The following is a 63,513-nucleotide window of genomic DNA, read 5'->3' as shown; positions in this document are numbered from 1 at the left end:
ATACTTTATTTCATTTAAATTTGATTCCCTAGGTAATTAGACATTGGCAAGGGTTTGTCCTGGATAGTGGGCATAAAAGAGGCCTAAATTGCCTCTGCAATGACTGACGTATTTATTTCACTGGAAGAGTGTATTATTTTCCCTGATCGTGACCAGTACATCATAAATTGGTAAACTAGTTTTCTCTGTAGTTGCATTCAAATAAGGAAGGCTTAGAGAGCCTTGGTTAAAATAAATTCCCAATGGTTTGGAGACCAATAAAGAATATGCATGTGTAACCATTATCCATAGGCTGTTACTATGCTAATCTATTTTGATGATTTTTTTGCTTTGACGATAAGAAGGTCTAAATTGTATCTCTAGGGGGAAAATGTTAGTAAAAAGTTAAAAGTGTATTCCCCACTTGTAAAATAAAGTTCTAAAAACTGATTTTAGAAAGCTCCAAATATCAAATATGTTCAACGTATTAGTTTGGAGATTCGTGGATCGTATTGTGATTCTTATGTTTAGAGTGATGTCAGGAAAGTACGGGGATGGTTTTTCTGGCCTTGAAACTTATTTATGTTGCCTTGGTAGGGCATTTGCCATTTTTTAAAAATTTAGTGTATTCATCTGTAAGAGAACTTTTCTAGTTACTAGAGATGTTTTAGAATTTCAAAAAAACAGTCTTTCTAAATCCCGTTCTTTTGGAACCTCTGGTACACTAATTGACATTGTTAAGGCTTTACTTATAACTTAAAATTATTTTATAGTTTGATAGAGTATAATAGCTAGAACTCACCATCTTCTAAAGACCTTTTTTCTGCTCTTAACTTGGCACTGCACACTGCTGGTGTCTTATACCAAATCTTACCTAAGTTATCTAATTTTTTTGTCTGATTATCTTTCATTTAAAAATAGTTATTGGATTATTTTACCAGAAGAAATCTCGTAAAAGCTATCTTTTGCAACCTAGAGTGCTCTAGACTGTCTGCATGCCAGGAAAACTTGTATATGTTGGCAGCTGATTATGACAGATTAGTCAGCACTGAATTTTACATTACTAAATAAACCTATAGTGCCTGACCAGATTGATAAACACTATTGTTTCTAATGTGAAAGATGGAAACACTCTCAAAATTGCCTTAGCACAAAGGCTCTAAATTATAGTAAAACAATATATTCAACTTTAATCCCTTCCTCGTTGTTAATGGGAAGTTAATTTATACTACTACTCAAATGTTTTATGTAGTAAAGAAAATATGTATTATGGGTTTCTTCACATACAAATACTCCCTGAATATCTACAAACACGCTGACCAACAAAGAAAGGTAATAACTATTTATTTATTAAGGAAGCTTTGACCCCCGCCCATCACATGGGTTTTTTTTTCATATTTCTTTCTGTAAAGTATTAATGAATGAAAATTATAACTACCAGAATTTGGATCCTACCAATTCAGATTTATAATTGAGTTGTCTGAAAGCTACCTTTTTCATTGTGAAGGTGTGGATTAATGTGAACATAATATTCCTATATGAGAACCTCAGATATACACAACTGTCTGTCCCAGCTGTTTTTATCTTTTTAAGCAGGCATTCTACATGAAAACATTTGAGTTGGTAGTGCAATAAGTAGTAAGATCAAAATATAGTTTTAAAAATTCTATTTAAACTTAAATCTTTTGAAATAGTCATCATCCACCAACTGTAATTAATGAATTTTGAATAATATTACAAGTTCTTTTTGTATGTTTTTCAAGTCCAAATTTTGTAGGAACAAGGAATAAATGCATATTATTCTTTTGCTAGTTTTTCCATTTTTCAAGGTTCTCCTAGAATATCAATCTCAGATTATTTCCTAAAGCAGTTTTTTAAGGCATTTAAACTTAATATTACTTATGTATTAAATTACTTATACCAGTAAATAAATTTTAAACTCTCATAGCTTAATTCTAAAATCAATGTCTGGTATATTTGTGAATTCAGTTGCTTTATGCCTTTCACAGCTGGCAAACCCAGAAAGATGTGTTATAGTCTTATTTTATCTTCTTTTTTTCCTCTTGAACTTCTCCCAAAAGAGGGAAGAAGAATACTCCTAAGATCCTACCTAATTTAAGTCACCAATATAGTGCCTTAGAGTTAGATCATCGCTTCTCAAACCTATATGCATGTGAATCACCTGGGAATCTAGCTATACTGCAGATTCTGATTCAGTAGCTCTGGGGATGAGGCTCAGGAGGCTCAACAGTCTGAAGTGTGTGTGTGTGTGTGCGTGTATGTGTGTGTAAGATTAGCCCTGAGCTAACATCCAATGCCATTCCTCTTTTTTGGTGAGGAAGATTGGCCCTGGGCTAACATCTGTGCCCATCTTCCTCTACTTTATATGGGACGCCGTCACAGCATAGCTTGAGAAGCCAGTGCATGCCTGGGATCCGAACCTGCAAGCCCCGGGCCGCCCAAGTGGAGTGCAAGCACTTAACCGCTACGCCACCAGGCCGGCCCCAAGAGTTTGACTTTTTAATAAGCTCCCAGGTAGTGCTGCTGATCCTGGTTCATGGGCCATCCTGTGAGTAATCAAGCCTTCACGTTAACCAAAATCCTATGGAGTCAACGAAGCTCAAGCTGAGCAAACTACTCAGTGAATATTGACAACATTCAAATTGTAATGTTCAACGTATTTCTTAATTATGTAAACATAACCCTCTTGTATAAACTAGAGTGGGAAAAAACTTGTGCTTTTATTTTAAAATGGTGAAGCATGGTTATTACATCTTTCACCTTTACAATTAATACATATCGGAATCTTACAAGTATTAAAATTGAAGATTTTATTATATACAAATATATAAATGATACAAAACAATATCCAAAATGTGGCAATATTTATAAAATCTAAAAAATACTTAATTTTCAGTGTAAAATGGCAGACTCATTTGAGTTTGAGAAAAATGTAGACAGATTTAGGCCATTTAAGACGTGAGGAGAATGTTATGTCCATCTTTTGGGAAAGGTCAAAGAATGCCAAAGAGCTTGATTTGCTACTGCATGAATGACTTCAGATTGTGCAGGTACATATTACATAGTAAAACAATACAATGTAGAGAGCACAGAAAGCAGAGGGCTTGGGCCAATCTGCTCAAGGAAAAGGTAGAATAAAAAAATATATAGCAGTCAGATTTCTGTTATTCATTTTACAGAAGACAATTCATACTTTTCGTAAACATTATCCCTTTATTCCTTGAAACTTTTCTTTGAGGTAGAGAATGGGGCCAGACTACTGCTGAAAAGCAAGACAAGGAATGGTGAGGCTAAAGTAGCTTTTGAGAGATGAAAAGAATCATGGAATTCTTGAACTCGTCTTAACTGCTCTGCCAGCTCTTGTTGACCAGAGCCCAATCCACTCTTCATGATCAATTCTTCATGTCATTTTAGGATTCTCATATGTTTACATCCTTGGATCCCATACAATAGTTAATTTTTTTAAACAACTAAAATTGACACAATCATGACACAAACTTCAATACAGTCCAATACACTTTTCATACAAATATCAGTTAAAGCACACAAAAATAAATTTTCTTAAAAATATTTTTAATGTTTTAAATTCTAATGATCCAAATGTTTCTTAATTATTTTATCCTAAGGTGTATTTGCAATGAATTGTAATTGCTGCTATTACCTTTGTCCCTGATGAAGGAAAACATTAGGAGAATGGGTTGTTTTTAAGCTAAATGTATCTCCACTTGATGAGTGTCTGGAAGGAGCTTTTCCACCCAAAAGTGATGTTTCTGCTTCTTTTATTTCCATTGCCCTTTTGTATAGTTCAGCGGCTTTTTCAAAATCCCCTTCTTCATAGCTTTGAGAGAGAAAAATTCTTAAAGAATGTAACCTCTTAATTCTAAATGACCTTATACGATACAGAAAAACAAGTTGTGAATAACTGCTCGTTTTTTCCAGTGCATTCACTCAGGCAGACCATTATAATAGAATACCCAAACTATTCTCCTTTCTATCTGTACTGCTAAGGAACATTTCAGTGTCTCATGGACACCATTAAGACCATGTTGTAATGGATGCAGTGAGATTGCTAAGGGAAGTTAGGTATCCTCTGCATCCTGAGATAAACACAAAGTCAACATGTACTTAACGGTAAATTAGCTCTGAGGACAGCAAATTACCCTACCCCCAGAGCCAGTTAGTTGCAAATGTAAACAATCCTTCACTATTTGTCATGATACATTCCTACCAAATAGATCAGGCAGCATTCATTTCACTTCTGGATACTACTTTGAAGTAGATCAACCAATAACAACCCCTCCACCCTCCAAGAAAAAACATATTCAGCAATAAATATTTTGTGTTGTTCTATGATGAGCCAAAGGTGTTCTAAAAGGGAGTCGGGCTGTATGAGGAAAACCAAAAATTCTTACCTAAGCACAGCTAAATTTTTTAATGTTTCTCCAACTCGAGGATGCATCCGACCCAGGCTGTCTTCGTAAATCTTTAATGCTCTTTCATATAATGGCAAGGCTTCAGTGTGTTTTTTCTTGTTGAAAAAAAGTAACAATGCTCACTTGAACACACTGGGTTTCTAAAATTGCTACTAATATATTCTAGACTAAGCTGACCTACTTGGGTAAGCACTTTAAAAATGTTAATATCCTCCTACAAGATGTAGATAGATTAATTTAAGAATAATCATAACGGGAGAAGCAGTATAACAGTCAGAAACCCAAGTTTTAGACCTGGCTTGGTAACCATTGACCTTAATCCAATTATATAAGCACAAACCTGTTTCTTTATTGCCCAGTGGGTACCATACTTGTTTCTCAGCCATCACAGGCAAATGCCACAGCTTAAAGACAATATTGGATATAGAGATGTAGGGAGTCTCCAGAACTTAAAAATGAACTAAACACTGAGTCGGTGTTTAAGAGGAAAGGACTATCTTACAAATGTAACTTCAATAATTTCCCCACTAAAGGAAGCATTAGTAAATAATCTTAAATTTCCTTTAAGTATTTTTACTGTGGCATATCTAATTTATGTTTACCTATATTTCATACCTTAAAACCATTCATTTATAAAGAGTTGAAGTGTAGGAACTTACCATTTGGCTATGGAGAACAGCTAAGTTCACCAAGGCAGTCGCCACACTAGGGTGCTTTGGGCCAAAGGATTTCTGCCGAATTTCGACAGCCAGCTCATACAAAGGTACAGCTTTGTCAAGTTTCCCCTAAAAAACAAAAGTGAAGTCTAACAAAAATATTAAAGCAATAAATACTATCTGATCAGAACTTTTTCCATAAATAAAATTTTGTATTAAACAGTAATTTTAAGGGAAAAAAAATTCAGAAGCATTTCCTCCAGTTTAATGATTAAGTTTATAGATAACTGAAATCTAATAGAATATGTAAGTAAAGCTATATTGAATATAAAAACATTTTCTATGATAATTCAGAAAGCCCTTTAGGATCACCCATTATTACTGTTTCTGGTGAAGTAAAAACATTCCAGTTCAAGTATGTTTGCCACTATATATAATTTAGAGATGGCATCAAAATAAAAATTAATTTCCCACCAAATCCCTTCCAGATTTTTCTAATTATTTCTTCTTTACTTGAAAGTTGGGCAGAAATAGCAACAACAGCTCCTTCTTACTAAAACAGCAACTTCAGTGCCAGATGACCAGCGAGGGTCTCAGGAGCAAAGTCTAACAACAGTCTATGCAGCCCTGTGACTGCACTAAATTAAAGCAGAATTCTCTGGCAATTTTTGGGAGAAAAGCTATAAAAATTACAAACATCAGTCAGGCTAGAACCCTATGTCAAAGAATGGTTACATTTAACTGTAGGCAAAGAAAAGAAAGAGTGAAATTAAAATGCTCATTTAATCAACTACAAAGACTACTTCAGCCCTGACAATTGTGTGATTTGTTGTTTTATAGTAGCTTAACACAGCAACTGAATACTGGCTGAATTTAGAACTTCTGAAATGTAATCTAAGAATAAGTTCTAATTAGAATGCTGATGAATGCACTCATATTTGGAAAGTATTTTAACAAAACCAAACTTGTACTTTAATTTAGTTAAGTCTGAAATAATATTTTTAAATGTTCCAACTCGGCTATTTGTTAAAAAATTAAATCATTATGATTTAAAAGCTCATAGAAAATAATCTACCCATCAGAAGACAAATTATTTTGCTGATAGTAATTATGGCTTCACTGATATATTATAAAACACATGTGTAAGCATGCCAAGGATTACTTACCATTTTCTTATACAAGATTGCAAGATGCTTCACCGTATAAGCCAAAGAAGGGTGATCAGGAGCTAATGCTCGCCTCCGAATGTCTAAAGCTCTTTCATAAAGTTCTTCCGCTTTATCATACTGTTTCTTTTCATTGCATAGAGCTGCCAGATTATTCAAAGACTGGGCACAGTCAGGGTGATCTGGTCCTAGAACTCGCTCCCTCATTTCTAAGGAACGCTTCAGAAACTGGTCAGCTGTTCTATGAAAAAAACCCCAAAATGATTTAAACAATTTATTCTCTAGAAGTCAGAATCCCTAGCCCTAGTTAGGTGGAGAACTGAAGTGCTTTTATTCTTAAATCCAAGAGAGTTAAAATGAAAGATTCAGCTCAACGTTCTCTCTCTCTTTCCCACCCCTCATTCCTTCCCAAAACTTAAAAATGCTTTCCTGATAGTGTGAGGGCCTCAAGTATTTGGATGATTGCCTCAATTCTCCACTTCTCCTTAAAGACAAGCCCATAAATATTTTCCAAAACAAACTTTTCATACCTGTAATATTATTAGACCTAACTCAAACAAAAGATTTTGGTATTCACTCTTTCTCCCTTTGGAGTTAGTACTAATTTTTTTTTATTGAGGTAACATTGGTTTATAACATTATATAAATTTCAGGTGTACATCATTATATTTCGACTTCAGTATAGACTGCATCATGTTCATCACCAAAAGTCTAGTTGCCATCAGTCATCTATGTATTAGTTAACTTCCACATATGAGTGAAATCATACAGTAACTATCTTTCTCAGTCTGACTTATTTCACTTAGCATAATACCCTCAAGGTCCACCCATGCTGTTGCAAATGGCAAAATTTCATCTTTTTTAATGGCTAAGTGATATTCCATTGTGGATGGATATATATATATATATATATATATATCTCACATCTTATTTATCAGAAGATATTTGCAAATCATATGTCCGATAAGGGGTTAATATCCAAAATATATAAAGAACTCACAACTCAAAAACAGAAAACAAACAACTTGATCAAAAAATGGGCAGAGGATATGAACAGACATTTTTCTAAAGAAGATACACAGATGGCCAACAGGCATATGAAAAGATGTTCAACATCACTAATCAGGAAAATGCAAATCAAAACTACAATGAGATATCACCTCATGGCTGTCAGATGGCTATTATTAAAAAGACAAGAAATAACAAGTGTTGGAGAAGATGTGAAGAAAAGGGAACACTCATACACTGCTGGTGGGAATGTAACCTGGTGCAGCCACTATGGAAAACAGTATGGAGATTTCTCGAAAAATTAAAAATGGAAACACCATATGATCCGGTTATTCTACTTCTGGGTATTTAACAAAAGAACACAAAAACACTAATTCAAAAAAATATATGCACCCCTATGTTCACTGCAGCATTATTCACAACAGCCAAGACTTGGAAGCAACCTAAGTGCCCATCAATGGATGAATGCATAAATAATTTTTAATAAAAGAACTCTTTGTGAAGTGGGCTAAATATTTGTTACATTTTTCTGTTATCAAAAGTGTCCAGGGGCCGGCCGGTGGCGCAAGTGGTTAAGTGTGCGTGCTCCGCTGCGGCGGCCCGGGCTTCACAGGTTTGGATTCCGCGTGCACACCGACGCACTGCTTGTCGAGCCGTGCTGTGGCGGCGTCCCACATAAAGTAGGGGAAGATGGGCATGGATGTTGGCCCAGGGCCAGTCTTCCTCAACAAAAGGAGGAAGATTGGCAGATATTAGCTCAGGGCTGATGTTCCTCACAAAAAAAAAAAAAAAAAAAAAAAAAAATTCTGAAAAAAAAATAAAAAAAAGTGTCCAATTTATTATATTTTACAGACATCCAAAGAAGTCCAAAAACATTTCTTTTTCAGAAAGTATAAATATTAATACCTTTTTACATCTTTTAAATCCAAAAAAACTAAGACTAAAACTAGCAGCCATCTACATTCTTTCCTTTATTCTCCCTTAGTCCCAGGATTCCTCTTCTGCGAGGTCTCATGTACAATATATACACAAACTCATTTTTCATAAACATATAAAACATACTAGGGAAGCTACAGAATAACTTTTTAGTTGCTAAAGAAACAGTGCAAAAGGAAACAATAGAGAAAATGCCAAGGTCTTTCTTAAGTGTGGCTACCTTATTAACATAATAGCATACACGAAATTTGGCATGGTTTCTATCAATTTTTTCTAGCTTGACTTGATAGAAATGTAAAACAGCTTTGCATCTAAGAGACAAAATGGATACTGTTTTTCTTATTAACACCATGGTACTCACTCTAGGTTATTCTGAAGATAGTAGAGAACGCCCAGTTCATTGAGAGTCCGAGCATTGTCAGGTGTGTCCTTACCTAACGTTAGCTCTTCTAACTGTAGGGCCCGTCTACGTAAAAGGGCAAATCCATACTGGAGCAGACACAAAAAATTCACAACAATCACTCAGTAAGCGCAGTCTAATTCTGAAGCAATATACTGGGGTTCTAAAAACTCCTTTCTCCTTTAGGTCCCTTTAAAGTAAGTTACAATAATTTTAAGTAGCAAGCTGAATTAATTTAATGGTTATTGAAAATACACATACGTCCACATGGCATCACATTCTAAAATTCATTAAAAACTATTTTGTGAAAACGATTATGAGATATTTTAGAAAAGTGAATTGAATCCCAAAGTAGTTCAAAAAGATCAGGAGACAGAATTAACTTGCAGACATTTACCAACCCCGTTGCTAAACACTTGAACACCAGGTACTTAAAACTGCACATAGTACTTGCAACTAGCAGAAAAATAAGTCGTGGAGATTGAATGCACAGTATAGTGAATATAGACAATAATACTGTATTATAATCATCAAACTTGCTGAGAGACCAGATCTTAATCATTCCCACCACAAAAAAGAAATGATAATTATATGACGTGATAGAGGTGCTAACTATTGCTACAATGGTAACCATGATACAATATACAAATGTATCAAATCAACATGTTGTACACCTTAAAAATTTACACAGTGTTATATGTCAAATATATTTCAATAAAAAAATTGCACAAAGAATTTTAAGTTAAACATGCTATATTTAGGTTTTATCAGCAGCTTAGAAAAATGAAAAAAATTTTTGTGCTCAAAAGCAAGAATTTCTTCACATTTGAATCTAACATAAAATGTTAACTCAATTTCTTTTATTCCCTTTTCCAATCCTTTAAAGAAAAGAATTGAAGCAGCTTCAAAGTCCATCTTCCAAAATCTAACCTTCAAGTTAACTTTATAGTTCCATTTTTAAACATTAAAAAAAAAATTTTCCCAACTTTATTGATATATAATTGACATATAACATTGTTAAGTTTAAGGTGTACAACATGGTGATTTGATATAAGTATACATTGCAAAATGATTCCCACACTATATAGTTCCACTATTTTTTTGTTGTTATTGAGGAAGATCAGCCCTGAGCTAACATCTGTTGTCAATCCTCCTCTTTTTGCTGAGGATCTTCCGTGCCCATCTTCCTCTACTTTATATGTGGGACACCTGCCACAGGATGGCTTGATAAGCGGTGCATAGGTCCGTGCCTGAGATCTGAACCCGAAAACCCCAGGCCACTGCAGTGGAGCGTGCGAACTTAACCACTACACTGGGCCCGCCCCAAGTTCCACTTTATAAAAGTCTACTGAGTTGTTCTTCTCAGTAATACTAATATTTAAACACATAAATAAGAAAACGTTAATCAGTACTTTTCTAGAAGTCACTTTAAAACCTAAAGATCTTAAACATCTCTGGTTTATGCATCTATGTTATGATATTCAGAGATGCTCGTATCCTCTTTGGTTCAAAACACAACACAAAAAAAATCTTTCATTACCAAGTTGCCTTTTTTCCTTGTAGCTTTCTGACGAATTTTAAAGGATTTTTTCCTAAAATGTTCAGCTTGCTCATATCTTAAAAAAAAAAAAAAAAAAAAAGTAAATTTAAGTCAAACAAAAGAAACATATGTCCAAAGTATCACACTTCACTAGTGTGAAGCCTTTTTTGGCTATTAAATACAGCATTATTTCTAGAAGTGATAGTGATATGGAATTAAAAATCTTTCACAAAAACCTTCATAACACAAAATCTAACAAATAAAATAAATCTAGACCTCCAAATAGCTGACATTTAAATATTTTTAACTGATTTAACTCATTTTGAATCTCTAAAGGGCAACCTAACTAAATGCAAACCCAAAATTTTAGTTTGCTATATTACCTTCTTCTGCACAGGCTAATTTTTGGTCAAATGTAAACGTGAAATTTGTGTGAAACGATACTTCTGGAAGTTAAAAGAAAAAATTCCACTATGTATCCCTTATGATGGAGCAAAAGAAATGATTTCTGATAGAGGATGAGATGCCACTCCGTGGGTACCTAACAGATATGAGAGACTTTTTATTATACCCGGGATCAGCACACTTTCTCTGTAAAGGGGTAGATAGTAAAATTTTAGGCTTTGTGGGCAACGTGGTCTCTGTTGCATCTATGGAACTCTGCTATTGCAGCATGGAAGCAACCATAGACAATATGTAAATGAAGAAATGTGGCTGTGTTCCCATACAACCTTATTTACAAACCTGGGGGCCATCTGCATTTGGCTCACGGGCAATGCCGCCCTTGTATTAGTAACGCACTCAATATAGTCAGTGAAGGAGCCTGGATTCAAACCCAACTATATGACTAGAAGTCCACGCTCTATCCTCCACGCATCTTCAAACAGAGATGAATCTTGTAGTTCTAATTTTCTGTTTACCCCGTGAAGACCCAGATGAAGAATAATATTTGAACATGGTAGATTCAAAAGAATATAGGATAAGTACACAGCCACAGAACAAAGCCTACCACATAAGTATGTGAAGAACTGTCAACTCCCCATCATAAAACCAAAGCATTACTGATCTAAATCTTACTTATTTTGTTTCTGGTACAAAGTTGCAAGTGCCTCAAGTTCACGAGCAATCTGTGGATGGTCCGCACCATAGGCGTTTTCTGAGATTTCCAGTGCCTGTTTATACAGCTGTTCTGCATTGCCAAACTTCTTCCATTGCACGTACACACTTGCTAGCTGGTGGAGGGACTGAGCTACTCTTGGGTGATCTGGATCTAAAGCCGTTTCTCGAATTTCTAGAGACCTCTGCAAAGGCACCACAGCCTGAGGGGAAAAAAGGTTAAAGGCCGATTAAAGTGAGTGGAATGCTGTAAAATCTGCCATCAGATTAGCAAAACACTGAAAGCTGAATTAACTCCTAGAAAGGACAGAAGAGGAACACGAAAACCCTCACTGTCTCTGAGTCCCTCCTGAAGTTACCTGACTGAGAAGGCCTAGATCCTTGAGAAATCGCCCCAGGGTTTCATAAAGGTCGGCTAAGCATATCATGTTCTCCTCGCCTTCACAGTTTTTCTCATACTGCTTCAAGGAATCAAAGTACTCCCCTGCCATCGCGCTTTTGTCTTTGCCAACAAACTGCCAGTAACTCAGCAACTCAGCAAAGTGTCCTCTGTTTCAACAAATAACAGTCATTTAACGAAAAACAAACTTTAAAACTCACTATTGCATGAAAATGCCAGAATTCATATCAAGCTATTGAAAACTTATTAGTCGGCAAGTACACTATAGCGAGGTGAGACTGTGAACTCAGACGGAGTGTCATCTGCGTCCACCACTCCCTAGCTGCGTGATCATGAGCAGGCAGTCTGACTTCTTAAATCTCATCGTCCTCATCTGCAGAAATGGGGACCCCAACACTACCTGCCTCTGGTGTGACTATGAGGAGATTATGGCACATGGCAAGTACTCCACAGTGTTGGTTGCTACCATTAATAGGATATGATTACTCACCAATGGGAGGCTATCGGATTCCTTTTTAGACATTTCATGATATGCAGCCAACTGCTGAGTTCACCCAAAAAATTGTTTCAAATGACAGAAATTAGAACATAAGAATCTAATGAAACACAGGCAAACTGTCATAGAATATCTTCTTTGTATTTTCATCAAGGAATTTAATGATAAAAGTAAGCTTGTTCATCTGTTGATGATATTAAGAAGGATGGGAGAGCTGGTAGACTAAAGAATGAATCTATTTCAAAGGAATCATGAAAAACTGGAAGGGAGATCACAATTTATGAGGTACAACAAAGAAATTGGAGAGAGTTCACTCAGGAGCAAAGACCAAAGTATGCAGCTGTATTATGAGAAACGTCTCAATTTCTAAGACAGACAGAAAAACCCCCTCATGGGGCTTAGTAGGTCAGAAGCTTGGATCATAAGAAGGTGATTCTGCCACAGGCAAATTCAAACATACGAGGAGAGACAAACAATATATTTATGAAAAAGGGTAATCTTGGCTTTAAATTCAACACCAGTCAGATTCTCTGTGGAGCCCAGAGTCTGGTTTGAAGGCTGCACTTTGAGATATCTGAAGGCCCTGAGAGTCAGAGATCATGCACCACCTCTCTGGGTGATTTAGATTCAAACCTGCTTTTAAAGGCAAGATCACGATATAAAGCTGTCTCAAGATCATTCCAGCTCTGATTTTACGAAGCAGCAATACTCAATCTTCTTACTATTCCTCTTAGAAAAAGTAGCTCTCATGGCAATTTGCAAATTGTCTTAAAATTTATCCCACAATGTTTTAAATTTCAGGTACCACTGAAACTGGACTAATTTTTAAATTAAAAATGCCATTTTTCTTTGTTATGCTGAACAACTGTTTAAATCTGTTTTTCTGGGGAAAGGTGTTCTACAAATAAGTTTCTTACCTTTTATAAAGGTTTTGAGACACAAAGAGATTGAGAAGGCAATCGTGCAACTTCTGTTTACTTCCCTGCTGCTGAAAAAGCCACGGGAGTTCATCTGCACTTCTCCAGGTCACCCGGTCCTGACTATTGGAAGAGAAGGGACCACACTCAGTAATACTGTCCTACAATGAGATCGCTTCCAAAGGCTTCAGACAAATGCTGAAGGAAGAAAAATCTATTTACCATATATCTCTGGCTCTTTAAGTATCAAAATCAGAAACTTTACCACTCTAATGATGAAAACAAATAAAGTGATATTCAGGGCGACCAACCAAACTCTAAAGGTATTTTCCTAAAATCAAACTATTAAAAAAAAAAACCCTCAATGGACCCAAATATACACACACAGATATACATGGACACACATATTATTAAACTATTTAACTGGAATAAAATAAAAATAATCCTGCATTGATTTTACTTTACATTGAAATCTTTAGCATAGTATTAAAAGACTTACATAATCATCTTTTGTTCTTTTGACATGAACAGAATAGAGGATTTAATCTTTTTTGTAATAATTAAATTTTTATACATTAAGTTATAAGCTAAGAAAGAGAAGTGAGGACACAGAGGTAGAGTGTGTGGCAGAAGTTACAGAAGAACAAAATGGGCATTTGTAGTACCTTAGCTGCATGGTGAAATAGTTGATTAGCTTCTGCCTGTATGAAGGAATAATGGTGGCACCTTCCATGTACTCCAGTCTCACGGTTTCCCATGCCTAGGGAGAAAAAGAAAAAGTACCGCAGTCTATTTTCTGTAAATCACTGTCCATCTAACACTGAATTTGTAAAAAGGAATTTACAATTATTTCAATTTTATAGTTGCATAATAGAAACGGCATTAGAATATTTTAAAATTCAGCATATATTTGTGTGATAAACTGATACAAGAATAAAAATTCCTGTACTAATATTTTAAGAACGCAAAACACAATTTAATCCAAACTTTCAGTTAATACATTAAAAATCTCAGAAATGTGGATTGAAAAAGTACTAAAAAGTAAATTATATTTAAGCAATATACAATGAAGGAGAAAGATAAGCTTGTAAAATTACAAACATTTCACACCCACAAATACAATACAGCATGCTCAAATGAAAGACTCCTTTGCATTCATATGCATATATATATCAACCATGGCATTACAAATGATAAGAACTATGTTAGTCAATCTTTCCTAAACATTTACTACTATTTACTACTACTACTATTAAACATTTACTACTAAGTGCTGGACATGATGTCTAGTGCCTCACAAGGACCAAGGACCATCTCAATTAATTCTCTTTATAACCCCTGTGGTAAGCTGGAAAAGTCTGCTCAAGGCTTAGATGACTTGCCCAAGGTTACAAAGCTATTCAGCTGTGAAGAGCTGGGTTATGAACAGAGGCAGACTGACTTACAGATTTCAAGCTCTTAATACATATACAATTATACCAGCAATGCAGTGAAACCACTTCCAGAAAGAAATTACCTTTTAAAGTAATAGCCATCTCATGAAGGTACTACATAAGAATAATATTAGCCAAATTTTACATCTAACCTAAAACCACTGCAAAAAAAATTTGTAATGCCAAATTTCAGATTTCAATTTTGTCTTATAATTGAAACATTTAAAACAGCATGGTATAGCATAATACAGCACGCAATGATATGTTGACATTTATAAATAAAAAAACCTTATTAAAAAAACATTTACCTGTAGATGCTGAAACTTGAGCAGGCCACAACCATAAGTCAACAAACACATTTTGTGTAAACTGTGAATAAGGGAGGTCAAGACAGCCCAGGACATCTGAGGATAGAGTTCCATCAATTCTGATTCACTCACGCCATTGTGACTAACATTTACGAGGCAGAGAATCTAGGTAAAGAAACGAATTAACAATGATCATAAAGCATCTCTATAAGTAACTAACAGCCATTAAAATTTCCATAATTCTTTTTAGCGTATTAACTTCTTATTCAAATTTACAGTTCAAATGATTTAATAAAGAAACAGCTTTCTTAGAATAAAACACACTTTCCAAAAAAATTAATCAACAATAAGATCATTATATATAAAATCTAGCATGCCAAAGATAACACACATATAGAAAAAAATATAGTGAAAATTAAAACTGCAGGGAGTGTATTATTAAAACGAATAACAGAGTTCCAATTCTGGGAAGATGCTAGAAGAAACTGGCCTTCCTACTACAAATGCCTTTTAATATCAGACAACATATAACAAAACATTTCTAACAGCATAGTTGAACCTGCAAGAAAGAGAGGGAAATCCCCTAGGCGTCAAAAATGAACAGGGAACTGAAAATCAGAGGGCTAAGTGCTGGAGCCACTGTCCCTGGGGGATGAGGGGAGAGAGGACAGACAGCAGCCCTGGTAACTTAAGGGCTTGGGTTTTCACACCCGCAGTGGGGATGGAAGGTGAGCCCTGAAATCCCGTGAGGTGAGGAGTTGGAACTACAATCCTTGCCAACACTGGGCCTTCCAAGAGCTGTCCCCTTAGTGAAGGCGTGCATGGGGAAACAGCAGCCCACAGACATGAGGAGAAGACAAGGAAGCCTGTGGGCTTGTGGGTAGGAAGAAAAGTCAAAACCCCAGGAACCCCCAAGCTGAGAAATTAACATAAAAATGGATCCATGTTCAAACTATGAGTTCAGCAAGGTTGCCAGATATAAAATGAATTTTCAAAAACCAAAATTGAATATGCTAGCAACAATTTAAAAATGTTATTTTGAGTGTAGAGTCCTTAGAAACAAATCTTAAAAGATGTGCAGGACCTTTATGGGGAAGAAGATAAAACATTATTTAAAAGCATTAAGGAAGATGACTAAATAAATGGAGAGCTATTTAGTTTTTCACAGAGGAGAAGATGTATATGATAATTTTCCCCAACTAAATTTCTAAATTCAATGCAATTCCAATTAAAATTCCAAAATAAGTTTCCATGGCACTTGCTGAGCCAATTCTAAAAATACATATGGGAAATTAGCCAAGAGAGTTGTGAAGAATAATAACAAGAGAGGGCTTGCCCAAACAAATATCAAAGCTTACTTTAAAGTTCTAATAGTTAAGACACTGTGGTATTGGCAAAGAATAGGCAAAATTGAACAGAAGAGCCTAGAAACAGACCCATGTTTATATGTGAGCTTGATATTCGACATGCGGCATTCCAAATCAGTAGATAAGAAGTACTATTTAGTAAACTGAACAAATAGCTAGCCATATGATAAAAGATTAAACAGCAGATTCCTTCCTACAATAAACAAAAATAAATCAACATGAGTTAAGGATTTACACATGAAGAACAAAACTTTGGGGCCAGCCCCACAGCCTAGTAGTTAGGTTTGGCATGCTCCGCTTCAGCAGCCCGGGTTCAGTTCCCAGGCGTGGACCTACACCACTTTTCGGCAGCCATGCTGTGGCGGTAACCCACATACAAAATAGAGGAAGACTGGCACAGATGTTAGCTCAGGGCAAATTTTCCTCGAGCAAAAAGAGGAAGATTGGCGCCAGACGTTAGCTCAGGGAGAATCTTCCTCAGCAAAAAAAAAAAAAAAAACTGTAAAATATTCCAAGGGAACAAAATACATATTAGAACACATTTATGATAGCAAATAATTTTTTAAATAAGATACAATAGGCATAAACCTTAAAAGAAACTGCTGATAAATCTGAATTCATGAAAACAAAACTTTGTATAACGAATTACACCATAGAGTTAAAAGACAAGAAACAAACAGGAAAAAGACATTTATTTGCAAACTCTATAACAAAGGATTTTTATTCAGTATGCAGAACATTTAAGAAGTATAGATCAATACAAAAATGACAAACAACTCAATTAAAAAATGGGTAAAAGACTTGAACAACCAATTCACAAAAGAGGAAACAAGAATAGCCAATAAACATGAAAGGATGGAAAATCTCATTGATTATCAGGAAAATGCAAATTTCCTGAGATATCATTTCTGGCCACAAGCACACTATGGCTGCAAGCATTCCTGTATATGCTTGAAACATTTTTAAGTACAAATTTAAAAAGAATTGCTATTTACTTCAATTCACACACAAATACAAACAAGGCAAAATAATTTTCCTTTTATAAGTTTATTACACTTTACCTGTTTCATTAGCTCTTTATCCACATCATTTGCCATGGACTCCTGGATAGATCGCAGAACAAGTCTATATAATGAAACAGTATCTTGACACTGGAAACACTGATGAAGGATTTTATCTAAATTGCTTGCTCTCCCAGCACTGTTGGAATTGAGAATAGATTTAATTTCTTACAGACTGCCAACAACTGTGAAAAATTTGGAGTAAATAAATACAATGGTCTATTTTATCTCTATTTTTTGGACTATAACTGATAATAACAGGAATTCAATAAAACACGATACAGGAAAATGATAGTTTTATGGGGCTGCTAGAGTCATCAAGTTTATTTTAGTATACCGTTTAATTCAATTTAATAAACATATGCTGGGACTTACTATATGTCAAGCAACTACTATGCATTATGGAACATAAAAATGAGTAAGACATGGTTCTGATCATATAGAAGCATGCAACCTAAATTCAGGAAGCAGGAAAATAATTATAAATAAGTATTATTAGTTAGTTAGCCATGCAAATTAAATTTGTTTAGAGCCAGAATTTAGAAAACATCAGGCTAAAGAAAATCACAAAACATGGGGGTTTGTTTTAAAATATTACACAATATTTACCAGTAGTTTCTTTTTTAAATACAAAGATATACAGCAAAGAGAAAAAAAACAAAAAAAAAGGTCCATAATCCCTCTTAAAATAGATAATTTCAATAAATACAGTTGTGCGTTGCTTAATGACGGGGATACGTTCTGAGAAATGCATCGATAGGCGATTTCATTGTGTGAACGTCATAGAGTGTACACACACAAGCCTAGATGGTATAGCCTACTACACACCTAGGCTATATGGTACTAATCTTATGGGACCACCATCGTTTTTGTGGTCTGTCATTGAGCAAAACATCATTATGTGGCACATGACTGTACTATGAAATATATGGCAAGTGACTCACACTCTTGAACTATACCTGTGCAAGCTACTGACGCTCCCAGAGGCCAGATTCACTGCACAACTCTGGGAACAGTGGGAAAGGATAGTGGAAATATCGTGGGCAAGTCAAGGTTTTAGAAGATTTCTTCATTTCAGGTTTGGTGCCTAAGATGAGAACATGGAATTAAGAGACAAGAGTACTAGATACTGTGAAAAGTATTAATCTTTTTACCTCTGGTTGTGAAGAGACAAACAAAGTAGGGTGAGGCTGTACCAAAGAATAAAAGTAGCAAAACTTCCTAATGTTTATCTAAAGGCAAATTAATTATGGATATCTAAAATAGAAAAACGATTTTTATGGTGAAAGGTTTAGCAGGATTTGAGAACAGAGACAAAAATTCCTACCTACATACCTACCTACCAACATTTAAGGACACCTGATATAACATTTTTATACCTCAGTTGTCTCCTCACTTTCTCAAAGCTAGGGCCTCAAGCAGGTGACAAGGAGCACGCATGGGCCCCAAATGAGGCTGAAGATGGCCTTCTTGTGCAACCCTCGGTAAGGAAAAGGTTAGTGTGATGAAAATTAGACAAATATATCCAACAATCTCTGATAATTCACGGGCGATCAATCTTCAGTCATAAGTTACATGCTCACAGGATGTTAGTATCGCTGTTAGAATAAACAGAATCTGAGTGGCCCAGGGATTGTCGTAATGACCAGTTCTCAGTTTCACATGGTGCGGAAGCAGTCTGCAGCAAACAGAAAACATGCAGAAGATCACGTAAAATCACCACCACTTACCGCGCAATCATTTTGCCGAAAAGGGTGACATAAAGGGCATTGCAGGTTGTAGCAGAACGACAGTGTCGCTCTAGCTTCTTCTCCTGCACCAGTTTACCAAAGAACAAAACAAAAAGACAAAAACCACCCTGGAATTAAGCAGTCTTTACAACAGAGCCATTAACAAATATTCCCACAGAAATGACACGGTTCCCGCCATCTCATCAGCAGCAGCACCGCCTTGTGGCGGCAGGTCACAGATGCCAGTCACATGCAAAGCTTTTTTGCTTTTAAAATAACTACTTAATATAATATAATAAAATAAACCTTAAGATCTAAATCTTTTTTTATTCCTTCTTCTTTATTTGTTATTAGTTTAAGAGCAAATGTATTTAACAAAGAAATTACTAAACTCCAATTTTCCTGATAACCACAGAGAGTTCCTACACTGAATTTTAAGTCACATATAAGACGTTTTACAGGAAAGTGGAAAGTAAAAGATAGCAGCAAAATTAAAAATACTTACCTGCTCTTTACTCAATTTAATGTCTACAGAGTGGCATTCTGCAATTATAATAGATTTGGCATCTTTTGGATTTAAAGGATCAAGATGAAGTGTAGGCCACAACCTTTTATTTAAAGAAAAAAAAATGAAATTCTCTTCTAATAATACTGCAAAAGCTGTAATCTACCCACAAGTCAAAATCCATCATAAGAATTAATTTTTTATACTGCATTTATAAAATAAGCAACACTAATCTCTGTTAATCATATTAACTAATATTTCATTTAGTCTAATGTGTGTCATTACTTTCAGCAATTAATCACAACAAAGACTGTTATAAAATAAATAGCACATACAGTAGACAGTGAGGTAGTAAAAGATTTCTAGTTCTATGTTCTGTAATATCAGTAAAACTAAACATAGCTATTAGTACCTATGAGGAACAGTACAAGATAGAGTCTTTGCTCACAAGTTACTTATAATCCAGTTGGAATTTAATCACCTAACAACATGCATTCTCAGCAGGGTGGTGAAAATTGTTTCAGGGTAAGAGGGGAGAAAAAAATCTTATTCTTTATATATAAAGCACAGATATACACACATATCTGTTTAAATACATAAACTGACATATAGTACATGTGTAGTATTAAAATTTCTTGGGGGGAACGTGATTAGGAAGAAATTGTCTAAAAAGGTTCTTTAGGGGGTCAAAAATGGGTTGCGAAACACTGCCCTACAGAATTCAATCACTGTATCTCTTTTTTAGGACTGTTAAAGTAAGCCTCATTTTAGGATAACAGGTGTCTGGTCTACTAGTCCTAGCCCAGCCCTCTCCCTATCTTCCTCACCCATAAACTGCCCATTTAACTGTCCACTAGACATTGCTACTTGGAGCTACAACTGGCACCTCAAACTAACCACCTCTGAAAACAAAACTCATGACCTTTCCTCTACAAACCTGCCCATCCTTTGTGTTCCCTATTTCAGCTCATGGAACCACAATTTAGTCAATTTCTCAAGTCAGAAACTTGGAAGTCATCCCAGCCTTCTCCTCCCTCACATCCCAGATCTAACCTCCCACCAAATCCTATAGACTGCATCTTTTTCTTGAATCCGCCCACCTCTCCCCATCCTCACTGCCACTTATATGAAAAATATGAAAAACAAACACATATCAAAAACCTTTCCTTGTTTGTACTGAAAACATTCCATGTAAGCTGAAAGAACTCAAGTTAGCATCGTACCTCCATGCTGGAGGGCATGTTTCTACATTCACAGAAACAATTACTCTGACATTCACTGGCAGTGGATCTATCAGCCATTTCATGTGTTTTTCAACTTGCTTAAAAATATAAAAACAAAATTCAATCTATTAATTCAAAATATTTCAAAACAACCCAATAATCTTTCCCCAAGTAAAATGAAATTCTCATTAAGTTTCTCATTATTATTAAGGATAAAATCTTATTCTTGGATGATTTATCTCAGAATACTAAAAGAACAAGTGGCAAAACACTATTATTGCTGATCTGAACACTGGACACTTAAGGAAATACCAAGGCCCTAATAATTTGTCAAAATGAACAATCTTTGCTAGTTGTGTAAATTCAGTTGGTCTTTGTCAATAAGGTACTAAAATCCACTGGCATACAGTATATTTTTTTTTATCTACAGGCTTCCTCCCTAGAAATTAAACAGAAATAAAAGAAACAACATCAACAATTTTTTCTCACAACATATAATTTAAATGCTTGCCACAGCCATCACTCATATTTTTGTCTATGACTGTATCAATAGATTACAAAGTGAAAACAGTACCTGAACTTGATCTATAGAATCAATAATGATGATGACGCTGCCTTGATGACGAGCCGAGAGCTTTTCTAGCCAACGTGGAAATTCTTCTAGAAGCTTAGCAGGATCCAGTGTCAGAGCGGATACTGACCAAGAGTGTTGCATCAACTGCAAGACGAGAACACACACAAATCAAAGTAGTTATACTTCACCATAGCAGGTGGGAAATATTTCCATCCCTACTTTTTACCAAAATGAGTCATCAAGAGGACACGATTGCATCGAGTATGCTTTTTAACCTTATACACAACGAAAACAAATGGGTAATATTGATGATTGTTTATCATCAGGTACTTAGCCCCAACAATTTCTGAATCTAAAAAAAAATTCTGGTAATTCCAAAAGATGGCCTACTATACCTTTAGAGTTAATCGTTTAATAATCAAGGAAGACTCTGAGCTGGTTGACATGGGCCTCCCCACAAAATGAGAAAGAATTAGCGTGTTAGGGGAATTCTTCTGCTGTAATTGAATCCTGAAAGAAAAAGACTTTTTACAAGATTGATGAAGCTCCTTAACAGTCAACAAAAAAGAATTCACAATGCATTAAACATCAAATGCTACCTGTCAGAAATCACACGGTCAGTCACTTTTGAATAAACATAGGAAATTTCCATTTTTTTCTCCACTTTTAGATCCTTTTAAATAAACCTCTAAAATTTATAGATTCATTTTAATTACAAATTGATGTTAACTAATATAAACCAAAATAGTGTACATTTGAGATTAAGGTATTAGGAAAACGAGCATTAACCTTTAATTAAAAATATGTTATCATAGGGACAGAGATTGGATTGGTGGTTACCAGAGGGGAAGGGGGGAGGGAGGAGGGTGAAAGGGATAATTCAGTACATGCGTGTGGTGATGGGTTGTAATTAGTATTTTGGTGGTGAACATGATGTAATCTATGCAGAAATAGAAGTACAATGATGTACACCTGAAATTTTTACAATGTCATAAACCAATGTTACTGCAATAAACAAAAAATTTAAAAAAAATAAAAATAAAAAAAATAAACTGAAGAGGAAAATGCTAAAAAAAAAAAACCAATAATAATAATTCCATGAGGTTATTAGTTTTGGATAACTTGTATGACTTCATTCAGATTTGTACTAAAATATGAATAAATATTATTTAAAAATTAAAAAAAAAAAATGTTATCATGGGCCAGCCCTGTGGCTTAGCAGTTGAGTGCTCCCGCTCCGCTACTGGCGGCCGGGGTTCGGATCCTGGGCGCACACTGACGCACCACCTCTCCAGCCATGCTGAGGCTGCGTCCCACATACAGCAATTAGACGGATGTGCAGCTATGACATACAACTATCTACTGGGGCTTTGGGGGAAAAAAAAGGAGGAGGATTGGCAATAGATGTTAGCTCAGAGTGGGTCTTCCTCAGCAAAAAGAGGAGGATTAGCATGGATGTTAGCTCAGGGCTGATCTTCTTCACAGACACACAAAAAAATGTTATCAGAGAAAAAAAGAAGTTTCTTTGTTAAGTATAAAAATATTACTTTGCAAACATAACTTTAAATATAAGGGCAATAAAAAGGAAACATATGCTAACTCTTCAATGTAAGTAATAATTATGAATGAAAGAAAATATTCTTACGCCTTGTTTTTAAATAACATGATGCACTAAAACGAAACTAAAAAGAGTTTATTAGCTTATATGAACCCTAGTCCATAATTTGAAGAACTAGTTTACAGTCATAGTAAAGGTTATCTTTTATTTTGATATTCTTTAGGATTTATTTCACTCTAAACAGTCTGTCTTTGTCCTATTTCAAACATTTAAAAGCCCAATGAAACTTTTAAGATGACGCCAATAGTTGAAGATCAAGGTATATTCCCCTCTATAATTCCCTAAATCCATGCCATACTGACCACTCCCTTACACAGCACTCCCTCAGCTCTGACCTACATAATTTATGTACAGTCACCAATGCTCCTATTCCATATCTTCTCTCTAACATCCAAATTGGATATACTTCAGGGCATGAATCTATTATCTTCCTCCTTTTTGCTTTTGTAACGTTTAGTTCAGGCCATGCAAGAGGGGAGACACGCAATAATACATTTTGTTGAATAAATTCTCTAATTCAAACAACAAGGATGATAACAATTTAATTGCACTGCATCATACCACTTTGATAAAAGAAGGGATTTTCCAGAGCCTGGTCCTCCAGATACAAGAAGGGGTGGAATCGGTGCTGGCGCGGCCACTAGATCATTGAGGCGCTGGTAATACTAGAAACGAAAATGAATGTAAGTTGTGAGGAAGCACATGCCTCTCAGAATACTAAATAGGCAACTTCTGATTCTCCTCTGAAATTACTGGGGAAAAGCTGCACGAGAAAATGAAATCTACTTTCAGTCAATAGCCTCCTCATAACTGCTTCCTTTTATGGCTAGTTAAATATGCCCCAAGTAGTCAACTAAGAATGGGCCCCAATTTTCCCTACGTATAGTACTGCTGTAAATTAACAGATGAGGGACAACACTTAAGATCCCTGTGGCGTTCTGCAATGTTCAGATGTTTTGCAGAATGCAGCAGGGACACCCTAAACCACAGGAAGTATCACAGGGCCTTGAGGGCGCCGGCAGGCATCCTCGCCCTCCTGGTCAGAAGAACACCTGTCCTGGAGACCACCTCAGTTTCCAGGGACTTCTGAGAACAGGTCCAAACAAGAGCAGGTTTTGTCTGGGGCTTTGGAGTCTCCCAACCTGCTGCAGAGAATCAAGTTAGGATAGGCCACTAGAGATCTTTCTGAAATTGAGTGAGCTCTAGGCAAAGTCCAAGAACCCGTATCTACCAGGCTTTCCCCAGACACCAAAAACTGGTTCAGAGCTGTAAAAAAACACACTCAGAAAACCAAAATATCTCAGAAGTTATGAAGGAGTTTCCAAAGTCATGTTGGGGCTTGAGGTGTCTATTAAGTGAACCAGTGGTCTAAATGGTAGCTGGTAAGGAATTAAAAGAATTTGTAATGAGTAGTTTGTGGTTAGCTTTAGTGTAGCAGAAATTTCCAGCAACTACAACAGGTAATTACTTGGTATAGTTTTTCAATCAGTTTTTCTGTTTGTCATATCTAAATACAGAATATATTCCCCAGGAACTCAAATAATTCTGATAGCAATGATGCTTCTCAAGAAGCAAACGGTTTTATTGATTTACGACCTCGAAATCCTAACAATTTAGTTCACGGTCCCACATAAAGCCCATTTATAGACCCACGGTTCCCAAGTTAAGACCCCTTGCCATAGAAAGAGCAAAGGATTTGGAGCTAGGTTCAAATCCTGGATCTGCTATCTACTCCCTGTGTGCTCTTAGGTAAACCATCATATGAACCTTAGGCTCTTCACTCATAAAATAACAATAACAATATTCTCTTATAAAAAAACAACAATTTAACATTTATCATGTCCCAGGAACTGTGCCAAGTGCTTTATGTGCATTATCTGCTTTAGTCCTCCCAACAACCCTGGGTAGGTACTATTGGTTATTCTCATTTTACAGACAAGAAAGTCAAAGTCTAGAGTGAAGTAACTTGATCAAAATCCATAGTTAGGAACTGGTGGAACCAGGACATAAACATAGACAATCTAAATTATAAAAGTCTTATAAAAATACAGCTGTTAGTGACAGCTATGGTAATATTCTTTAAAATATTAGTTTTTACATTAATTTTTAAATATTAAGTATTTTTTGAACTTGGACACAGATTCTTTGTGCACTTCAAATTCTGTTCATTTGTCTAGATATTTAAGGATGCTGATGGACTGATTTGTCTATTGCATTAACTACTGTGCTTTGTTTTCTGAATGTTTGATATTTTGATTCTTCCAAGAATTGGAAGAATAGATAGCCGTACTATTTTATCAAGTTTCCTAGCTCTCCTAATCTTGGTTTGGTGAATTGCAGATGGTCGCATAATGAACATGTGGTTGATAAATCCTAATCTAACTAAAAATGTTTCATGCCCAGCAGTATATTTGAATCTCACATATCTTTCATATGATACAAACCTAAACATATATCTCAACGTAATCAAGCCTTGAAGGCAGACACTAACACAATCACTCACCTTGACTATATTTAGGTGAAAATACAACCATAATATAGCCTTTAAGTGGCGACTGATCTTTGTTGGAACAATACACCAAATGCTTACCTTCTCGAATCCCAAATCATGGGCTGAATTTGAAGCCTGCTGAAAAGTTTCCATTTGCTCTTGTTCATCATGTATGTCCCACAAAACATCACCAAAATCATCTTCTTCTGGAATAGAATCTTCACTGCCCAAATCCTTAGTCTCCAGGTCTGTGTTCTCAAAGCCCAGGATGTCCTGAACACCAAGAGCAAGCATACAAAAACAAATGAAGAAGATAAACACCTTGTAGCCGTGTTGGCACACAGGCCTGAGGGGGCTGCACCTACCGAGGGGGCAAGTCCAAACCTCTGGCCTTTGTACAGTACCTACAAGAACAAATTTATAACTATACAAATAAACACTAGTCTATAAATAAACAAAGAGATATTAAAATAATAAAAACAGACCTCTCTCTTTTATTAAAAATAAAGTTAGAGGGGTATTTGACTCCCACGGGATCTGTTTTCTGCAAAATGGTACACAATATCTTTGGTTATATCTGGCTGGTGAATAATGTTAAAGATCGTGCTAATGCCTAAGAAATATGCCGCTTTACATTTTTATAAGAATTTAATTACTAAGATGGGGTTTCTTGATATCAAATATCTCTGCTGTGATATCTAGTCTTTATATCACTAAAAATATGTTGCCCTTCAAGCATAAAGATGATAAATAATGTCCATTTTCACTTGAAATTTATTTTGTTCGATTCGTTTTATTTATCTTGGTCCTAAAACGCACAAGGTTGTTGAGAAGATCAAAATTGATAATGTCAATCTTTACACTAAAGAACACTATACAAAATGTGTTGCCAGAAGTCTTACCATTATGTTTTGGGGCTCATTCTTTTTCTCTGACAACAAATCTCCATACTTGTAATGCGAGTTAATTTTAAAAAGTGATCTAATCCCTTACTTTTCAAATAGGGTCCCCAGCCCTCTGGGGGAGCTGTCAGCAGGTATGGGCAACCACAGGCTAAACATGGTACATCTTCCTCTTGTGCCCATTCTACCTGAAGATGAGGAGTTATTTTTTTTTTAATTATCATTATTAGCATTTTTGCTGATATATAATTTTAAATTATTTTTAATATTAAAAATAAACACAGGTATAATATCAAGCAGACTACATAACTCACATAAATTTTCAAGATAATACTCGAGATACCATACGAACTTTCAGTTCGAGAGAGCTCTATGATCTATGACCTCAGACACCTAGAGGTGTGTTTTCACCCTTCTGTGCTGTTAGGGACAATGTAGTGAAAAAACGTGAGAAGGATTTTTTGCATTTACAAAAATTTAAGGTGCACACAGAATCTGAGAGATTTTCTATTGAACAGGATGAACATCTTCCCCTAAATACTTCTTTTTATCTATCTCTTTTGTAATCCATTTTACACCTACCAGGTATTGAAGCATCAAATAGTTTTGTGAGACAGATGAGAGATAAAGATACGTGATACTAGTAAGACCACAATAATATCATAGGATGGACTCCCACCCGAAACAATGGCACTCTCCCCAGGTATTGTTTCCAAAAAAACAAACAAGGGATTTTCTCCGGAAAACCCAATTTTTTTTTTTTTGTGATGAAGGCTGGCTCCCAGCTAACATCCATTGCCAATCCTCCTCTTTTTGCTGAGGAAGATTAGCCCTGAGCTAACATCTGTGCCCATCTTCCTCTATTTTGTACGTGGGATGCCGCCACAGCATGGCTTGACGAGCGGTGCGAAGGTCCACGCCCAGGATCCGAATCTTTGAACCCTGGGCCGCCTAAGCAGAGTGCAAGAACTTAACCACTACACCACGGGGCTGGCCCCCGGAAAACCTAATTTTATGGAAAATAGTCTTAAAATATTTTAGATGAAATCTTACAGGGAACGTATATTTACCTGTTTAATAATCTTTTCTACATAAATATAAGTTTTATATACTCCTTCTGCAGGATCTCCTGAGTGATCAATGATCTGGAAAAAAAAATTTAACAACAATAAGAAAAAACAATAATAACAGGAGGAGGTGGTGGTGGTAAACACTTTTATAGTGCTTACGTGCCAGGAACTGTTCTGAGTACTTTCCATATATCAGCTCATTTATCCTCATAACAACACTATGAAAGAGACACTATTATTACCTCCACTTTACAGAAGAGGAAACTGAGGCAAGTTAAATAACTTGTCCAAGATCACACAAGGGTTTAGTATGAACAATGCTGCAATAAAACAAAAAGTATCCTTTTTTTGCTGGTGTGTCCTAATTTTGTCTAATGTATTTCTGTACCACTAAATATACATAACCTTCAAAGCGCATCAAAACCAATCTTTATGCCAGTAAAGCTACAATTCTACAAAACAAAAAAGCAAAGAAGTTTATCCAACATTTAAATTTATAATCATGGTAGAGAGATCTTATTTTACTCTTATATAAAATAAATTCATCCTTTTAGTGTACTAAATTTAAAAGCAATAGTTATAAAATAAATAAAGATAAGAAAGATGAATTAATATCTTTTCCCATGGGACCTAGTGGACTAGGCTGATACTAAAATAATTAAAACAAAGAATGAAATGGCTCTGGAGCTAAAAATAAAAATGTACTCTTTTGGGGCCGGCCCGGTGGCGCAAGCGGTTAAGTGCGCGCGCTCCGCTGCGGCGGCCCGGGGTTCGCTGGTTCGGATCCCGGGCGCGCACCGACGCACTGCTTGGCAAGCCATGCTGTGGCGGCGTCCCATATAAAGTGGAGGAAGATGGGCACAGATGTTAGCCCAGGGCCGTCTTCCTCAGCAAAAAAAAAAAAAAAAAAAAGAGGAGGATTGGCGGATGTTAGCACAGGGCTGATCTCCTCACAAAAAAAAAAAAAAAAAAAAAAAAATGTACTCTTTTATCTTAGCCTCTTTACTACGTTACCCTCATCTCCGGCTATCTTTTCAATACTAAATGATGTAAAGAAAAATGCTTATACTCACATTTGATCTTATTTTCTGGCTGGGCACAGAGAAATAAAAACTTTGTCAAAATCCTAGAGTTGTTTTTGATGTATGCTTAACATTAACTATAAACATTTACCAAGTTATCTCAGTGTGCAGTAACGCAAAGCCTGTAATCTCTATTCTCAAATATATCCTGCCATGCATCTAGGGATGATCAAATCCTTCTCCCACTCATCATCAGTCTTTTGCTTTTCCCAACACTCTCAGGGAAGGTTACTATAAAAAGGCTCCTCCTTACACTACTCCTTGGTCAACAGTGGACAGAAGGACTCTGTGCTTGGGGAAAGAAGCACAGGAAAGAATCTGATCTGTCCACTCACAGATCATACTCTTTTTAGCCTCATGTTGTTATTTATTCCTCTCTTTCTCTCATAGTCCACAACCAACCTGTTAGGAAATCTGTTGGCTCTGCTGTCAAAATTTATCCAGAATCCTACTGTTTCTCACCACCTCTTCTACCAACACCCTGGTCTGAGCCACCAGCATCTCTCACCTGGATGACTGGGACAGCCCTCCAACTCTGCCCTCCCCCACTAGCCTACAAAGCACAGTCAATTCTCAACACAGCAGCCACAGACAGCCTTGTCAGAACAGAAGTTCTGCTGCTACTGCTTAGAGTCCTCCAAGGGCTCCCCATCTCACTCCAAGGAAAAAAGCCAAGGTTCTTTAGGATCACCCCCCTGTCACCTCTCCTACTAATCTCCCCTCTCTCACTGCTCCAGCCACACTGGCTTCCTTCCTCTCCCCAAACACGCCAGGCTCACTCCCGCCTCACGGCCTTTGCCTCACTTCCCTCTGCCAAGCATGTTCTTAAAAAGCAGCCCTGTGGATTTTACCTTGGCTTTGCTGGTCTTGTTCAGGTTAGAAACTTGATCAATCAATTGCTGGACAGAGTCAGAACTGACTTTGCCATCCTCCAAACGATGATAAATTAACCGTGGTTTGCCTTCAGGGTTTTTCAGAAAAGCTTCTTCACAGTCTTCCAATAAAAGGCTAGATTGGAAATGAGTATTTCTTGTGTTACCCTGCACTGTGGCAGCAAACAGTCAATCAACCTAAGTGCCAATAACGGGGCTTTACTACAATGACAAGTGGCCAGAAAAGGCCCAGCTGCAGAACAAGAGAAGCTCTCTAAAAATGGATGTTTTCATAGCTCTGTTCTGGCTTAGTCTTAAAATATGTTCATTAGCAGACAACAAGAGTAGGTCCAACACGCTGTGCATTAAATTAAATTTTAAAGCATATATAACTTTCATTTTTTAATCTAATTTAAAAAAACTCTCAAAAATACTGGTAAACATCGCTCAAAATAAGGGACCAGACACATGAGATTTTGCAAATAAACGGAAAACCTAATCACTTACAATTATACAATTCCCAAGTTAAAACACAAATATTATCAGCCTCAAGATTTCAAGATTTTTCTCTTCTCTAGTCCTGTAGCCTTTTCTCATCCACTAAATGATCTGAATCTTTATACCCAAGACACACTATAAGAAAGATCCAGAGGCCGTTGGGGGAAGTTAAATAGCTAGTAAAAATCTTGATTGAGTTAAAGTTTTAAAAAAATTCTAACTTTGCTACCAGGTACCATAACTACAGTTTCTACTATTCCTATTTAAATTCTAGAAAAATCTTAGAATAACCTATTAGTGTTTTGTACCTTCAAGGAAAATTGCAACCAAGGCCCCTTTCTGAAAAACAGTAAACGCAAGTTTGTCTAGAGAGACAAACTAGTGTGTATATGCAGGGGAATGCTATTACATGACTCAGAATCTGCATAATAAACTAAAATACCAGCCTCAATACAAAACAGAAGAAAATAATGTTCTATCATATATTTCTGTGCCAATCCAATCAATCCAAACGATAGAAATTTTCCTTGTTAAAATCATTCTGACCATGTTCTATAAAATTTTGGAATTTTAATGGTTCATTTGTTATTAATTTGGAAGAAAAGTCTGCAGTCCACCTGAATACCAACGAGTGGGCCTTCTGTTTAGATACATATTCCTATTTCAAAACCAGTCCCTAAAAATTGACATGTGGCGCTCAGATAAAATTATATGATATCTGGGATTTACTTCAAATACTTTGGTGGGAGGAAAGTAGATGGGTTACTGGGTACTGTTCAGGGGACATGTTTCTAGATTCATCTCTTAGGGAGGATGGGGGAGCCATCAGGAGAGGTGAAAGAGCAGCCTGAGAGAAATAAAGCCTCCACCAGCCCCTGTGTAGTTTGAAGCGCACCCCTACTGCCATGCTTCTTGTCAGCCATAAAAGAAACAAATAAGGAAATAAAATAATCAGCAAATGGAATAAGAAAAATTAAAGCAAAAAAAAGGAAAAAAGAGGTTAAGATTAAATTTTAAAAATTAAAATTCTTATTCTTATGAAGAATAAAGTTTTTAAAAGATAAAATAAATAAAATCTTAGTTAAAGGAGATAAATTGAAATCTGCCAAGCAAAGTAATAAAATATGAAAGAAATGAGAGCTAATAGATTAAGAGGGGTTTAAAATGAGAAAGTCAAAAATAAAAATAAATGTTAAAAGTATAAAAGTAATGTACAATAATGTACAAAATATGGATATAAGGTAAGAAAAAACCAAAATAGTTTTAAAGATTAAAGATAAGAATAAGAGAAAAACAACAAATGACATACATTACCACTTGAGATAAAATATTATGCAGATATTAAATAATAAAACAGGATGTATTCTTAATAAATATAAAAACAAAACAGGAAAGGAAAAGTGGGGGAGGAAGTAAAGAAGCCCAACTAAAGGCAATCCAGTAGAAGCAATCCTAAAACTTGTTTTGGGTGAAGGCTCATTGACCAGGTGGTTCCCCGGCCACCTGGCCTCCAGGTAGAGTCTTAAGGACCAATGACGGGTTCTACTGCAGGGTCTCTGGTAAAGTTTAGGGCTCCACATACTTCTACACACAGTTCAAGTCAGAGCTGGTCCTCAATAAAAAGAGAAAAATGCTTTGGAAGGGTTAAATACAATCAGACAGCAAATGTAGAAAGAAAAATTAACCTCTTATTAAACCTATTTTGTCTTCTATCTATATATCTAATCGGTAAGAAAAAAAAATCTTTATTTGCAGACTAGATTCATTGGTGTGATTACATTCACGTTATAAGAAAATCGCTCACTTTACTGGATTTAAGTAGTAAACTCCTCAGAGAATTAAAAATATGATTTAACACCTATATAAGTGTTCAAGTACGTCTCAGTTTGTATTTGAAGAAAGAAAATAATGAAGGTTAATGCTGATTATTGAATCGGGGTGCCCAACTTTTTCTGTAAAGGGACAGCTAGTAAACGTCTCAGGCTTCGCAGGCTACACGGTCTCTGCTGTAACTACTCAGCGCTGCTGTTGGAGCGTAAAAGTAGCTGTGGAAAATACACAAGTGAACACAGCTGTGCTCCAATAAAGTTTCCTTTATAAAAACAGGTGGTGACTGGATCTGGCTCAGGGCCTTAGAATGCTGACCCCTGATTAAAATGATCTTTACATTAATGATGTTCATCTTACGACCTAGTAAACAAATCTAACAGTGTGAAACTTCTAATTCTTTCTTTTATTTAAGTATGAAAAGTCATAGAATTTACTGAATTTCATGGATTGTTTTTGATTATAAGAACGCAACTAGAACTTATCTTTCATGCTCATTTGGCGATCTCAATTCTATTTACAGGTTTAACTCCTGCAGTCAGTCACAGAATTTTCAGCTTACCTTGGTAAAGTTAAATGAATGAATAAGATAACTAATGAACTCTTCTCAATTTCCCATTTTCTTATAGTGAGGTACTGATTTTCAATATCTATTGGAAAATATACAGCATGGAAAAAGTATCCCATTGTCTCACACATTCTTTTAAGTTTAGGCGAATAGTCCTAAAAATAAATTAAAATATATAAAAGCACAGCTTATTTAACTAGAGTTCTAGTAGCTTCACACTACTTAAAATAAAAAAACATGCTTTAGAACAGGTTATGTCGGATATTTTCTGATTGAAAATTTTAAAAAACATATAATCACATTTTAAAGAAAATCTTCAAAAGAAAAGCCAAGTTTTCTATTAAAAAAAAAAAAAACAATAGCTTAGCAACTTGGCTGTTTCCTAGCTCAGAAAAAGATTTATTTCATAATAAAACCTAAAAATAGGTTTTTTTTGAAGAAAAATATTAGGCTATTTTGCTTTGGTATTTGTTTATTTTTATTATTATTATTACAAATGATTTGTTTTATTGTAATAAAGAGTGAAAAATATAAATCCATACATCTATACAGTAAAAAGTGTCCATCATGATATATTAGATATATTAGAACTCTAAAGCAAACAGACAAAATAAAAATGCATTGGTCTATAACAAATTAAGTTACTAAGTAATGATGACTATTATTACGCAATAAATTAGTAATTCCCTCAACATGTGTTTGGGGATAACCTATATTCAGTTAGTGAGTGGAAGCTTTGGTTTTCAAAATTGAGTAATATCAAAAAGGAAAGCTAAATGAACTTATTTAATCAACAATCTGGAGGATATTAATATAGCAGGTATAGCATGTGACATGCAGATTTATTTAAAATTCAATTAGAATAGTAGTTGGCAATCTTTTTCTGTAAAGGGCCAGATGGCAAATATTTTTACAAATCAATAATAGTTTAACAACTTGGCTGTTTTGGCAGAGGCCTTTGTGGTTCATTTAGTCTCTGTCACAACTTATTCTGCTGTTGTAGTGCAAAGTAGCCAAAGACAATATGTAAATGAATGAGCGTGGCTGTGTTCCAATAAAGCTTTATTTATAGACCCTAAAATTTGAATTTCATATAATTTTCACATGTCACAAAATATTCTTCTTCTTTTGATTTTTTTCAACCATTTAAAAAGGTAAAAACCAATCTTAGCTCTGGGTCATACAAAAACAGGCTGCAAGCCAGATCTGCCCCACAGGCTGCAGTTTCCAGACCCCTGCCTTAGATTAACCCCAATGGCTGCCCTGAGAAATTAAAAACCATGACAAGGATTAAATTTTGTTATAACCTGAAACAGATTCAAGGATAGACCTGGAAGATATTAACTAAAGTAGGCACTATTAATAATGGTCTTAAATATTGTGGAGAAAGTGTAATGAAGCATTAAAAAGCATCAAGTTCCAAGGGCTTAATTTGAGTATACTGATAATACTAAGCAAGATTCTTCTTCTTAAGAAAAGCCTAAGATGCTTCCTGCTCTTTAAGACATATAATCTAGTAGGTAGTAAACTACTTGGTTTAGATGTAATAGTATCATAAATAAGACACAACATTAACTTGTATTTTAAATCAGTGAATACAGAATTTATAAAGGTCCTTACCTTAAGGAAAAGATCCATTTCCGGCTGGGTTTCGTCTGTATAAATGAGGTAACATCTGACAGTGTTACTCCACAGAGAATGTGAAAACAAGGGAGTAACCTGTAATAAACTAGCTACAGCAATATCCCAATCATCTGAAAATAAAATTTCTCATAAGTTCATGAAAAAAATTACTAGAAAACATTTGAAAAGATGATTCCAAAAAAAGTCTGAAAAAACACAACAGGCATTGTAGAATGGAATCTGATCTCACTTGTAACATTGACATAGCTTCTAGAATAATATATTAGAAGGCAATCAGTTCTCTAAGCTTGAATTCTATCCTGGGGCTTAAAGCAATCACCGTCACCAGTGGTCTTTGCTGGGGTACCAATGGTTCCAGTCAGATGTCATGGAACTATGCTACACGAGATGTTCAGTTAGTTTGCTACTTGAGGAGAGCCTACATTCTCAGGCTGGCCCATGGTTTCACCTACTTATTATTGAAATATATTGAGTCAAAAAGAAGTTCAAGAATGGTGTAAAATGAAGAGTAACCATATGCTATTTAGTGAGAATGAACATTTTAAGACATATTTGGCTAATTCAAAAGGCATAATTAAAAAACTGATTTTCGTTTTGCTAATAGATAAATAATTTTATAGTTTTAAGAAAAAACAGTGGAGCTACTTATAACATCTTAGATCTGCACTGGTATTGAAATTCTGAACAGATCTTAGAGCTGTTTTGGACACCAAATTACATAAAAATAATGAAAACATTCTTTTGACTAAGAATACTATATTACATAACTGAGGTTTTGTAGTCTATTCTACAACCTGCTCTAACCTTCAACACCATCAAAGATGCAGAATGAAAGACTAAAAACTACTGTTTCTCAATTAATCTACATTAGACTCTCACTGCTCAACTACAACACCTGAGAATTCAGACCAGAAGCTCAGTTATTAGAACCTGATTGGCCAGTCTGGCCTTGGAGCACCATCTGATCCTGATGTGAATTATGTAACCTCATCAGCCCTGGTCAGTGACAACACTAGCACATGATGGTTTGACAATGGAAGACACCCAGAATACAAATCTCATGCTCTGCTGATGGTAGTTCTCCCAGCACAAGATTATAGTACGTGAACGGTCACTACCATTAGCCAAGGTAATTGGCAAATACCGTGTGTTACCTCTGTTGACGTTTGCAAAGGGTCCTTCCACATCTATAGAACTATGGGCGAACTCAGGGCCCCTGAAGGACTGCTGAAGCTGGATCATACTCCCTAGGGATGGCTCACTTCCCAAGGCCCCACCAGTCCAGTATTCACACTGGGTTCCAGCAGCTGTAAAAGCAAGAGATTTTATCTTGTGAAAACCAAATTACTGAATGTTCAAAAACTTATCACATATACTGAACAGAATTTCTACTTTAAAAAGAAATATTACAGTGGCCGCCCGGTGGCGTAGTGGTTAAGTTCGGTGGGCTCCACTTCGGTGGCCCAGGTTTGTGGGTTTGGATCCTGGGCATGGACCTACACACTGCTCATCAAGCCATGCTGTGGCAGTGTCCCACATACAAAATAGAGGAAGGTGGGCACAGATGTTAGCTCAGGGCCACTCTTCCTTAAGCAAAAAGAGAAAGGTTGGCAACAGGTGTTAGCTCAGGGCCAATCTTCCTCACTAAAACAAACAAAAAATACTACAATATTGTAAATGCAACAACTATTCAAACTTTAATGATTTTGAAAGTACTTTGCCACCAACTTCTGCTAAGTTCTAAGGTGTTGGTTAATATAATTCTGGTTATCATCTCAAATTCAAAGAGAGGATTAAAAAAAAAAGATGAAAAGAAATAAAGAATACAATAACCAAAAGAATTATAATAACAGAGAGAAGTTAAAAACATCCCCCTCACAAAAATTCTAAAAAACATTTCTAACTGTATGGTTTAGGTATCAAGGTAAACTTGAAGGCAAGAATTTCAAAGGAAGCCTATTACCAGAACTATTACCAGCATACCAGTAATTAATATTGGTAATTCATTAGGATGTAAACTGAGGATGTAAAAAGTATATCCTCTTGAACTTCCAAGAATAACAAAATTAATGTCTAAATCAATAGGTAATTATGAACATGTTGATTTTTTTTATAAATTATATTTGCCAGAATATCTACATGGCATCCTTCACTAACTCTAAGTAAACTGGTATTTGGGCTAAATCTCTGGCAAAACTGAGATTACTGTTTGTAGGTCTTTGAATCTCAAATGAGTAACATTCCCTTAGGCATTCCCTCTTCATGTTTAAATCAAAATATGAAGAAAGACCTAGGAGGAAATATTAACTTGTTTTTATTAATTTGCCAAGACAATTATAATACAATAGTTTTGAAATGCTGTGCATTTTAACATATGTCAATACTGAAATAACCACTAGGATGAATGTGGGGGCATAGAAGCATCTTCTTAGTCACTCTACACCAATAAGAATCACTTCATTTTTTTTCTCAAAAGTTAGTAATAAAGTCCCAGGATGCTGGTCAGATTCCAACGGTACTAAAATGCAAATTAAGAAGGAATTGTCAGTTGTCATATTTCACTCCAAAATGCATCAGTTTGTAAAAATATAATTAGAGTTTTTTAGAAATGGGAGAGTGACTGCATTTTTCCACCACATTTAAAATAGAATCTTTTTCTTTTTTCAGTATCGGTCATACTTTATTAATATTTTCTTAGAACGCGGTGGACCCTTTCATTCTATGATTCCAGGTTTTTTTTTTTATTTCTAGAAAAAGACTATTTTATATGCTTAATTATAAAACAAAAACTTTTTGAATAGTTCACAAAGCTGCATTGGAAACCACTGAATGAATTAGTATGCAGATATTCTAACTGACAGTTGCAAAGAATACATCATTACGGGGAAAAATAATGTGGCAGGGACTACTAGCTGTCTTCCAATATCCATTCTCCCCTCCTTCCTTTAGTAACAGAACCCCAAACTTTTGGTAGATACATGGCTCTCCTGCTAATGATTACACTTTCCAATCTGCCTAAGTGTAGTTCTGGCCAATGGGATTTGAGTAGAAGTAATCTTTATACCTTTCAGATTGTGTTTTCAAGGAAAGGAATGTGTACCCTTCCCTCTTCCCCTGGCTAAAATGTAGATGTGAGGGTGGGACCTGGAAGAGCTATCTTAAACCAGAGAAAAGCTATGAGCTAAGGTTGGCAGAGCAGCAAGACAGAAGGAAACTCAGCCCCTGACAACACCATGGATTTCCTAGAAAAGAGCTGTCATGACAGCAGAGAAAGAAAAAGTGCCAGTCTATTTGTAACAGCAATCACTTATAAGTAAAAGGATTCAAAGTTCGCTCTAAAATATCATTACACCTATATTGAAGGCTCAAAATACTATAAATAGGAAATAAATTTACCAGTAACATCCGTACAGTTGTCATCTGAATCAGACTCCCCAGGATCAAATACTTGGATCCCCTGAGCCTGCAGCCTCTGAAGCTTGCTCTCCAACTCCCGCTTAGCCCTCAGTAAGTCCTGAATTTCATTTTCCTTGGTCTCTCTAAAAATCTATAAAAGAAGAATTTTAATTTTGAAAACTTTTCCATAATCAAAAAGTTGTGTCATCAACTTTTAAAGGAAAAATCTTTCGTTCATAAAACCATTATTCATTTGGTCTTTGATCTCCTCTTTTGTAGGATGAATAATCCTAATAACCCTAAGTACCTCCACCTCACTGTTCCGTTACTGGAAACCACTGAAATTCTTGCAGGATGCGTGTCTGTGGCGTGGGGCTGTCTTGTGCACTGTGGGATGTTTAGCAAGGTTGTCCCCCTCCCACTAAATGCCAGTAATGTCCTCCCATACAAAACATTCCCAGACATTTCCAAATGCCTTCCCCCCATAGAGAAACACTTTCCTTTTTTTTTCAAAATCCCTATTAAAATATTCACTTTTACATCTTTTCTTTGAAATTATCTCAAATTTACCAGGTCCAACTCAAAAATGTAAAGAATCTTCTACTCCAGTTCTTATAACTTTCAAGACTCCTACATCATTTACTTCTATTTATTCATCACAGCATTATATGAACTTTTAAAATACACTATTTTTGTTTTTGATTTTTTTGCTGAGGAAGATTAGCCCTGAACTAACATCTGTGCCAGTCTTCCTCTACTTTACATGTAGGTCGTCTCCACAGCATGGCTGATGAGTGGTGTAGGTCTGTGCCTGGGATCCGAACCTGCAAACCCAGGCCACCAAAGTGGAACATGCTGAACTTAACCAGTACGCCACAGGGCTGGCCCCTAAAATATACCGTTTTTATTCCACATCACTTTGGGGTAAAAACATAAGGAATTTACCTTGAATTGCCTTTTAACTTTATCTCTGTCATGTTCAAATGTAGCTGCTCTCTCCATTGCTTGGTATTTCGCTTCTAAAGCACTTTCCTTTTCCCGAAGTATCTTCTGATAAGTTTTTTGAAGTGCCTGGAATAGTTTACCTTGTTATTTCTAACAAAATTTGTATTTCTCCCAAGTTTTACATTATCTTACAAACATATTACATATCTTAGAATTTTAACAATCGACTTACTATTTTAACAGTTATTAAGAACTGCATACTGCCATTTTATTCAAACATATAATGAAAAAAATGCAAACACAAAAACTATAGTAAATGAAGACATTCAACATTAAGCTTTCAATGGAAATTAATACTTTTTCTTTGAAATACTGCACCAGCTCTTAATCTTCTCTACACCTCAGTCTTCTCATCTTTAAGAGAACAAAAAGCACAATTTATAAGGCTTAACTTGAAGGATAATTAATTCAGTGAGACCGTGCACTCCTTGGCTCCACGTCTTCCTCATCTGGCTGTCCCTGGAGCCCTCACAGTGCCTGACACACTGCAGGCCTCCAGTAAATACCTGACTGAATGGATTAAATAAATACAGAAGAGTTTTTTAATGCCTAGAATTGGGAGAAAGGAACCAAAAGGGTTACATAAGGAATCAGGATTGGTAACAGGAGGAAGCTGGGACTGTGACATTTGTCAACCATTACCGCACTCTCTCCTGGTTGGTCCAGGCTTCTTTTCTACTTCTATCTCACAGTTATTTCCAATGTGCAGTGTCCACTGGACAGTGGCTTGGACACATGAAATCAGATATCTGAAATGCATAAGTCCATTTTATACCTACAAGTGCTCAGTAGGAAAAAGTGATAAGACAACAGATAGACTGCTGATAAGTATGTCTTCCTAGGTAACAGTGCTAATTATACCATAGCTAATGGGGGTTGAGTTGACTAGTATCCCTCATCTAGAAGAAAGAAGCCTTCTTCCTTTTAGAAAAATCAGTCTGAGGTATTTATTCAATTCCTAGTGTGATGAGCCCAGGAACACTTGGGCTGTCTAGATCTCTTCCATAGTAAAGAAAAAGAGAGTAAACAAACCACAACCCTCAGACCAGCCCAAAACCCATGGCACAAAGTCTCACAACTTTGCTCACAGAGAAGAAACCTCTTGCTGCATATGCTATTTTTTTCTTAACTACTCTCAACTTTTTTTTTTGCTGGACAAGATTCACCCTGAGCTAACATCTGTTGCCAATCTTCCTCTCTTTTTTTTATTCCTCCCCAAAGCCCAGTCCATAGTTGTATATTCTAGTTGTAAGTCCTTCCAGTTCTTCTATGTGAGCCACTGCCAGAGCATGGCAACTGACAGACAAGAGGAGTGGTTCCACAACCTGGAAACTAACTGGGCTGCCACAGTGGAGTGCCCCGAACTAACCACTAGGCCATTAGCACTGGCTCTTTATATGCTATTTGAATGAGTTAAAATAGATCTACCACAGGGAGGGCATGCAATAATTGTTTTTGAGTAAATTAATCAAATGGATTAAGGGAATTTAACCACACCTAGGGAACGTTTTCATCCACAGCAATTAAGATGGTGAAAATCAGGGGACTTCCAGAAAAATTCACTTCAAGATCATTAAAACCTAAGAGCTAGGGAACTTCTCAAAGAAATCAAGACATGAGCCCCACCTTGGAGGTGAGTAAAATTTGAGGTGGAGTTAAAAACTCCTAGGAAGAGTGTGCTGAGTTGCTTCAATACACGTCACCAAAGTCTTGTGTGTGTTTGTGTGTCTTGGGTGAACCTACTTCCCTGGAGCCCCCGGAGACCGGCATTTGCTGCTTCAAGACACTTTCAGGCTAATTGCTTCAAGGTGTCTGAATGAATGAACCAGAAATAGAAAGGGGGGAGTGAGGTTAGTTAAGGAATCAGTTTAGATCCCAAGAGCATATGTTCCCCCAAATTAAAATGCGGAGTAGCTACCGCTCAACTTTCAAAACCACTTGTTTTGGAGAGGAGACAGGATGGACGAGGACGGAGTCAGGCGTCCAGAGTCCAGCCTGGCGGTGCCGCCAAGCAGCTGCGCGGCGTGGGCAGGCCGCCCCGGGCCTCAGTTTCCCGGGGCCCGCGTTACCTGCAGCTCGGCCCGCAGCCGCTTGTTCTCCGTGTCCAGCTTGGCCTCGCGGCGGCCCATGGACAGCAACTCCTGGTTCTTGCTGACCCGGAAGATCTCGTACTCCTTCTTCAGCCGCTCGTACTCGGCCGCCGCGTACTCCAGCTCGGGCACCGACGAGCCAGTGGACTTGAAGCTGGCCCCCAGCAGGCCGCCGCCGCCCGCCCCGCGGGGCAGCGACCCGGGCCCGGCCCCCGCCGCCGCCGCCGCTCCCGCGCCCCGGCGGAACGAGCTGCGCAGCAGGCGGGCCTTGGGCTTCACCTCCACCGGGATCTCGCAGGCCTCGCCACCGCCCGCGCCGTACGTGTCCTCGATCACCTCCCCGCCTGCGGGGCTCACGAGCGACGAGGCCGTCCCCATGGTGCCGGCGGCCGGCGCCGCTCGCCAGCCGGGTACCACAAGGGGGCGGGACGGGGCGAACGGGGCTGGGCGGGGCAGCAGGGCGGGGCGGGGCGGGACAGGGGGCGGAGCAAGGGGATGGGCGGGACACCAGGACGGGGCGGGGCGAGTGGGATGGGGCGGTGCAGCAGGACAGGGCGGGGCAGCAGGGGGCGGGGCAGCAGGGGGCGGGGCGAGCAGCGCGGCGGCTGCGCGGGACCCGCACCGTGCAGGGCGAGGGCTTATGGGCGAGGGCGCGCACGGTTTCTCTCGGTGCCTCTGCCCGGCTTGAGGCTCCCTGACCCGCTTGTGCCTCGCAGTGAGCCCAGGCTTGGGTTCCCAGTTGCTCCGCCTCGGCTGCTGCTGTTTCTGTCACTGCCGCTGCCCCTGACCCAGCGCTCCTCTGAAGGCAATTGGGAAATCTAAAATTTATTGAGCGCCTGCTATGTGCTTCTCACTGTGTGTTTCCCAGTATGCATGTAGTTGGAATGACCAGCAGGACAGTACCAGCCAAAAAAAAGAGCTTTTAGTCTTGACAGACTGAGACCACCAGAGACAATCCTTAGACGAGGTTTTTTGACTTTTTGCAACAAGGGACATTGGAGACCGCACATCAGAGGAACTGTGGGGCATCTCACCAAATAACGGGAAGGATAGAGTATTACAGTATTTGGGGGAAGGGTGAGGTTTAGGTGATAAGAAAAATGAAAAAGGGGAGCTGTTTTAGATTTTAAAGTCAGGGGAAGGGTGGAGTTGACATCTTCTCCCTTACCCTCTCTTGCGTTCTAGCCCCTCCAACTGCTACCTCCAGGTTTGGAGCCGTGGGAGAGAGGACAGGAGAGGGGGCAGGAAAGGCTTTATTTGATTGACACTGCTGTGAGCTGGATGTTGGTGCTCTTTGGACTTGGGAAACTGCTCAAGCTGGCCCTTTTTCTCACAGGTGGTTTTGCAGGTTCTTGCAAGACCTCTCTCCGCCTCATAAATGGAAATCTTTTATCTTCAACTTATTGATTCCAGCTGGTGCAGCTCTAATCCATCTGGTGCTCACTCCTTCCCCAGATGTAAGGAATCCAGTGATACTTTAAGCATCCTCTCTGCTGATGTTTGTTCGTTCCTCTAGGGTCCCCCTTGGACAAATCCAAGATAATCCACTCTGGTTCATTTGCCCGTGGTGGTGGTGGGAGGGGCGGGGACCACATCTGACCACAGGTCAGGTTTCCTGGGAAGCAGACTCTGGGATGGCAATAACCATGCAAGATGTTTATTAGGGAGTGCCCTTGGGATCAACACCTATGGAAAGGAAGGGAAAGAAGCAAGACTGGGCAGTGGGAGAAGCTGAGCTTTGCTCCAGTCTTCATGGAGGCCTCAGCCAATCAACAGGGAGTTCTGGAGCTGGGATGGTCCTGCAGAGTTTTCCTAAATTGGGGTAGGGGGCTGGGACTTTGTACCCCCCTAGCAGCCAGTAATCAGCTCTCTTCAGCCACAGCAGTCTCTGTGGGGACTGACAGTGGAGCACTGTCTGCTGGCATCACTTCCAGTGGCTGGAGGAACAAGCCTTTCAGGCATCACAACATCCACACAATACGAAACACAATCTTGGCCCAAAGAACTCTGGGAATGCAGGCCAATTCTACCTCCCTCCATCAAAGTAACTAGTCATCCTTTCTCTTACCCTTTAGATTTTCTTCAGGAGCGAACCAAACACCAGGCCACTGTGTTCTTCCAACTCCAGGAGTTACATGTTAAATTCTTCAGGTCATCTCCTAAGATAAAAGGAAACATTCCCACCATCACAGTACCTCAAGAACTCTCTCCCTTTTAAAGTCCTTTCTCATCTCTAACTTCCAATTCTTGTACCCTCAATGTGGATCAGTGGTTTAAGGGTCATCCACTAGGCTTCTTACCACCTCTTCTGAAACATTCTGCTAGTCTTGCACCTCCTTTGAAATGTGCCTCAGCTGAAGACTTCCATTATTATGCTTGCATAATAAAATAAAAAGCCATCACCCGTTCCCTCCAAACCGATAACAAACAAACTACACTAACTTCCCACAACTTGTGGAGTAAATTCGGATTCTGCAGCCTGGGACTGAGTGCCCCCAAGCAATGAATTTCTCCTTTCCCCATTGCTCATCTATCCGGTAACATCCCTCTACTCACTTCCTCCACCCTAGTCAGGCTGATTTTCTCTTCCTCATACCAACGTGGTTTCTGTTTCCTTTCGGCATTCTCTGCCAGTCCTCACTTCTTTCAAAGTCTAGCTGCTTTCTCGAAGAAACTTTCCCTGGATAATCCCACCTTTTGAGAGTTTATCACATCAATAGTGTCTGTTGAACAATCCTCGCCTACTATGTGTAAAGTACTGTACTTAACTGTTTTCCTGAACTTGTCTCCATTAATTGTGTCTGCATTCTATCAATCTTTGGTTTTTGGTAGTTGTTGTTGTTACTATGCCATTTGTTGCTTAGATTCGTCACCAGCAACCCTTATCGAGCTCCTGCTGAAAACATAATGTAGCGCAAATGACTGATGACCCAAAGAGATGTCAAATGTGGTCCCATGTCTCAAAAAGCATAGGAGTTGTCACTGCCTTCCTTAACTTTTAAATAGTTTTGCAGGTGCCTCAAAATACAAGTCCAGGTTTGCTGAGATCATGGGGACTTCCCCAAATAGTGGTTACTGGCTGTCTTTCTCACCAAGGGCAGTATGTATGAATTCAGCACGCATCCTGACCTTGGGTAACTGTTGGTTAACGCCTAAGTGACCTATCTGAGTGCGTGAGCCCAGAGCTGATTGGATACAGAGTGCCAGCAGATACTCAGTATAATAGTGTGGTTGGTTTTCAACATATTTCTTAATCCTAAAACATCACAGAATTTAGTCTAATTTCCAATCTCATAATTTGTTTCCCTTCTTTATGCTGAATTTAACCCACATACCTCAGTCTGCATTTTGAAAGGATAGCTTTGAATATGGAAATATGGTGAGGAATAAAGTCTCTGGCAGGCAGCTTATGGCTGCTTAAAGATGGCTACAAATTTTTTAACACTCCTTCCATTGAAAGGTGAGGTTTGTGATGAGGACAGGCTATATAATTTGTGGGACCCGGTGCAAAATGAAAATGTAGTGCCCTTTGTTCAAAATTTGTAAAGAATTTCAAGGTGGCAACAGCAGAGCATTAAACCAAGCACGGGGCCCTTTTGAGTTCAAGGCCCTATGGAACTGCACTTAGAGTTCTTCAAGGGGGCACACGCTCAGGTCGCCAGCCTGTTTACGACTCCGCCCCTTGAAGGTTGGGCTCTGTGCCTGCTTTGACCAGCGGACTGTGGCAGAAATGACACCGTGCCAGTTTCTGAGCCCGGGCCTTGAGAGAATGGCAGCTTCCACTCTCTGTGTCTTAGAACACCATCTTTGGGAGCCTTGACCCTCCATGTAAGGGATCTTCCTACCCCAACCGAGACTGCCAGACTGGAAGGTTCCCTGTAGGCATTCCAGGCGACAGTTCCAGTTGGGCCCAGCCTTCCAACCACAGCACGTGAAGTGAAGCCATCTTGGACTCTTCAGACCAGTCTACTTGCTAGCTGGATACCACTAAGTGACTTCAGTTGACACCACAGGGAGAGCAGAAGAATCACCCAGCCGACCTCTGCGCAAATTCCTGACCCACAAAATCATGAGATAGAACAAAATTGTTGTTCGTTTAAGCCACCAAATTTGGGGGTAATTTCTTCTCACCTCTGGAACACGAGAAAAATGTCCCCACATTTGGTTAATGTAAATTTAATTTGTAAAATTAATAAACAATGCTGCTGCCTTTTTTAAAAATGTGATTTGTAGAATATCATTTGTGTAGGTTAGTGTGTGTTTGGTCCTCAGACTATGAATCTCGGAATCACTTGGGACACTTGTTAAAAATTGAGATCCACTGAACTTTAATTTCTGAGACTGCAGCTTGCAAATTTGCATGTTTAGTTAGCTCCCAGGTGATACTTGTGGACTTTAAGATCTCAGAATCACTGAGATTGCACAAAAGTTGTGGTTAGGGATAATCTAATTCCTTGCTACTCAAAATGTGGTCCACAGACAGCAGCATCAGCATCTCCTTAAAGCTTGTTAGGAATCAGATTCTCAGGTGCCGTCACAGACCTGCTGAATCACAGCATGCAAATTAAAAAGATCCCCATGTGATTTGAATATACCTTAAATTTTGAGAAACACTGCTGTAAAACAATGATTCTTAACCTTGGTTGCGCATTACAATCACTTGGAGAGCTTAAAAAAATAATTACTGTCACCTGGGCCTCTCCCCAGACCAATTAGATCAGAATCTCCAGGGGTGGGCATCTGGCCATTCTTACTTTTTCAAAGTTCCTCAGAGGATTTTAATCAGTAGTCAAGAGGGAAAACCGATGGTTTCATCCTCTGCTGTCTCATTGTTGCCAACATGTGTGTAATCCCCCTTGGCAACCATCTTGGCATATGTTTGCATGCATCCGGATTCCTATTTAAGCTTGCTTTCCTTTCATCACAGTTCACTGTAGTGAGTGCACATCTCGTTTTGAGCATATTGATGATATTGTGCTTCAATTATAGAGATAGACAAGGCATTGGAAATAGTCAAAATATCCCCGAGAAAATTCATCACCTTGGGATAAATGACCTATCTAATTGGAAATGCTACATGGAGTAATAGTCTTTGAAGAGAAAGGAACTTTACAGAAGGAAGGAGTTCTAATTCTCATGAAAATTGCAGACCTTCTCTCAGGCTATTTAGTCCTGCTCGGTTCTACCAAGTGAACTGTGATTCCTAAAGTCCCTTGCTCCAAAGTCTGTTAAGTATGACTCTGATTTCAGGAATTAATTAACAACGGGGAACATCTAATCTGATTTAGCATCTGTGATTTAACATTTTTACCATTAGGCGGCAGTATAACTCAGGAAAAAATTTGGCTGGTAATTTGTATGTATAAAAAAGAACCATCTTTCCCGTGTGAAAAGTGTAAAGAATTCAGTCCCAGTGTTGTTGTTTGCGGTAGTGACCATCCATAATGCCTTACTTAGTTCCCATCACAAGTCATAACAAGACCCTGGAAATTAGTCATGAAACAGACAAGAGCAGGGGTCTGCAAATTTTTTCTATAAAGGACTGGATAATAAATATTTTGCACTTTATGGGCCATATGGTCTCTGTCCCAATTACTCAGCTCTGCCATTATAGCACGAAAACAGCCATGAACAGTACACAAATGAATGGGCCTGTCTGCATTCCGATTAAACTTTATTTACAGAAGCATGTGGTGGGCACATTTGATTTGAGGGCTGTAGTGTACAGACCCCTGAACCAGAGGGATGGTTTTCAAATCTGGATAATTTTCAGAAGTATCTGGGAAGCTTGTTAAAAATTTAGAGTCCTGGACCCCACATCAAATCTACTGAATCAAAATATCTGTGGATGGGCCCAGGCATCTGAATTTTTTAAAGTCCCCACGTGATTCTGAAGCAAATATCAATTTAGTAACCATTAGGCCAAAACAAAGTTCACTGCCTTTTTAGGCAACTGTTAAGGTCCTCCTTGGCACAGTATAATATTTTCAGTATCTGAGTACTAACCATTGTGTAAAGATGTACGTGTAGAATTTAGGCTCAGATTACAGGTACTCTCAAAGCATAAATAGTGGTCTCACTGCTTTGCAAACGCTTGTATTAAGCCACGGGTTTGGGGGTTGTTTTGTACCACAGCATGTCCTGGCCTCTCCTGACTGATGAAGGGACATACTGAATTAGTTTGAACAGAGAAGGGGAGGAGATTGAAGAAAACGGAAAAAGGAGAAGGAAGAGTATAGAGAGAGGGTGGAATGTTGTGCAATCCCTCGCCAAAATGTCCCAAATTTTCAATAAATTTACAACGTCAAAAAAAGCTTGCTGTGATTGGATTTTTTTTTTTTTTTTTTGGCAGAAATTGGTGAAGGGAAGGAGTTTAGTGCCGAGGTGAGTACAAGGGTGAAACAAAGGCAACACACACACAGGCAGTGGGCAGGGAAGTTGGGTAAGAGTATTTTAGGTGTGGAGTGTCCATTTCTCATGAAGCGTGTTCTAAAGATAGCGTTGCCCCGGGCTGTTTCACCTTGAACTAAGTAAATGTATGGATATATAGAAGGCCATGCTTTAGAAAGAGCTGCAATGGGTTTTGTTAAGACTGTGGTGGCAAATATGTTTACTTGTGGTCCTAAAGCATACTGCACATTTCGGACATTCATTTAACCAAAAAAAAGCAGTTCTGTTTTTCTGGAGCAGAAGCAGCCTCTGGGATGCAAGAAGCCATTTATTTCTTGCTTGCTGAGAAATGTCCCTTTGTTTCTCAAGTTCGGGGTTGTTTTCCCCCCACCTTTTACCCCCACTCAAATTCAGCTGTGAAGTTGAATATAACCTTAATTTCTCTTACAGCATCACCCATCCCAAATCTGGTAGTCAATGTCCACTTCAGGTTGCCTTTAGTGACTGCCACTTCTTACCCACGCTCATGACCCACATGGCAGAAAGCATGCAAGGAGGCAAATTTAATCAGCTCCCACGGAGGAGAAACGAGGTCTTATTCACTACTACAGAAATTTGAGGAAAGATGTGCCTTTTCTGACTTAAGTCAGACACCAAGGAGAGAGTTAGCTGAGATCTGTAGTTGCAAGAAAAAAACTATATTTCTTCACAAGTAATAGGTGGATAAAAATGGCAAGTTTTAACTTGCAGAGTTTAAAACATAGGAGAGTTTATCTTTTAGATAAGATTTATTTATGGTTATAAAATTTTACTAATTCTTATCGTAACGCTGACGGGAGTTTTTATATTCGAGTTATAGCCTCAATCTATAAATGAGTTGTGTTCCAACGATTAATTTAGTAATCTGATATTTAGTATTTTGAAGCATATTTCTCAAGAAATAATGTTAGATGAAGTGATTATTGTTTCAGCACAGCACACAGAATACTGTTTATGCCGAGTGCAGAACAAAAACAATTCAATCATTCTAACATGTATTCTATAGAACCATGCTTTCAGCATATTAGCTCAGATTATCTAGAAGTATATCCATCCCTGGGTTGTGAGATCTTATGTATCACCCCTGCTCATGTCTGTGCACTTCTAGACACTGTGAAGAAAATACCTACAGAAGGAAATAATAAAGAGTAGAGCAGAAATAAATGAAATAGAGAATAGGAAAACAATAGAAAAGATTAACAAAACTGAGTTGGTTTTTTTAAAAGATAAACATAATTGACAAACATTTAGCTAGACTAGGAAAAAAAAGAGAGAAAACTAAAGAGAACGTAGGGAAAAAGCTCCTTTACATTGTCTTGGCAGTGAGTTTTTTGGATATGGCACCAAAAGCACAAGCAACAAAAGCAAAAATAAGCAAGTGGGATTACATCAAATTGAAAATCTTCTGCACAGCAAAAGCAAACAAAAAACAACCAACAAGATGAAAAAGCGACCTATGGAATGGGAGAAAATACTTGCAAACCATATATCTGATAAGGGGTTAATATCCAAAATATATAAAGAACTCACACAACTCAATAGCAAAACATCCTTAAAAAAAGAAGGAAATTCTGCCATTTGCAACAACATGGATGAACCTTGAGAACATTCTGCTAAGTGCAATAAGCCAGACACAAAGACAGAAACTGCATGATCTCACTTATATGTGGAATCTAAAAAGGTCAAATTCATAGACGCAGAGAATAGAACGGTGGTTACCAGGAGTGGGGGAGGAGGGGGGAAATGGTGAGATGTTGGTCAAAAGGTACAAACTTTCAGTTATGAGATGAATAAGTTCTGAGGATCTAATGTACAGCATGGTAACTATATTTAACAATATTCTATACTTGAAATTTGCTAAGAGAGTAAATTTTAAATGTTCTCACCACACCCAAAAAAATGGTAACTATATGAGGTGATGGATGTGTTAACTAACCTTATTGTGGTAATCATTTCACAATATATATGTGTATCAAATCATCACGTACACCTTCAACTTACACAATGTTATTTGTCAATATCTCAATAGAGCTGGAAAAAATGTGATTCCACTATGTACCCATTCAAATAAATAAAATGAAAAAGAGCGACAATTGTAAGTGTCTGCAAGGACAAGGGTTTGGAGCAACTGGAACTCTCCTACACCGTCTCAGGGAATATAAATTGTTACGAGCACTTTGGGAGACTGTTGGGTAGTATCTCTTAAAGCTGCATATCCCAGTTGTTCTGGTCCTAGACATAATCCTTACAGAAATGCATACATATATTCACCAAAAGACACATACAAGATTGTGAAGAGCAGTATTACTCATAACTACCCAAGTTCCTATCAACAGAAAAATGGACAACTATATGGTGGTGGTGTCACAAAGGAACACTACACAATAATGAAAATGAATACATTACATCAATAGGCAACAACATGATGACAGTTCACAAATGTTGAGGGAAAGAAGCAGACACAAAAGAGTTCATGTTTCATAATGTCATTAATAGCATGTTCCAAAGCAGGCAAAAGTAATTTATGATGATAGAGGTCAGAGCAGTGGTTTCCTTTGGCAAGAGAGAGAGACTGGGGGCTTCTAGGGTGCTAGTAGGATGCTATTCTTTGATCTAGAAGATAGTAACATGAATTATTCACTTGATAAAAATTAACTGAGATTTACACTTAAGATTTGTGTATTTTTCTGTATGTCTACTGTATTTTAATAGGTAATTTACTCTTAAAACAAAGAGAAAAGAGGACACCTATAGCCATACGTCAAAGTGGGTACATTCCATTGGTCTGAGACAGATGTTCCATCACGGAGGGGACCTGGAGGAGGGGGCAGGGAACGAGTTGTTATATAGTTTCCATTGCTTAGATTCTAGCAAGATCTTATGCAAGTTCTTTGACTTCTTGCATTTTAGTTTCCTCATTTGAAAGTGGAGATAATAGTAGTTCACTTCATAGCAGTTGTAGACAGCCAATGAATGATCTAGAAGTGTTAGAATTCATTATATTTTGTTCCTTAGGGATCTGGACAACACACTACTTAATTTAGCTAAATTATCTTCTCTAGGGTGACCCAAAAGAAAATTTGACAAGCCTAACAGATATATTTCATTCTCTGAAGGCTGTCTTGATTGACAGTCCAAGATTCAGCCTCCTTGTGACACAGAAAACACTAGCATATCTGCATCCTTAAGCACACATCACTACTGTTCTAAAATTGGTGTCTCTTGACTGCTTTTGTGGCTGTTCCATTTTGAACCAGTCAAACCATTCCACAAAGAATGTCTGTTAGATTCTGAAGTCAAAAAAACAGGAAATGCCAGACTTCTTTTTAGCAGCATCTGAGTTGTCTTCCATGCATCAGTTTCAGATGACAACAGACTCACAAATCAAATTGAACCAAACCAAACCAAAACAAAATCCACAAGAAATGCTGCCCTGAAAATGGAGGTAAGGGTTATTTTTCATGGTGCAGGAAACATAACCAGAATAGAATACAATTTCAGTCTTGACAAAGCATTAGTTGGTAACACAAAATTGCAGGGTGTAGCAAATAGGGAATAGTTTGCTTAATCACTTTTTATTACCTATAATTAATGTTTTCTCCACTCCTGTTGGGCTCAGGGAGTCTCCCCAAAACTGGGTCTTCAGGTTTTCTTCCAGTGTATTTGGGTTTAAAGTGGCCCCGTCCTCAGCCATGAGGTCAGCTGCTGTCTGTGTACAAGTGACATTTAAACCCACCCTCCTACCCTTGAACTTCTCCGACGGTCCATTTTTGCATTGCCTTTTGTCAAGTGTTTCTTCCACTGGACGTTCATTTGCAATTCAAATTATACCTGGTGAAAGCCCATCTTCTAATCTTTTCCAGAGAAGAGTAGCCACAGTCTTTTTTCTTACACCATTTAATCTGCAAATCAGGCAATTAAGTAAAACTTGTGACCTACCAATACGGTCTCACCACCTTAATGAAGCCAGTCTATGCAAATTTACATGATTCCCAGTCACTGGGAAGTTTCCAGAGATTTGAGTCCACTGCTCTCACCTCACTCTGTACCTTCTACAGGTTAATTTTGATCTTAGGTGGTTATCCATAATTTCCCTTTAGAGTAGGTTAAAAATACCACCGAAGAAGAAACTTCAGATTCAATTAAAATCTATTCTTGCTCTTTCTCCTATATATACTATCTGTTAGGATCATTCACTTTTTCTTTAGAGGATTTTAGATTTTTATGCTATCATTTTCATCTTTGTGCAGTTAGAGCCGTGACAATATTGCCCAGAATGTTGGTGCTGTGTTTTCCCATAGTACGTTCTCCAGGATTGGTCCTTTCCTGTTAATCGCTGAGACCTTCCAAAGCTTTGGCATACTGGAAGGAAAAAAAGGAGGCAGTGAGACCAGAGTCTGAAGCCCAGCTCCGCCATTTTCCAGAAGTGTGACTTTCAGCAAGTCACTTTACCTCTCTGCCTTTTTTCTGTTAGTCTTTTTTTTTTTTTCCCTTAATAGTAAAGTGGATTGGCAGTATGAGCCTGATAGACCAGCTGTGAGAAGTAAATTTGGTATCCCAGTGGTGACTGAGCTTTATCTAGCATGATCCCTGGCTTGGTCAACAGTAGCTCCTTTCTCCCTCGCCTGTCACCCCACCCCACCCCTTGCTTCTGGGAACTAAAGAGAACCAATTTCCTGAAAGAGTTAAAGGGTTGAAGTTCAGACAGAAGTAGGTTCTGACATTATATGTGTCATTAATAAAAATCAACAAACATATAGTTGTCACTTGCATGTAGTTCACTTGCAGGGAAACCTTAACCATGTGAAATACCACCCAAAGACCATAAGTGGAAAAGGAGAAAAGTGATGTCCATAAAAGTCCTCACACTTGCCATGGCCAACATTCACTGGACTCACAGGAGGGGATTTCAGGTCTCCATGAAGATCTTGTGCACTGTTATGCCGATTATTGGCTTCCAGATTTACAGCAGATTAGAAAGGACCGGACAAGGCAGGAACATTGTAGTGTTTCAGTAGTGAAAACAGCAGCTGTGGCCTGAAGTCAAGAGAGGAAGCAGCGAAACTATAACAATTGGATAGGAAAATTAAAAAAAAAAAAAAAGTAGTAGTCTAGAATTAATAAAAAAAAAAAAGTTTAGCACTCCTGTAATCCCTTTGAACATTGTAGGAAAGTATAATAATCAATGTCCATAATGAGGATTCCTTAATTGTCAGTAAAATTATATATTATGTTGTTTTCAGTTGGTTAAGTATATTGGAAAGTGTGAAGTAGTTTTTTTTTTTTTTCTAATTTCCATTTTTAAAAAAGTAGTTAATATGTTTTCTTAAAAAAGATTTCGGTGGCCCTTCATCAAGAAATTTCAGTTATCTTGAAATTCCAGTGTGTGGATCATCTGTGATGTCAGTTACTTCCGCACATGCCTCTGTGTGTGTGTGTGTGCGTGTGTGTGTGTGTGTGTGTGCATACAAACTAATTCCCCTTAAAAGATTTTGCTGTAATATATTCACACAAAAACATCTTCTTTGAACTCTACATTGGGAGACTCAATTACTAAAAGAATAAAAATTCTTAATTCTAGTGTGGTTTCACAGAAGAGTGCTGCAATGAGATTTCAGAGATAAAACCACACCCATCAAATACTATTTCCTTGGATTATGAACAAATAGCCTTTGAGTAAATTAGATCCTTCTACACCTTAGGAAATAAAACTTCAGGCTTCCCATCATCTCCTACAAAGTAATTCTTGTCACTCTTTCCTCTACATTAAATTATCCCAAATGTTTCAGCTTATTAGAGTAAATTGGTTTCCCCAGAACTACCTATGGTTTTGAAATTACTTTTCTTTCCTTAAAAGTAATTTCTATATATTACTGAACTCTATCACAAAGTTTCTATCCTGGGTAATTTTTCTTTAGCAACTTCGTGGATTTAAATACAATACTTACAGAAGCCACACATAAATTGACAATATTTATTGTCAATATTCATGACTTAATTTTTGTTTCCTCTTATTTTTTTTTTATCTCAAAATAAACCAAAGATCTAGATCCAACAGTTGCTGGATTGCTACTTCCATTTAAAAGGAAAAAAATTATATCTTGCCTTTATTTAGATTAATCAAGTATTTAAAAGTATTATTCTATCTCTCCATATTTGCTTGTTAGTTATACATTTATGTCTTAATCTTTTAGTGGTTGCTCTAAATGTTTCAACATGCATCCTTGGCTTATTGGAGTTTATTATGAATATGAAGTTCTAATACTTTTTGCGCTTCTCATATAATGCAAGAATTTAAAAATGTGAAATTCATTTAATCTCCTTCAACTTTTATAGTCATGCATTTTATTTTTCTACGTATTTAAAATCCTATCAGACATAATTCTTTTTATATAGTCGATGTTTATTCACATTTACGCCCATTTTACTCTTTCTGTGGTTCTTCATTCTTTGCTGCATTATCCTGCTTCCATCTGGGGTCACTGGAAAAATTCCCGTTAGTATTTTCTTTTGGGGAAAGTCTGCTGGTGACAAACTCTCTCTGTTTTTGTTTATCTTAAAACATTTTTATTTCACCTTCTTTTTTGAAGGATATTTTTGCTGAATATAGAATTCTAAGCTGGCAGCTTTTTCTTTCAGCATTGTGAACGTGTCATTCCATTGATTTCTAGCTTTCACTGCTATCTTTAACAGTCAACTAACTGTAAGTCTCATTGCTGAGCCCTTGAAGACAATATCCCCCCTCCCCTTGCCCCATGTGGCTGCCTTTTGATGTTCTCTTTATCTGTCATTTTCTGCAATTTGACTATGATTTTTTGCATCCTGCTTGGGATTTTAGAGTTTCTTGAGCCTAAGGCTTGATGTTTTAGTTTTATAATTTTTACAAATTCTCAGCCAGTCTCTCTGATTCAAATATTGTTTTTCCCAAATCTCTCTCTTCTTATTCTGATTCTTTAATTAGATGTATGTTTGACCTTTTCATCTTATCTTATATGTCCCTTATCTGTTTTCTGCATTTTCCCATTCTTTTGTTCTACTAAACTATCTCCAGTTTCACAAATCCTCACTTATACTGAGTTTAATCTGCCTTTAGAATCATTTATTTAATTTTTAAAAATAAAAATGTAGGAATTTTAATATTGTTAAGGTACTATTATTTAATATACCATCCATATTCAAATTTTGCCAATTATCCAAAAAAAATCCTGTATAGAATTTTTCTTCTAATCCAGTCTTCATGTCTTTTTTTTTAATAGTTGACATACAATATTTTATTAGTTTCATGTTTACAACATAGTGATTTGACATTTATATGCATTACAAAATGATCACCCTGATAAGACTAGTAACCATCTGTCACCATACAAAATTATTACAATATTGTTGACTATATTCCCTATGTTGTACATTAGAATCATCTATTTAATTCTTATATTTATTCATTTAGTTATATTTGCTTATTTATACTAGAATTTTAATTTAATTCCTTCAAAAGAGTCCAGTCCTTTCATAAAATTCTCCATATTGTCATCTATTTTCTTGAACATATTAATATTCCAGAAATCTCACTAGACAAGAAGACTTTAGTAGAAAACAAATCTGCTGAAAGATGACTGCTGCCCTGGCCTGTTGAATCTCATCTCTACAGGTAGGAACGATAAACACAAGACATAAAGGTTAAAAGCTGTGAGAATTACATGTAGCAAAAGAGTGGGTGACCCGCATTTATGATGTAAAAATGGTTATAGAATTTAAATGCTGAATAGGACTTTGATGATAATGTCAGCTATACCCCCCGTAGTGCCTAGTGTCTTGCACCTAATGAGCACTCAATAAGTCTAGAAATGCATGCATTTTCTGGATGAGTAAATCATGCTCAGAAGATGACCTGCCCAAGACACACAACACAAGCATAGCTAAGATGGAGCTCAATTCAGGAGAATGTCACACAGAGTTTTCATCTCGACAAAGTATCCTCATGTCATTTTCCTTTGTTTATTAGACTTTTTACTATAAAAAATTGTCAAACTTATACAAAGTAAGTAGAGTGATTTACATACACAAAGTAGATAGAATAATGAATTCCCACGTATATATCACCAAAATTCAAAATTATTTTAATTATTATTTCATTTAATTATTGTTTCATCTATTCCTCTACGTACTCTCCAACTCTCAACTTATACTTTTTTTTTTTACAAAATTTTTGAGGTAGAATTTATAAACACTGAAAAGACAGATCATAACTGTACAATGTTGGCCAGTGGGTCTACTCATGTAACTGTACTGTTAAAAACTGAATTGTGTCCCCCTAAAATTTATAATTTGAAGCCCTAGCCCCAGTGTGACTGTATTTGAAGATAGGACCTATAAGGAGGTAAAGGTTAAGTGAGGTCGTTAGGGTAAGGCCTTAATCCTATAGGACTGGTGTTCTTATAAGAAGAGCAAGAGACACCAGAAATCTCTCTCTGCATACACAGAGGAAGGGCCGTGTAAGCACGCAGCAAGATGGTAGCCACCTATAAGCCAAGAGAAGAGGCCTCAGAATGAAACCAAACTTGCCAGCACCTTGATCTTGGGTTTCTAGCCCCGAGAACTGTGAGAAATAAATTTCTGTTGTTTACCCCTCCCAGTCGGTGATATTTTTTTATGGCATCCCTAACAGACCAATACTCATACCCTAGCATGATAGAGAACATTTTAATCTACCCAGAAAATTCTCTTGTATCTCTTTCCAGACTATTTCTAGTGCTCTTCTTCTCACTCTTGAGATAACCACTCTTTTGATTTTTTTTCATGCCTTATATTTGTTTTGCCTGCATTAGAAATTCATATAAAGGAAATAATTCAGTATGCCATCTTTTGTGTTTCTTTTGCTCAATATTGTGTCTGTGAGACTCATCCATGTTGTTGTGTGAATAAGTAGTTCATTCCTTTTCATTGTTCAGTAGGAGTCCATTGTATGACTATGTCACGATTTGTTTATCTATTCTTATGATGACAGACATTTGAGCTGAATCCGGTTTTTGGCTATTGTGAATAGAGCTGCTACGTACATTGTTCTATAAGCCTTTTGGTGGACATAAGTTTTGATTTCTCTTGGATAAATGCCTAGGAGAGGAGCTGCTGAGTCAAAGAGTATGTGTGTGTTAAACTTCATAAGAAACCACCAAACCATTTCCCAAAGTGGTTGTATCATTTTACACGCCTACTAGGAATGTGTAAGAGTCTGGTTGCTCTACATCCTTGCCAACATTTGTTATTTTCAGTCTTTTCAATTTTAGCCATTCTAGTGGATGTGTAGTGGTATCCCATTGGGACTTTAGCTTATATTTCCCTAATGATTAGTAATGTGGAACATTTTTTCTGTGCTTATTAGCCATTTGTATATTTTCCTTTGTGAAGTATCTGCTGTGTGTTTGCCTATTTTCAATTATTATTGTTAGGTTGTAGTAATTCATTACATGTTCTGGATATAAGTCCTTTGTCAGACATAGGATTTGTGGATATTTTCTGTAAGTCTGTGGCTTGCCTATTCTTTTTCTTAATATTGTCTTTTGATGAGCACAAGTTTTAAATTTTGATGAAATCTAATTTACCAAAATTTCCTTCTATGGTTACCACTTTCTACATTCTGCCTAAGAAATCTTTGTCCACTCTCAGGTTATGAAAATATCTCCGATGTTTTCTTTGAAATGCTTTATGGTTTTATTTTTATGTTTAAGTCTATGATCTATCTCAAATGTGAACATACTTGAGGTCACCCTGTATATACAGCTTTGTAACTTGCTCCCTCCTCCAATGCATCAGCCTTTTCACATGTCATTGAAAATACTTCATGAATAATATTAGGGGCTGTATAACTTTCTATGCTATGGATGTGCCATAATTTATTTAACTATTCTTTTGTTTTTGGACATTTAGGTAATTCTTTCTTTTTTTGTTATAAATATTTTTTGCAGTGAAATTGGGTGGTTTTTTTGCATACATATGTGCAGTTTGGATTTTTCTTTTGAGTGCATTCCTAGAAGGGGAATTACTGGGCCCAACAGTATGCAACATCTTTAAGACTCTCAATACACGTTATATTCCCAAATTGCTTTCCAGAAAAGAATGTGACAACTTAAATTCTCTCCAACAGCATTTGAGAATAGCTATCTCATCATATCCCCTCATTGAGTACTAGCCCTCTGTAAATCTTTTTTCCTTTGACATGTTAAAGAAGATATTTCTTGTAGTGTCAATTTGTAATTCTTTTATTATTAATCAGTTTGAACTTTTAAAATAGATTTATTAAACTTATTTTCCTCATTTTTGAATAGCCAGTTCATATACTATGCTCACTTGTCCATGTCTTATCTATAGGGATTCTACCTTTATTTTCTATCAGTTTGTTCCAGAAATTTATATAATAAAGACATTAGTCTCTTTTATTTTATACTTATATTTTTGTCAGATTTTGCTTGTGATTTTTGCCCATCATTTTTGATGTTGTTAGTGGTTCTAGTCAAAATTTTTGTCAATGCTATAAAGATATTTAGAAATATACTAGTTATAAACTTTCAGAGGCAGGGGAAGGTAGTAGTGGTGAGTTAAGCATAATGGTTTTCACTGGGATGGTAGAGTAAGGATTTTCATCTTTGACCTGCTCAGAGATTACTGTGTATTCACTAGTGGGTCCCATGTTTATCCTCTGCCCGTTTCCTCATGTATAAAATACAGATAACACTACATACCTATGGGTAAATAGTAAAAATTTATGTGACTCCTGGATGATAGTATAGGATAATTAAATGCAAAGTATTATGCCTATAAGCTATTTTAGCTTATAAGCTAGGTAGAGACTCGTTTTCTTTCTTTTTATGTATTTGTAGGAGATAAGATTGTAATAAAAATGCACGTATCATTTCATTTTTTTGTTTTTTATTTACTTATTATTTTTTTAAATTTTTTTTGTGAGGAAGATTAGTCCCGAGCTAACATCTGTTGCCAATCCTCCTCTTTTTGCTGAGGAAGATTGGCCCTGGGCTAACATCCATGCCCATCTTCCTCTACTTTATATGGGACTCTGCCACAGCATGGCTTGACAAGTGGTGCATCAGTGTGCGCCTGGGATCCGAACCTGCGAACCCCGGGCTGCCGAAGCGGAGCGCGTGCACTTAACCGCTACGCCACCAGGCTGGCCACGTATCATTTCATTTTAATGATAAAAATAAATTTATTATATTTAAGAAAAAAAATTTCCTAAGAGAAAAGATATGTCATTGAAAGCAGATTCAATTGCCGTTGTGTGTAATACCCAAGGAAAAGTGAGGAAGAAAAAAAAGTCTTAATTAACCAAGAGGATGTATTCTACAGACGCCCTTTACTATCAAACACAGCTATGCCTTCTGAAACCTTACCATGGGCATCTATTCCCCTTGGTAGTTAACACCAGAGTTCACAAATATTCCTTATGGACTCAAACCACCTTGCTTATATCCAATTCCTTCCTGTGGATTATGAAATCATGGACTCATAGAGTTGTAGACCTGGAAAATTGGAAAACTACCTTGTCTAGTTTTATTATGAGAACCGAGGCCCAAAGAGTTTCACTATTTTTCTCAAAAACTAGTATTTCCTAAAAACAAATGCTAGGGCCCAGACCAGAACCTAATGTCTCTTGCCTTCTACTCTGGAGTTTTTCCAAAATTCTACACTCAGTAAAGGAAGTTAGTAAGTAAATTTTAAAAAAAACACAGCTACATCCAAATGAAAAACAGGACACTTCAAAATTTGGGCTTTTTAGCATAAAATCAATTAGGCCAGGAGCCAACAGGCTTTCTTGTTCTACAGCCATGACTTTATTGTGTTTCTCATATAACAGGAAAGAAACCACCAAACCCTAGCATGTGGAAAATTGTGTGTTCAAAAAGAGGTGCAAATTACGACTTTCAGGGAGTTGGTCATTTTCTTATAGGGTAGATCCTGCTTTACAAGGCTTTCTACCAGACGTCAGAAGGCAAAGCTTTTGGAGGTATTTTCCACGTGCTACTTAAGAAAAAATATATACACATCTGAAAACCTCTTTTAAATTTACTTCAAAGGAAAAAATATCTGCTGCAAAGACTCTTCAGCTTATTTATAAAAAACGAATTGTCGGGCCAGCCCGGTGGCTTAGCGGTTAAGTGCGCGTGCTCCGCTGCTGGCGGCCCGGGTTTGGATCCTGGGCGTGCACTGACGCACAGCTTCTCTGGCCATGCTGAGGCCGCGTCCCACATACAGCAACTGGAAGGATGTGCAGCTATGACATACAGCTATCTACTGGGGCTTTGCGGGGGGGGAACCCTAAAAAAAAAAACAAAAAACGAATTGTCATTTCATTTTAGAACAAGGTAAACAAAGCCATAAAAAGCATTGCTCAGAACTGTCAGAGATGCAGACAGCTTTTAAATCAGAAAGGAAGCTCACTGCTGCATTTTAAGCCAGTGCTTTGTTATGGCAAACTAAGTAAGTAGTTGAAATGATGAATAAAAAAACAAAAAAATTCTAGTGTTACAGTGATAAACATGCTCTCTAGACTCTTGTTAACTACTGCAGAGCATGACGAATGGAACCGATCCACCGACCTTTGTGGAATAAACAGTCCTTTCTGTAGGCTGTGTGGAAAGCTAATTATTGTCTAGATTTATTTTAAGTTAGATGGACTGTTGTTTGGACATAATATAGTTCTAGTGGTTATCAATAAAAAAGGACCAACTAAATGCTATTAATTTAGTTACTTCCCCTGAAAACATGTTTTATCCACACATTAGTGTCTATATGGACATCCTGGAAGATAAAGGAGTTTGAAGCTTTCTGAGAATCTTTCTGAAAATTAATCAGGAAGTAAGATATTGAATACAGGATTTTTAAAGTACAGTCAATATGTTGAACTCAGTAAGTCCAGTTTAGCAAAGCTGCCCATTTTTCTTGTCACACTCTCCTACAGAACACGAAAGTATTCTAATTAGATTCTCACAGAATAAACTACTGTGCCAATACTGGTAGTTACTGTTTATATTTTACTGAATTAATTGTCTGTTTGTTTTTTGAAAACTTGGACCAATGACAATTTGTGCAGCTGACATAAATGAGTTGGTGTAGGCATTTTTCTATGAGCCCATTTCAGAGGTGAGTAAGCTCAGCTGTGGAGGGGAGTATCAGTTTCTTAGCGGGTTGAAAGGGCGAATGGCCCTGTTTGACATCTAGAATTCAATTTCTGGCACCCGGTCCCGGGATCCCTCTATGCCCTAATGCTAAGAATGAATTCCATCTGTGGAAGCACTAGGCAAAGGTAAAACTTGGTGTTTTCATTTTGTCACATTTTTCTTAATGAAAATGGAAATAGAGATGTTGTTAAGTAACTAAACTTACCAAGCAGTTCTTTTTTGGGAGTTAATTCAGCAGGAAACCTATTAGAGTTTCCCCTTTCTAGGTCAGGAGAGAAATATTCCAACAGCCCTCAGGGGATTTTGAAGTACTTATCACAACTCCCAAAAGAGAATTATAAACTCAGAAATATGATTGCTCACTAATGATTAGAGTGAAGAAATGCAGACTCTATTCTAACATTCTAGTGCATTGCCAATCTAGCTTTGACATTAACTTGACATGTGTCTGAGTTCAGTAGGGTAGATGCTGCAGAATTATTTTTGGCAATATGCTTTATGATGCTTAAAGAAAAGAATGATGTTGACTGCATGAAGAACAGCATCCAGGGTCTTGCTGGCACAGAGCAGTAGATTGGAGTGATGACATATGTTCTACAGGGATAAAGATGGTCCCTAACAAATATTGAAATAATGTGACCGCTCCTTGGTAATTACTTTGCAAATTTTGCCTCTGAACGGAGCTTCTTCTTAAATCAGGAAAGACAAAATTTCCAAACATGAGAATTTAAGAATTTAACTAAAACTCCAGTGAGAAATAGAAACACAAACAGGATGACAATGATCATTCAGAGTGGTGACCACCACCCAATTTCTTGATGATTATCTCTATCTATGAAGAACTTTAGATTTGTTATCCTTGAAATTTAGCAACCAGGAAAGACCACTTCACTGGAACCAACTCTAATCATTTCCAGAACATTAATCAGAGACCAAGTCAACATTTATTCACAGCAAACTACTAATTGATATTTTCTACAGGGTTATTTTATGAGCTTTTGAATTGTAATTGTATGAGTGAGATAAATAGAAATCTTTATTGGGGATGGAAAGGATGATATGTTAATCAGCATCTCATTTGTTCTGTAGTTATTTCTTTCTTTCTGTCCTTGGTATTTTAGGTCACTGTGCATATGTGTCTATGGGAAAGCCAAACTCTCAGCAACTCTGCTAAAACCAATCAACAATCAACAATTTAGTTTGTTCATGTATTAATTGTCCCATTTAGGACTGTTTTATTTAACCAAGATTATTATGCTTCGTAGATAAGACCTTGAGCAATTTGTTTAACCCTTTTAAGCCTTAATATTTTATCAGAATTATAAAAAGGATGATAAAATGGGAACAGAAATATAGTCTGCTTCACAAAGTTGTGGTGAGTGAGAGGAGATAAAACCCATGAAGTGCTCAACACAGGGCTGGCACATAATAAGCACTCAATAAATGAGTTGCGTTAGTATTATTTTATTTATTTATTTTTTTGTGAAGAAGATCAGCCCTGAGCTAACATCCGTGCTAATCCTCCTCTTTTTGCTGAGGAAGACTGGCTCTGAGCTAACATCTGTTGCCAATCCTCCTTCTTTTTTTCTTTTTTTCCCCCAAAGCCCCAGTAGATAGTTGTATGTCGTAGTTGCACATCCTTCTAGTTGCTGTATGTGGGACGCAGCCTCAGCATGGCCGGAGAAGCGGTGCGTCGGGGCGCGCCCGGGATCCAAACCCAGGCTGCCAGCAGGAGAGCGCGCGCACTTAACCGCTAAGCCACGGGGCTGGCCCAGTATTATTAATGATATGTTAAAACTGTGAGGATACGTGTATTTGTGTGTGTGTGTGTGTGCATGTGTGTGTTTTGCCGGTAAAAGAGTGTTTATTTATTTTTCAATAGGTTTGAGGCCTTAAAATAAAGCCTTTCGGAATTTCTAAAAACACTTAACGAGAGCAGACTTCATTTAATAAACAACCATTGGCTTTAGAACTGAAGTAGTATGGAGGCATATTATAAATATTTATTGTGGATTATTTGAAAATAATATATGAAATCTGAGAACTTTGATAGAAGAAGTAGAAGGTCTTGTTCTGAAATATGTGAATACAAGTGAATTAAAGCAACCAGAACATATGATTTATCACTTGTTCTATCTTTTCTGAGTTGTTAGTATGGAAACCTTTGAAAGAGGGTTTCTCCTTCATCAGAAAATACATGTAGATATTACATTTGACTAAAAAATTCTTTTTCTAACAATGATTATTCTAGATTATCCCATTAAGAAGGTCTTTAAAAATCTTTTCTCTTTCATTTATAGCCTAAAATGATAAACACTCTTATGAGAATATTTTTCCATTGTCCTAGATTTCACAATTTTTATACTCAGTACATCTCAAAAATGACCTGCCACTAAAATTGAACTTATATTACAGGAAAAAAAAAAATCCTTATTTTATCAATGAGACCTAAAGATGCTGGCTTAACAGTGCCCAAAGGCTCATCTCTTGATGGAATTATAACCAGGGACCTCACTCTGCTACAGTCAAATATTAGGACTTTCACCAAGGAGTTACTGGGCTAGAGGAGCAATTTGTGACAAAATAAGGTATGTTTTAAAATTATTCCTGGTCACACATAAAAGAGACCAGAAACAGGAAGACAGACACTCAGATGGTCCCTGGCTTTTTCTGGCTTTCATCTCTGTGTCATTCATTCATTTAGTTTTCAACAATGCTTGGCCTATTTGCTATTTTCTGAGAGCTTGTTGTCCAGTGGTGAGGAAAAAACAGACCCTCACCTTGCACTCATGGAGCTTAGAAAATCTAGGGAGAATGCTAATAGTTATAAAAATAAATAATGTGAATCAATGTAAAATTGCAACTGTGAGAAGAGCTACGTGGGAGAGACTCCCAGTATAACGAGAACCCGGAAAAGGAAGACCTACCCTGGAAGGGGAGGTCGGGAAAGGCTTTCCTGGGGAGCTCAAGTCTGAGAGGATGAGATGGAATACCTAGATGAAAAGGCCCTTTGGCAAGATGGAGTTTAGTGAGCGCAAAGGGCTTAAAAGAAGGACACAGTGGCCAGAACAGATTGCTGAGGGGCAGCGTGGAACTAGAAGAGGCTGGAGAGGTGGGCAGGAGCCAGAGCGTTCTGCGCTTTGTGAACTGCGTTAAGGAGTTTCCCCTTTATCCCAAAAGCAATGAGAAGCCTTTCAAGGGTTTTGACCAGTGGTGTGACATGATCAGATTTGCATTTCGAAAAGATGACTTCTCTGGCTGCAGGGGAGGAATGGATTGCAGGGGACAAAAGCAGGTCGGGGGATATTCATTAGGAGACTCCTTCTAAATCCACACAAACAATGAGAGTGGCTTGAACTAGCATTGTGGTGGAGATGGAGAGAAATGGTCAGATTTAAGAAAAATTGGATACGGAGGGTAGGGGAAAGGGGAGCAGCGATGAGACCTAGCTTTCTGAGTAGCAGACTAGAGGAATGGGCACGCCATTTGCTGAATTAGGGAGCAATAAAAGGGGAAAGACCTGGTTTTCAGGAACTGAGTTTTTGTTTCTGATATGTTGAGT

The 63,513-nt window shown here is 37.3% G+C and overlaps 1 protein-coding gene across 2 annotated transcripts; it reads right to left on the bottom strand.

Moving 5' to 3' along the window:
• Window positions 1–2,795: 2,795 nt before the first annotated feature.
• Window positions 2,796–40,710, bottom strand: NPHP3 (nephrocystin 3). 2 transcript variants are annotated; one of them, XM_058553017.1, is made up of 27 exons: window positions 40,312–40,710; window positions 38,183–38,308; window positions 37,238–37,388; window positions 34,996–35,148; window positions 33,818–33,951; window positions 32,192–32,352; window positions 29,284–29,440; window positions 27,351–27,425; window positions 25,478–25,651; window positions 23,449–23,552; window positions 21,665–21,779; window positions 21,270–21,413; window positions 20,696–20,793; window positions 19,473–19,575; window positions 18,968–19,050; window positions 17,238–17,376; window positions 14,810–14,974; window positions 13,734–13,828; window positions 13,069–13,191; window positions 11,615–11,804; window positions 11,217–11,458; window positions 10,140–10,215; window positions 8,561–8,688; window positions 6,256–6,496; window positions 5,093–5,218; window positions 4,413–4,528; window positions 2,796–3,838 (listed from the first exon to the last, which is right to left on the bottom strand). In XM_058553017.1, the coding sequence occupies exons 1-27, from the start codon at window positions 40,708–40,710 to the stop codon at window positions 3,658–3,660; spliced, it is 3,999 nt and encodes a 1,332-aa protein (XP_058409000.1). In that variant the 3' UTR covers window positions 2,796–3,657. The 2 variants fall into 2 exon arrangements, with proteins under 2 accessions (XP_058409000.1, XP_058409009.1); XM_058553026.1 differs by lacking the exons at window positions 37,238–37,388; window positions 40,312–40,710 and having other exon boundaries at window positions 38,183–38,247.
• Between the last annotated feature and the right edge of the window lie 22,803 nt (window positions 40,711–63,513).

This window comes from Diceros bicornis, chromosome 2, assembly GCF_020826845.1.
Source record: "Diceros bicornis minor isolate mBicDic1 chromosome 2, mDicBic1.mat.cur, whole genome shotgun sequence".
Lineage (NCBI taxonomy): Eukaryota > Metazoa > Chordata > Mammalia > Perissodactyla > Rhinocerotidae > Diceros > Diceros bicornis.
Note: the sequence above shows the minus strand (reverse complement) of the source record. Positions and strands in the feature narration are given on the sequence as shown.

Coding starts and splice junctions, on each gene's coding strand:
- NPHP3 (XM_058553017.1), bottom strand. CDS start 40,710: ATGGGGACGGCCTCGTCGCTCGTGAGCCCCGCAGGCGGGGAGGTGATC. Junction 14,975..17,237: donor ATAAAGAGCTAATGAAACAG/GTAAAGTGTAAT, acceptor TTCTTTACCTAG/ATTCTCTGCCTCGTAAATGT. Junction 5,219..6,255: donor CAATCTTGTATAAGAAAATG/GTAAGTAATCCT, acceptor TTTGTTTTTTAG/GGGAAACTTGACAAAGCTGT.